This window comes from Nicotiana sylvestris, chromosome 6, assembly GCF_000393655.2.
Source record: "Nicotiana sylvestris chromosome 6, ASM39365v2, whole genome shotgun sequence".
Lineage (NCBI taxonomy): Eukaryota > Viridiplantae > Streptophyta > Magnoliopsida > Solanales > Solanaceae > Nicotiana > Nicotiana sylvestris.
In genome coordinates this window covers 157,785,159-157,857,247 of record NC_091062.1, presented here as the reverse complement: position 1 = coordinate 157,857,247, position 72,089 = coordinate 157,785,159, and the positions used below count along the sequence as shown (strand labels likewise).

At 37.8% G+C, this 72,089-nt stretch overlaps 2 protein-coding genes across 2 annotated transcripts; one reads left to right on the top strand and one right to left on the bottom strand.

Annotated features, from left to right (window-relative positions):
- The first annotated feature begins 49,845 nt into the window (after positions 1–49,845).
- Positions 49,846–55,731, top strand: LOC104247028 (protein disulfide-isomerase-like). The gene is made up of 11 exons (XM_009802959.2): positions 49,846–50,100; positions 50,935–50,965; positions 51,069–51,347; positions 51,545–51,733; positions 51,814–51,939; positions 52,637–52,774; positions 52,856–52,975; positions 53,230–53,347; positions 53,917–54,029; positions 54,679–54,873; positions 55,392–55,731. The coding sequence occupies exons 1-10, from the start codon at positions 49,928–49,930 to the stop codon at positions 54,865–54,867; spliced, it is 1,476 nt and encodes a 491-aa protein (XP_009801261.1). The 5' UTR covers positions 49,846–49,927; the 3' UTR covers positions 54,868–54,873; positions 55,392–55,731.
- Positions 55,732–57,208: 1,477 nt separating this feature from the next.
- LOC104247029 (uncharacterized) lies at positions 57,209–66,811 on the bottom strand. The gene is made up of 5 exons (XM_009802960.2): positions 66,334–66,811; positions 64,187–66,199; positions 61,837–62,051; positions 59,956–60,179; positions 57,209–58,436 (listed from the first exon to the last, which is right to left on the bottom strand). Exons 2-5 carry the CDS (start codon positions 66,189–66,191, stop codon positions 57,641–57,643), a joined length of 3,240 nt encoding a protein of 1,079 aa, XP_009801262.1. The 5' UTR covers positions 66,192–66,199; positions 66,334–66,811; the 3' UTR covers positions 57,209–57,640.
- Positions 66,812–72,089: the final 5,278 nt, after the last annotated feature.

Below are 72,089 nucleotides of genomic sequence, written 5' to 3'. Positions count from 1 at the left end.
TTAAATATTGCAACATTTTCTTCTCATAACCCACACTAACTTGTTACCTTTTTTGTTTTTCTTTATTTTTATTCCCCTCCCCAAAGGTTAGTTCATGCATTCTGGCACCATCATCATACAGTACGAGATCCAAGGGACCTCCACCTCCTCCCCCTCCAAGTCCTATCCGGAACAAGAGCAAAGGTAGAATGGGAGATTCAAGCGCCAGAAAGAAAATTGAAAGAATTGAGATTCCTCAGGGTACCCCTGTTGCTAAGGAAACTGCTGCCCAACTTGAGCAGAGACTATTGAAGTTCCGAGAAGAACTGGATCAAGTTCGGAACTTGGCAAATTTGTCATTCTCTCTCACCGCTCCTGATGTCAACTTTCCAAATGCTCAAAATCCCGCACCTCCACAGAACACCCCACAACTACAGATGCAACCCACTCAACACTGCAACACACGCCACACTCCAAACAACACTCCACTGCTCATTTCTGAACCACTGAACACCACAAACAACCACCTCCACAACACTCCCATCTACGTAGATACCATACCCCACTACACTCAACCAATATCAAGTGCACCTGAGTCTGATGACAAGGACTCTCTTATCAGAAACTTGGCAGCAGAACTCAAGAAGCTGACCAGCCGGGTCCAGGGCATGGAAGGAAACAAAGGCATAGAGGGGCTGAATTATGAGGACCTCTGCATTCAGCCAGATGTTGAACTTCCTGAGGGATACAAACCTCCCAAGTTCGAAATATTCGATGCCACGGGAGATCCCAGAGTCCATTTGAGGACATATTGTGATAAGCTGGTCGGAGTCGAAAGGAATGAGAAAATCCGTATGAAACTCTTTATGAGAAGCCTGAAGGGGGATGCTTTATCCTGGTACATCAGTCAGGACCCCAAGAAATGGACGAGCTGGATAGGTATGGCATTGGATTTCATGGATAGGTTACGATTCAATACAGAGAATGCACCGGATGTATTCTACATCCAGAATCTGAAGAAGAAGCCTACCGAGACATTCCACGAGTATGCTACCCGTTGGAGATCAGAGGCTGCTAAGGTCAGGCCGGCCTTAGAAGAGGAACAGATGAACAGATTCTTCGTCCAGGATCAAGACCCACAATATTATGAGAGGTTAATGCTGATCGAGGGCCGAAAATTCTCCGATATCATCAAACTGGGAGAAAGAATTGAAGAAGGCATTAAGAATGGTATGGTTACTAATCTTGAAACATTAAAGGCCACCAACAAGGCTTTACAGTCTGGTGGCACGTCCAAGAAGAAGGATGTCAATGTCATGATGGTCGCATAGGGAGCCAAATCACCACTAAAATACCACACCTACCCGTCGCCTCCACCTACACCCGCACCCTCTTACCAAAATCCACCACCCGTTTACCAATCATCTCCATCTCCCGCATATCAATCCACTTTACCTAGATACTCTCAACCTGCACCTATTTACCAAACCTATAATGCCCAACCCTCTCACTACCAATCACCTCCCACTCGCCAAAATTTCCCTAAACCCAGACCAAATTTTGACCGCAGACCTCCCAGACAATATACAGTTATCGCTGAGCCAATTGACCAGCTGTATGAGAAACTTAAAGCTGCTAGTTACATCTCCCCTATCCCTACCATAACTACAGAAATCCTTCCCAGTGGATCAACCCTAATAAGACCTGTGCGTACCATTCCGGCATGAAAGGTCACACCATTGACGAATGCCGCTCGTTGAAGGATAAGATTCAAACTTTGATCGACAATAAGGTTATCATAGCAAAGGAGCCTGCTCCTAATGTCCGCAACAACCCTCTGCCTGATCACAGAGGTGGGACATTCACATGATCGAGATCAAAGATGACTGGGACCCCAAGGGATCGATAGGATTGATTGCTGAGGATGATGAGCCAAAGAAACCGATAGTCACACTTAACCCGATTGTTGTACAGAACCAGCCCTCCAGGGGCGATGAAGTGGACATGTCTATACCTCTCGAATTTGAAGCACCTTCTTCTGCGAAGGTGGTCGGGCCAATTGAGGTTGAGTTTGGGGTTCCAAAGGCACCTGTACCCTTTGAAGTTGTTGTGTTACCACCGAGGGTACCCATGCCTGTAGCAATGTCAGACGTAACACTGTTCCACTCAAATTCCATACCATGGGATTATACAACTGAAGCAAGGAGGAAAGGAAAGACCAAGATGGGAGAAGCAATTGTTGCGCAGGGTATGACCAGAACAGGCAGGGTTTACACTCCAGAGCACCTAGCTGAGTCCAGTAAGCAAGCCTCGGGACAGACTACTAAAACTGGTCTTGATGATCTTTGGAGGAAAATACAAGCTAAGGAGTATTCGGTCGTGGAACAGTTGAACAAAACACCAGCACAGATCTCCATCCTAGCTCTCCTACAGAGCTCTAACGCACACAAAAATGCCTTGATGGAGATATTGAGCGAAGCTTATGTGCCCAGCAACATAACTGGGGGCGAAATGGAAAATATGGTAGGACAAATACTGGAAAGCCACAAAATCACCTTCCACGAAGATGAACTGCCGCCGGAAGGACTGAGTCACAACATGGCCCTACACATCACCGTGCAATGCGAGGATTACTTCATCACTAGAGTCTTGATCGATGGAGGCTCCAGCCTCAACATCTGTCCATTGATAACTCTCAGAACATTGGGAAAGAGCCTGCACGAGATCAAAGATGGGGCCATCAACGTCAAAGCCTTCGATGGGTCCCAAAGGTCCAACATCGGAGAGATCAGCCTATGCTTGCAAATGGGGCCAACCTGGTTCGACGTCGACTTTCAAGTGATAGATGTCCCAGCATCCTACAATTTGCTGTTGGGACGACCGTGGATCCATGCCGCTAGAGCTGTAGCATCGACCCTACATCAGGCAGTGAAGTTCGAATGGAATCACCAAGAGGTGATCATTCATGGCGATGGTAGCAACCCCATATATAGTCGCCAGACCATCCCGATGATTGGAGGCAGAAGGAGAATAGGCGGAGAAACATACCACCACATTGAAAGAGTCAATGCTGTAGACAAAGATAAATGGTGGGATAACAAGATTAAAAGTATCCTGAATTGGTGTGGATACGAACCTGGAAAGGGACTCGGCAAAAACCTCCAGGGAATCGCCAAACCCATCAAGCTGAAGAAACATGGCACTACATTTGGTTTGGGGTATGAGTACACTTGGGAGGAGTTCAATCACTGGTCGCCACTATGGCGCGGTCCCTACTACCCACTAGAGCACCCGATACCTCACCTGGAGCAGACTTTCCAGTCGGCAGATACTATATATGGGTTGGAGGAAGATGAAGCATCGGAAGCCGTAAAGAATCTGTTCCTAGAGGATGATGATATGGATTGCAGTGTTATTTTAGAGGAGGAAAGGGAGGAAGGCCCTTATATACAAGTTGTGAACCGAGGAGAGTGCCTCAGCAATTGGTCAATCAGAACCACCAGGGCCCGGAAAGCTTCAAGGTAGCAAGGCTAAACAAAAGCACCATGCATCACATTTAACTTTTTACTAGCTGATTTTATTTCTGCATTGTCTTTAATTCTGAAAAGAGCTCTGATACTCAAAACAATTATGAATCTAATTGAAGCATTTCAGTTTATTATATATCTTGCTCTTATTATTTTCCTATCATTCACTTTATTTTACATAGCATTACTATTACTTGCCTTGATGATGAACCAATGATTGTGACTTGCAACGAGACAACGCAACAAACGGATACGGACTCCGAAGAGGATGATATACCAAAAGAGGTCGTTAGAGGAGTTGAGAATTTTGAAAATAGGCCTAAGTCTAATTTGGATGAAACTGAGGTCGTTAATCTGGGAGATGCAGAGAATGTCAAAGAAACGCGCATCAGTGTTCACTTGTCACCATCAGAAAAGAAAGAGTACACGGAGCTCCTAAAGGAATATGAAGACATATTCGCCTGGTCATATGATGATATGACTGGTCTCAGCACATCCATTGTAGCTCACAAACTGCCAACAGATCCAACATGCCCGCCGGTAAAGCAGAAGCTCAGGAAATTCAAACCCGACATGAGTTTGAAAATCAAAGAAGATGTTACCAAGCAAGTCAAAGCCAAGGTTCTCAGGGTAGTAGAGTATCTGAAATGGTTAGCTAACATCGTGCCAGTGCCAAAAAAGAATGGAAAAGTTAGAGTTTGTGTTGACTACCGGGATCTCAATCGGGCCAGCCCCAAAGATGACTTCCCCTTGCCTAACATACACATTCTTATCGACAACTGCGCCAAGCATGAGTTGCAATCTTTTGTTGATTGTTTCGCTGGGTATCATCAGATATGGATGGATGAGGAAGATGCAGAGAAAACAGCTTCCATCACGCCGTGAGGAATATACTGTTACAAAATGATGCCATTCGGTTTGAAGAATGCTGGTGCCACCTACATGAGAGCCATGACTACCATCTTTCATGACATGATACACAAGGAGATCGAGGTATATGTGGATGACGTCATCATCAAATCCAAGAAAGCCAGGGATCACATGGAAGATCTAAGAAAGTTCTTCAACAGACTGAGGAGGTACAATCTGAAACTGAATCCTGCCAAGTGTGCATTCGGGGTTCCTGCTGGAAAATTATTGGGTTTCATCGTGAGTCATCGAGGAATAGAATTGGATCCATCAAAGGTCAAAGCTATCCAAGAATTTCCACCGCCAAAGAACAAGAAGGACTTGATGAGTTTCCTGGGAAGACTCAACTATATCAGCCGGTTCATAGCTCAATCCACGGTCATTTGTGAACCTATCTTCAAAATGTTGAAGAAGGATGTTGCTACCAAATGGACTGATGACTGTCAGAAAGCTTTTGACAGAATCAAGGAATACCTATCAACGTCGTCGGTCTTGGTTCCACCTGAGCCAGAAAGACCCCTATTGCTTTACCTTGCGGTATCGGATAGAGCATTCGGTTGTGTTTTAGGATAACATGATGAAACAGGGAGAAAGGAGCAAGTCATCTACTATCTCAGTAAGAATTTCACACCGTATGAGGCCCGGTATTCTATTTTAGAACGCACTTGTTGTGCTCTGACTTGGGTCGCGCAGAAGTTAAGGCATTACTTATGTGCTTACACTACTTATCTCATATCCAGAATGGACCCTCTGAAGTATATCTTCCAGAAGCCCATGCCCACTAGCAAGCTCGCCAAGTAGCAGATCCTGCTAAGTGAATTCGACATTGTTTACGTAACCCAGAAAGCAATCAAAGGGCAAGCCTTGGCGGACCATCTCGCCGAGAATCCCATAGACGGAGAATACGAACCCCTAAAAACGTATTTTCCCGATGAAGAGGTATCTTTCATAGGAGAAGATATTGCAGAATCCTATGATAGTTGGAGGTTGTTTTTCGACGGAGCTGCAAATTTCAAAGGAGTTGGCATAGGAGCAGTCCTGGTATTAGAAACCGGTCAGCATTACCCGGTATCTTCCAAGCTCAGGTTCCCATGCACCAACAACATGGCCGAGTATGAAGCCTGCATTCTAGGGATTAAGCTGGCCATTGATATGAACATTCAGGAGTTACTAGTAATTGGAGACTCCAACCTACTCATACATCAGGTTCGAGAAGAATGGGCAACCAAGAATCCCAAGATACTCCCTTATCTACATCACATACAGGAATTGAGAAAGAGGTTCAGAAAGACGGAATTCCAGCATGTTCCCAGGGTACAGAATGAGTTCGCCGATGTACTTGCCACTTTGTCATCTATGATTCAGCATCTAGATACAAATTTCATTGACCCCATCCAGGTCAATATTCATGACCAACCAGCTTATTGTGCTCATGTTGAGGAAGAAGCCGACGGGAAACCATGGTTCCACGACATCAAAGAGTATTTGACCACAGGAGAATATCCAGAGCTTGCCAATGCTACCCAGAAACGCACGCTTCGGAGACTATCCAATAATTTCTTTCACAGCGGAGGAATCCTGTACAGAAGGACTACTGATTTGGGTTTACTAAGGTGTGTCGATGCAAGGGAAGCAACCAAGTTATTGGAGGAAGTACATTCAGGGACCTGCGGACCGCACATGAATGGTTTTGTTTTAGCAAAGAAGATACTCCGAGCAGGATATTTCTGGATGACTATGGAAACAGACTGCATCCAGTATGTCCGAAAGTTCCATCGCTGTCAGATACATGCAGATATGATAAAAGTGCCTCCAAACGAGCTTAATTCAACAAGCTCACCATGGTCGTTCGCCGCTTGGGGAATGGATGTTATCGGTCCAATCGAGCCTGTCGCGTCAAACGGGCACAGGTTCATCTTGGTAGCAATTGATTATTTTACTAAATGGGTTGAAGCAGCATCATACAAAGCAGTTACCAAGAATGTGGTAGCATATTTCGTCCGTGACCGTATTGTTTGTCGGTTCGGAATTCTAGAGTCAATCATCACCGACAACGGTTCCAATCTTAACAGCGACCTGATGAAAACAATGTGTGAGACTTTCAAGATCAGACACAAGAACTCGACGGCTTATAGACCGCAGATGAATGGAGTCGTAGAAGTGGCCAACGCAAACATCAAGAAGATACTAAGGAAGATGATCGAGAGGCACAAACAATGGCATGAGAAGTTGTCATTCGCCTTATTGGGTTATCGTACCACAGTCCGCACATCAACCGGGGCAACTCCCTACATGCTGGTTTATGGTACAGAGGCGTTCATTCCCGTTGAGGTAGAAATTCCATCATTAAGGATCATACAAGAAGCCGAGTTAGATGACGCATAATGGGTAAAAGGTCGCTACGAGCAGTTAGCCCTCATAGATGGAAAGAGGATGAATGCAGTCTGTCACGGTCAATTATACCAGAACAGAATGTCCAGAGCCTTCAACAAGAGAGTTAAACCAAGGAAGTTTACACCAGGACAACTGGTGTTAAAGAAGATATTTCCACATCAAGACGAAGCCAAAGGGAAATTCTCTCCCAATTGGCAGGGTCTATACATGGTTCACCGAGTTCTAACCGGAGGAGCCCTTATTCTTGCAGAAATGGACGGAGAAGTCTGACCGAAGCTGATCAACTCAGACGCAGTAAAGAGATACTACATTTGATCGTATGCTTTTCTTTATGATGTAATTTGAACTACGCCTGACCTGATTCCCGTTTAAGAGGGGATACGTAGGCAGCCCTATGGGTTCGGTCACATTTTAATAAAAATTCCATTTTCCCCGCTATTGGAACTGGGGCAAAATTTTGAGGAGGATCCTCAAAATTCCGAAGTCAGTTTGTCGGCTTTCGCATCAACATCAACCCAGTAAACTAGGGCAGAATTTTGAGGAGGACCCTCAAAATTCTGGAATCGATCCGCTTTCAGTTATTCAGCACAGCCGTCAGCAGAGCCAGCCTAGTGAACTGGGGCAGAATTTTGAGGAGGACCCTCAAAATTCTAGAATCAATCCGCTTTCAGTTATTCAGCACAGCCGTCAGCAGTGCCAGCCCAGTGAACTGGGGCAGAATTTTGAGGAGGACCCTCAAAATTTCGGAGCAAGCAAGGTTGTCGTGTCTTGAACCACGTTGCAGTTGTTGGTTCATCCAAAATAAATCATTTTTTTTTTTAAAATATATATACTTACATTACATTTACTGAATCATGCATAAACATTATTTGCATCACCGTCGTTTAGCAATGCTACCCCAATGATACGTAATGTCAGGAGCCAAGGGATACGAACTAACCTTCCTCCTCTACAGAACTCACGATTTCTCTTTGGATGCAGGAACTCAGATCGCAATGCAAAACGCATTCACTCTTCAAAGTCGAAACCCTCGAAACAATCACTCAACTCACAAAGGTCTACTATCTACACCCAACATTCCCCAGCAGTCATGATATCGCAACCGCCTATCAGCTAAGAAAATTACTACTATTTGCTCCTTTACATTCCTGCACTGCATAAGGCTACTTATCTGCCTTTCGAGACTAAGCTCTGTCTCCATCTGCATTCTTGCATAAGGCTACTTTTCTGCCTTCCGAGGTTAAGCTCTACCTCCATCATCACCTGCATAAGGCTACCTTATCTGCCTTTCGAGACTAAGCATTGTCTCCATCCGCATTTCCCTGCATTGCATAAGGCTACCTTTCTGCCTTTCGAGGTTAAACTCTACCTCCATCTGCATTTTGCATAAGGCTACTTTTCTGCCTTCCGAGGTTAAGCTCTACCTCCATCCTGCATAAGGCTATCTTCTACCTTTCGAGACTAAGCTCTGTCTCCATCTGCATTTTGCATAAGGCTACCTTATCTGCCCTCCGAGGTTAAGCTCTACCTCCATCTGCATATCTTTGCATTGCATAAGGCTACTATTCTGCCTTTCGAGACTAAACTTTGTCTCCTTCTGCATTTTGCATAAGGCTACTTTTCTGCCTTCCGAGGTTAAGCTCTACCTCCATCATCACCTGTATAAGGCTACTTATCTGCCTTCTGAGACTAAGCTTTGTCTCTATTTGCATCTCCTGCATTGCATAAGGCTATCTTCTGCCTTCCGAGGTTAAGCTCTACCTTCATCCTGCATAAGGCTACCTATCTGCCTTCCGAGACTAAGCATTGTCTCCATCACGCTTTGGCTGAAATATCGCCACTTTATTTTTTCGAACGGCTAAAATATCGCCACCTGCATTCAATCTCTCACTTCGGCTGAAATATCGCCACCTGCACTTAAATTCTCGCTTTGGCTGAAAGATCGCCACCCTTTGCATTCATTTGGCTGAAAGATGGCCACCTTTTCATGGGCTGAAAGAGTGCCAACTTATTCAAAGGCATCATAGTTCGGAGGCACCACTTGCATAGCCCGAGAACACCATTTCATGGCCTGCGAATCTTTATTTTTATGCTCTTCATGGCCCAGGACGTCATAGTCTGAGGACGTCATCCTAACCGTCCGAAGACAACATTCATGGTCCAATGGGAACTTGCATCATGTTTTAATTATGCACAATATACGCCGCATTGCTCATTTGCAGGTACACCGGCTGGCCCACGGCCGCCTCAGCAGGAGCGATCCCGCTCCGGTTCTCCGCAATCTATTCGACTCCAAACACCTTTTAAATCTGACCATCACGTCCGTCTTTTCGAATCTCCATCAACACATTCCGTCAATGGTTCCTGAACTACATGTGGCCTGATTTCTGTAAAACCAGGGATATGTAGGCAGCTCAGAAACCAAAGCGCGGTCAAAGTTCTTTTTCAATCACCGTTTCTGGTTAAAATTGGCCATCTTGTCTTTACCCGACAACTCTTTCATCTTCCTCGGGTAAAGAGGGGCAGCTGTTGATACCCAATTTTTTCCTATGTATTTTATACCCAAAATATTTTCAAAATAGCATATATGTGCATATATAAGCACACCCAAGAGTTTTGGTATTTTTGTGATTTTTAAACCAATTTACTACCTATTTTAATACCACAAAAATCCAAAATCATTCTCAAAATTATCATTTTTGATGAATAACTTATTTCATTCCCATATTTACACCAAAATATAATTAAGGTGATTTTTGCATATTTTTACCAATTTATTTGGCATTTTTAAAGCTAAATTGCATATAACTGCAATTATAGCCTATTTTGTAATTAATAGCATTTTATAACAATAAAATTTGCTACAATATTTTTAGATTAATATTTATATAATATTTGCCTACCTAGTATTTTTAATTTGCTTTTAAAATCGTTATTACTATTTTTATAAAATAGAAAGGGGAAAAGTGGCTATTTAAAACCTAGCCCCAGTTGCATTTCAATTACAGCCCAAATTGCACCCCAATTCGACCCAATTTCAATCCCCAAATCAAACGACCCAATTTCAATTTAGCCCTCCCCTGACCCAACTAACCTAATCCGCCCGGCCTCCCCTTTTAATCCAGGCCGTTGATCATTCTGATCAACGGCCACGATCAGTTCTTTCCTTTTTAATTCCCAATTACACCATAACCCTAAATCACTTCTATCAGATACGCTGCCTCTAAACCCTCGTCCTCTCAAACTCTCTCTAAGCCTTCTCCGAAACCCTAATCTTCCCCATCGGTTTCTACCCTGTTTCACCGGAACCCATGGAATCCCAAGCCCTGGGTGACCTGTACTCACCTCCATGTGCTCTTGTACACTTGCTGCTTGAATAATCGAGGTCTAACCTTGAAGGTTTTCGCTCAGATCTCCGCCGATTCAAGTTTCACGGCCATCTCCGGCTTTGCTCCGGCATGTCCTGGTCCTATGAGCCTATCTCTGACTCATCCTACTCAGATCAGACCTTTTCCAGGCCTTTCTTGCCTCTAGGGTTCTTTTGAAACCCTATCCTTTCGAGGTTCTCCTAATTTCTCTAAATCTATGTTTATTTTAAGGTTTTCAAACGATTTCTCGAAGTTTCTTTCAAAACTTTGCTTTCAAAATCGTTCATCTTCTTCAACTTAGGGTTTCTTTAGCTTTACTTGCTCTACTGTGACTCTCATGTGTTTTTACTGTATTTGTTCTACTGTGATTCTTGTATGTTTTTCTTTGACTATACTTTCTTCTACCATTTCCTTATGATTTCTTTTACTGTATCTTGTTCTTTTATTATGTTTTCATGAAATGTGTAAGGTCTTAAGTTCCTTTGGGTTTTCTGAACTTATTTTGTTGTTATTCCTGCCTGATTTACTTGCTTTCGTCTCTACACTCGATTAATGGTAAAAACCCTAGAATTTGGGGGTTTCATTCGAGTTCTTGAGGCCACTTGTTACGTGACTTGTTTGCTTCCCATCTCTGAACTTGTTTGGTTTCAAATCCCTAATTTCTGAGTTCCTGAAGTTGTTTCATCTTTGTCTGACCTTCTACATGCTCTCTGATATTCCCTCTTGCCTATAGTCCACTACTCACTGATTTTTGATTGAAATCCAGCCTCGCATGTTTAAAGCTTATGCACTCTTTATAGGTAGAATTTCCCACTCAGAATAACCTCTGACTTTGGGATTGATTTCAGACTTCCTTGTGTAAGCCTGATTGATTCATTCCTTGTTTAATTTGAAGACCCTCTCTAACCTTTCGATTCCCCTATTTTCTGACTCGGTTCATTAGTAATTTTGAATCTCTGATTCCCTGATTTGCTATGTACTAATTGATTTACTCCTTGCCTTATTTATTTAACTGTGTGTTTCAAATCCTCCCCTATGTATTTACCCCTTATTTGTATGCTATGCACAATGTGTTACTTGATCCCCTTTCCTTAAATAATTTTTGCCTTTTACCATTCAAATTTGGACTCCTTAAATAAAGGAATCTCTGCTATTGATTGATTTTAATTGATACATGATTATTTTCTTGCCTTGCTTACCCTGATTTCAAAGTATAAATACCTGCTCCTCTCTTAACACGAACACACAAAAAAAACACTTCAGAATTCAAACACACTTCGAGCACTTTTTTTCACAATTGAACACTATCCAATTTTAAAAAAAACTCTCTCTACTACTACTCTACCTCTAATACTGAGCACTCTGCTCCTCTTCTCTTTTACTGTCTGAAACATTCTTGAGTTCCTTTTGAACTCTCAAGTACTTGCGGAGGAATTTGGATTTTGATCCTGCTGACTTCTGGCTGCTTTATTTACTTTTGTTGTTCTGTTGTTCTAAAACTTGCAACTGGTATGTCACTCTAGTTAAATAATACCCTCTCTACTATGTGTTTGTTTTACTCCTAGACTGTTGTGCTTTCTTGCACTATGCATCTACATCCTAGTCTGTTATGCTCTCATTCCTTATGTTTCCGCACTCTTAGCCTATTATGCTTTCTTTCTTTCCTTGTGTTTCTGTAAATGCTTTTCTAGGTGAGTCCCTTCCCTCTGACCCCCTTTTGTGTGAGAGTACAATTCTGAGTCATGGCATCACCCTCTTATTGTTGCCCATGACTTTGAACTAGGTCCTTGAACCCTTACTCAAATCAATTCCCACTCCCTTCTTCCCCCTTTATGTGCTGAGCCTTGACTCAAGTTTGGCGGTGTTCTAATCATCATCCAAACTCAAGTCTAACTTCTAAAGTCTGATCTTAATTTGTTTGGACCAAGCAATTGGTCAGGGGTGTGCCAGTCTATACCCATGGCTGGGCATGACCACCCTTTGCTATGGTTCCCCAATCCCTCTTTCACTTTGCACTTATTCCTAGTTCTAAGTTCTGCCCCTCTCTGGTAAGCCATTCTTTGGGACCCTTGAGCTCCCACTGAACTTGGATGCCTGAGGGCTGGCTATTCCGCACTGCACTATTCTAATTCTAAATGGTATCCTGAGTATAAGCAATGCCGGGAATCCTTGAGATTCTTGGGGAACTTTGAAACACTTTGGATAAAGAGAAGGCTTTGGAAATTCGGAATTGGTTAATCACATGTTGTTGGGCATTAAGATGGAATTAGGCTGCTCGGATCTAGCTGTTAGTTTTTAATGTATTTATTTTCTTTCTTTTGGTCTGTAATAATTTGTATAAAGGATTTGGGGAATATAGTAAAAGGGTGTGGGAGGGGTTTTACATTCTTGCATCAGTAGGGGTAGAAACCATGCTTTAGGATTGTAATTTTTTAGAAATCCTGCCTATAGGGCTGTTCAATATTTCTGGTTCCACATCACCTAGAGACCATGCTTATAGGGTTAACGCTTCATTGTGTTACAAATCACATAGAAATCGTGCCTATAGGACTTAACGTTCATGTAATCAATGCATATAGAGATCATGCCTATAAGGAATGCATATGCATTAGGCAAACTGTAGGGTTAATTAACCCAATCATCTTTTACAAGTTCAATAACAGGTTTTAGAAAATCAAAATAGATATCATGCCTATAGGATCAGCATCAAACTCGTCTGATTTGCTTAAAGTAATAATAATCTATTAACTGGTCCTTAACGTCTTAATACAGCAACGATTTCAGAAGTCTTAATTCTTTGACAAAAACTCTCTTGACTCAGTATGCTTTTAAATCCCTCAAATCGACATCTTTTTCTGAAACAGTTTCTTTCTAAACATTCTGTCTAAATGTTTTACTCAGATCCTGAAATTGTCTTTTAAAACAGTTGCAACTTACCCTTTCCTTAGATATTTCTATCTCTGAAACTCTTTCACAACCATTTTTGTGTTTTATTTTTACTGCAGTCCATACTTTCTTTTCAAAACTCCTCTGTATTGGACTACTTTTTCCTGAAACCAGTACCTTTTAAATCACTCGCTTGAAATACCTTAATCTCTGACAATCGGATCTGAGTTGCCTAATGCAGACTTTCTGTCTAAATGTATGTATTGAACTAGTCAGCTCGCCGCTTAATTTTTAACTTAAGACCAAATCAGTATATGCTAAGACATGCTAAACTAAGTGTTTATTTGGTTAAAGGGTTTACTTGAGCCTTACCTATTTGTTTTGTTCATCCTTATATTTGTTACTTGTTTTGTATGTCGCAATTAGAATTTTAACCTTTGAACCCCATATATGCCTATATCCCTTTCCTTCCCCTTTAGGATTAGAAGTCCTGATACCCCGGGACTGATAGATTGGGACGGGTAATAGCATGCAATAAATAACGATACCATTTCGCGCCTTAACACCTTAACGGGGTGGGAAGGGTAGATATGGATATGATGACCGATGCGCTAATATCACGGGCGACCCCTCTTCTGAGGAGTGATCGCTGGATATTGCATTGAAGTGATCCATATTAATTATAAACTTAGGACTCCTCTCCCTTTACTTGCTTTCATCTCTTCTTGTAAAACTGTTCAAATCTCTTTTTCATGAATTTCTGCCTTCTCTACTTATCTTTGAAAATTTTCAACTTGGTCGCAATCTTATGTGCGAATCCTTATTTGAGCCTTGATTGTTTACTTGTAAAGTCACAATTGCAACATGGCCGGGAACCACACTAGTGGATCTTGAGGGGTGCCTAACACCTTCCCCTCGGGATAATTTCTAGCCCTTACCCTAATCTCTGGTCTCTTCATCTCAAACCCTTCTTAAAGTGTCCTAATGCACTATAATCATTAGGTGGCGACTCTTCAACTTCCAAACCCAATTCTCGAAAGGGAATAGAGTTGTCCTCCCAATGTCGTATACCCGATTTCTGACCCCACGGTTAGAGGAAAAGGGGGCGTCGATATATGTTTGTGGAATAAACGAAACTAGTTGGCTAAGGAAAAGCTGAATAGCTTGTGGCATTATTAACACGTGGATGTAATATTCAACCGTACATTATTTTGCCCAATTTAACTCCTTTGCCAACCGAGTTAAAATATACACCCATTATTCTTTTTCGCCCAAATACTGCTTTGCTACTATTTGATACAAGTAACAGTAAGCCAAAGAAATATCAACTAATTAAGGCATCAAACATTCAGAATCATCAATTTTCTCAGAAAACTTAATTTAACGAAATAATAGCAACATTCATATATTTAAAAGGATGAAATTAACCAAGGAGAAAAAAACGGTAAAGAAAGAAAGATTGCACCTGAAGGATCAAAGGCTTTTATTTGTTTAAAGGAAACCTCCATCCATGTACACGATAACTATGATGAATTGGCAGGTGAACTCAAACAACGTTTATGACCACGCCGGAGAAACTCGACCAAAAACTGTTGGAGTCGCAAACGGAAGCTCGTCGGCTCGACTCGAATCTATGGTGGCATTTTGAACGATTTCGAAGCTGCTTTGGGGTGATTTTCAGCTACAACTAACAACATTTTTGGGATGAAGATGATGATGTTTGGACGAATTTGAGGGTAGCCATGGGACTGATTTTTGGAGCTACTGTTACTGATTTTTCATGGTTAAACAGGAGATTTACAACTAGTTTAGGGAAGGTTTTGGGTGAATTTTCAGGTGAAAAAGGGTTGTTGAAGGATGATTTTGGAGCTCATTTTCGCTGGTTACAGGTGCTAGATTTTTGCTGTTGTTTTGGTGTCCTTTTAGCTAGTTTTCATGGGTATTTTGGAGTAGTGTTCATGGATGATGGGGCTGGTTTTCATGGTTGTTTGATAGTGTTTTGGATGGAAAGATGAGGGGTTTTGGTCAGCGATTTTGAGGAAAAGAAATCAAGGAGAGGTCCGCTCGGTTTTTGTTAAGGAGCAGCCATGGTTAGGTTGTTCAATCATAGAAAAAATGGTTGCTTCCTTGTTTGCTGGAGAAGACGATCCAACGTTGGGTTTTGAAGATGAGGGGTGTTTTTTTTACTGATTTTTGATGGGTTTTTTTTTTGGAGAAGATGAAGGGAATGGAAAGGCTCAGCTGCTACTAAGATACCCTCTAAGCTCTCCAAAATGAAGAAGATGAGTGTGTGTGTTTTCTGAAATTTTGCCCAGCCCCTCTCGTTCCCAGATCTGTCGTCCCCTCCCCAGATTTTTCTTTTGGCATTTTTTCCTTCTGTCTGTTACGTGTGTGCATGTGTTATATATAGAAAGAAAAAGAAGATAGAAAGCAGCCCTTGTGGCCCCCCAAAGGAATATGTTCCTTTTTTTGCCAAAAACGTGAGTGGAAAAATGGGGCGCATGTGAGTTGTTACCAAAAAATAAGGTGGGGTCCATTTTAATTTTCTTTCTTGTGTTTGCTTTTGCTTCTTCTGTTTTGCTTCATTACTCTTTTTTCAAATTTTTTCACGTTTTCTTTCTTTTTATTTTTTTTCCTTTTTGTTATGTTTTATTTTCTATTAATGATAAAATAAAACTAGTTACAAAATACTATTTATCTAAAGTAAGCAATATTTAAAAGAGAACTAGAATAATCCTTTTAGAGAAATTCAAATACTACTCGATATTTACTAAATACTTATAACTTAAAATTACACTAAACCAAGTAAAAATATTTTGAAACTTTTCTTTTTATCCTTTGTAAAATAAAATAAAACTAGCTAATCAAAATATCAATAATCTAACATAAAGGAAAAAAATATTTTTTGTTAGTTTTCTTTTCTTTTTTTTTAAGTCTTTGAAATAAAATAAACTGAAGAAGTTTAAAAATAGCCAAAATAGCGATATTAGACCTAAACTAAGTATTTACATGCTAAAATATAAATATTCTTGGGGAGGGTCAAAAATTACATGTCTACAGTTGTCCCTCTTTGACTGGAAACGCGAAGAGTTTTCAGGCAAAGAACGACTAGACAGGTTTTTTGACCCGACCCTTATTTGGAGAGACCAAAAACTAAAAGAAAGAAAAATATGACCGAGCCCTGGTATCTGAGCTGCCTACATATCCTTGGTTATAAAGGAATCAGGCCACGTGTAATTCAAAAGTGAATGAGGTGATGGAGTACCGAGGTTGAGAGCCGAGCGAGGTGCCGTCGAGGTTCCAGTCCGTGGTCCCGTTATTACATCAAAAATCAAAAAATGATTAAAAAACTAGCTAAACTTGTCAACTACGAGTTACAAGATTCCTATCTATGAGTCTTCTGAAGCTTGATATTGAGTCTTGGTTGGTTTTTCATGCGGACTCTGATCTGATTCTTGATGTTTGTTAGTTGCAGATGCTGGTTCTTTCCTTTTTCAACTTCTCGGATCAAGGCGGGACATGCAGAGCTTGTGACTTCAATCACGTCTTAAGCAGTCCACATCTTTTCTCCGCTTCTGCACTTTGAGTTCACTTCTTTTTCTTTTTTCTTCTTTTTTCTTTATACTGGATTGAGACTCATTCCCTGGTCGTCTCGAACTATGTGCCTCGAGATAAAACCTGCTCAGACACCAAAACAAGCAAACGAACGAAATCTTTCTGGCCCAGTTTTCACTAGAAAAATTTCGTGAGTTATTATAACAAAATTCTAAACTACTTCTTTATTGAAAGCAACAAAAGTCAGGATTGTGTATCCTTGGGGAAAAAGAGATTAGGGAGTGGAGCCATATATTTATAATGAAATCAACTAGGGAGTGGATACCATGTGTTGGAAAAGCGACTAGGGAGTGGAGACCCTATGTCTAAAAATAAAATCAACTAGGAAGTGGAGACCCTATGTTGGAAAAGATTACCAGGTTATACTGGCATTAACTAGGGAGTGAGACCCTATGTTGAAAAAGTGAGACTACTGAACTGTGTACCTATGCTAAAATGAATCAACAAGGACTTTTTTTATTATTTTTTTTTGAGAAAATCAATTTCAATTTTTTTTTTTTTTTGAGAAAATCATTCTTTTAAACAAATTGCCCCAACGCTTTTTTTTTCAAAGGCATGAACAAATGACTTCTTTTTCTTTTTTAATTTCCTAGGAAAAAATTCATCAGACTAAGATTTTGATCCTAGAAGAAAGTTCATCAAACTAGGTCTTTTTTCTTCTTCTTTTTTTGTATCTTAAGAGAAAGATTCATCAGACTAAGATTTCTATCCTAGGAGAAAGTTCATCACACTATGGCTTCTATCTTAGAAGAAAAATTTATCAGACTAAGATTTTTATCCTAGGAGAAAGTTCATCAGACTGAGTCTCTTCTCTTCTTCTTCTTTTGTATCTTAAGAGAAAGATTCATCAGACTAAGATTTCTATCCTAGGAGAAAGATTCATCAGACTAGGTTTTCTGTCTTAGGAGAAAGGTTTATCAGACTAAGATTTTGATCCTAAGAGAAAGTTCATCAGACTAGGTCCCTCTTCTTTTTTTGTTATCTTAGGAGAAAGATTCATCAGACTAAGATTTATGTCTTAGGGGAAAGATTCATCAGACTAAGATTTTGATCCTAGGAGAAAGTTTATCAGACTAGGTATTTTTGTTATCTTAGGAGAAAGATTTATCAGACTAAGATGTTTATCCTAGGAGAAAGATTCATCAGACTAGGTTTCGATCCTAGGAGAAAGATCATCAGACTAGGTCTTCTATCTTAGGAGAAAGATTCATCAGACTAAGATTTTGATCCTAGGAGAAAGTTCATCAGACTAAGTCTCTTTTCCTCTCTTTTCTTTTGGTATCTTAGGAGAAAGATTCATCAGACTAAGATTTCAATCCTATGAGAAAGTTCATCAGACTAGGTCTTCTATCTTAGGAGAAAAATTCATCAGACTAAGATGTTTATCCTAGGAGAAAGATTCATCAGACTAGGTTTCGATCCTAGGAGAAAATTCATCAGACTAGGTTTTCTATCTTAGGAGAAAGATTCATCAGACTAAAATTTTTATTGGGAGAAAATCCATCAAACTAGGACTTTTATCCTAGAAGGAAAAATGTGAAAAGCAATGGCAAAATTTTATGCATATGCAGACAAATAAAGACAAAGATTTTGAGAAACTTTCCTTTGACAGCTCTTCTCTTCTTTTATTTTTCTTCTCTTTTTTTGTTTTTTTGTTTTTTATTTTTTTTTAACCACTTTCCTTGCACTTCTTTGTTCCTGTTCAAACAAAGAAAATTCTGTCAATTTTAAAAGTGGTGGTCGGTTTGTGGCCTTGAGTCTTGAGCAGCTTGGCTTTTGCTCGATCAGCTTGAGTCGGTCTCAAGAGACTTTTGTTCTGCACCAACTCTAATTGTTTCACACCCAGTACCATTTGTATTTGCAGCTCAAACAGCCTTATCCCAACTAGAGATCTTTGCTTAGGTGACCTTTTCTGATAACTTGAATGACTTCCTACTTTGAGCAATTTGTTTGTCATATATAATCACAAGTATCTTTGTTTGCGCCAAGTAGGCTGACAAGAGTCTTTTGGGGAAGCCTTTGCATGAATCCTCAAGGCATGTTGACAGTAACAGCTGAGTGTGCTGGCCACATTTACTTTGTGCAACTAAAAAGCTGGTAGCAGATTTTGAAATCTTTTCTTGCTTGTTTTGAGAAGGACTGACTCAGAGTGAAGGACATGATGATGCAAAGAAACAAGTATTAACAAGAAACACCCCTGTCGGGAGGGACAAAAGGAAGAGGCTTTTTTTTTCTGTTTTTTGTTTCCTTTTTTTTCTTTTTCTTTTTTAAATAACTAGCCTTAATGATCATGACATGCATTTTGGACTTAATGGCCTGATCTATCAAACTGGCTGAATCTTCCATTTAGCATTCTTATGACTTTGAAGTCAGGCTTGTGCAAATCTGTGCATCAGCTTCACGACTCACTTTCGACTAGTGGTGCCCCCGGGGGATTTTCACCAACAAGTCTCTCTCATTTGTTTATCTCTACTTACCGTCGTTTTACAGTGCCCGTGAGGGTTTTCACTAATAAGACTCTCTCATTTTTTCTTATTTATTTTTCTTTTTCTTTTGCTTTCTTGTGCGAGCAGCTTGACAGTGTTCTATGTCGCGTGACAACCGTTTCTCATTGGATGTTTCTCTTGTCATTCTTGAAAGCTTATCAAGAGGTCTTTATTTTGAAGGTTTTGTGATAGGGTTGGAAAGAAGGGTTGGCATGAAGGCTCAAATAGACTCAAACTGAGGGGTTGTAGATTTACAACTCTTGGAATCGACTCTTTCAAAAGTGAAATAAAATCTTTGCCCCAATTTCAGATATTGGGGATTTTTTTGGGATTTTTTTTTCTTTTTTTCTTTTTTTGAATTCTTATTTGGTTGGACCGAACCGTGAGGCTGCCTACGTATTGTTTTTTAAGGAATCAGGTCGAACGTAGTTCAAACATCTGACCTAACTATAATTCATCTTTCTTTCTGTTTCTTTTTTTTTATTTTCTTTCTTTGGTTTTTCAAAACAAGTTGCCCCATCTTCTATTTTTTGAGGGCAGACAATTCTTTTCTTTTTCTTTTTTTTTCTCACTTGAACTTTCTAGGAATTTCTCAGTTTGTACTCTTAGAACATGGACTCTTTTCTTTTCTTTTTTTTCATTTTTCATTTTTTTTTAATCTTGACTCTAAACTTGATTCCAAAAAAGGGTGGTCAAAGAAAATAACACAGGCTCAAAAGGGGTAACGAAGGATATAAAGTGTTTGGATAGTAGTAAAAGGGCCTCCTAGCCTCGAGAACGCCAAACATAGTATCTTTTCGCAGTCACAGCATTGACGAACATGTCTGTATTCTTGGTGTGTCGTGGTCACAAGACACTTTCCATCCGTTAGTGTCAAACTTTCCAACAAACTTCAATTGATTAAACATCTTCAAGCCTTATCTTCACAATGATTTGAAGGTGAATTTTACTTCGACCTTAATTCCAAAGTACTTCAACTCTTTACTCATCCTCAAAAGTATTTTTTTCAGTTATCCAATTTCAGATTAAATCAGTTTCTAAGATCTGGTCAAAATTTTCGCATGCATGTCATGTCATTAGAACTAGCGGAAAAAGAATTAAGCATGGAATGGCACAAAAGGACAAACTGTATTTCATTGAGTAAACAACAAGACAAACAACCTAAAATCCGAGTTACAACCCTAAAATAACCTGGTTAATGAAAATAGCAACAGAACAGACAAACAAGACTCACACAAACAGAATGGAGGGACAAAAGGGTTTGACTCAATAAAACAAACAAAATATGGATCACCACCCTGAAATAACCCAGATAATAGAAAAAATATCAAAACAAGCTACCAAGATTCCTTCCTAGTGAGAAGGGAATTACTTTTCAATTGTTAGGCTTGACATTTAGCCATAAATATGCTCATCAGAATCAGTAGAGCCTTCTCTAATTTCAAAATTATTACCTTCAGTTAGAAAGTTCCCGAGAGGATTCTCATACTCCCTGTCACCATGCATCATCCCCACAAAGTGTGCATCATCATGTGCAGGTAAAGGATTATGCGTGATATTCTGGGTGTCATTGTCTTGGATCACAATCAGGTTTTCCTGGATCATCCTTTCTATTTCGCTATTCAAATCCCGACAACTTTCAACATTGTGCCTTTGGGCATTGGAATGATATTCACACCTTTTAGAAGGGTCGAAGCTTCTTGCACGTGGGTCCACATGATTTGGGAAAATGAGTGCAATCATGTCATAATGCTTTAACCTCTCAAATAAGCTTGCATAGGACTCTCCTATTGGCGTAAAATTATCTTTCAACTTTTGTTCCCCTTCATACCTCTGGCCTGGATGTGGGTTATAGGGCACCTAAAAATCTTGTAGAGGCTGGTGGAGATTTTGTGATGCTCATGCTCACCTTATGGGGAGTTTTGGTGGCTGAACAACATACTGAGGTGGAGCGACAGAGTATTGTGGGTTCTGAGGGGATAGTAATGCTCAGGGGAGTTATCGGAAAAAAGACGAGGTTGGTCATACCTTCGAGACATTCTCCTAGGACCTCTTCTCGACCCTGATGTCATCATGATTTCTTCATTCATCTCATTCGTGTCACCAGATTCAATTTGGACAGTCTGAGTTGCAGCTTTGAGAGCTGCTTGACTTATAAATTTGCCTGTCTTAAGGCCATTCTCTACCATTTCTCCCATTTTGATTGCTTCCGAGAAGGATTTACCACTACAGACATCATGTTTTGAAAGTAATCGGGCTCTTGAGCCTGAAGAAAGATAGTAATTAACTCATGTTCATCCATGGGTGGGTTAACTCTAGTCGCTTGCTATCTCCATTTAATGTCATATTCCTTGAAACTTTCACTTGGTTTCTTCTTCAAATTTGAAGGGAATTGTGGTCTGGGGCAATGTCAATGTTGTATTGGAACTGTTTGACAAAGGCCTGTGCCATGTCATCCTAGATGTACCACCGGGATGTGTCTTGATCCAAAAATCATTCGGATGTTACTCCCGTAAGGCTTTCCCCAAAATAAGCTATTAGCAATTCTTCATTTCTTCCTACACCTCTTAGTTGATTGCAATATCTTTTCAGGTCGGCTATGGGGTCTTCATGTCCATCATACTTTTCAAATTTGGGATTCTTGAAACCAGGTGACAAGTGGACATCGAGGAACATACATAGATCCTTGAAGGCAATACTCTTCTGGCCTGCCAACCTTTGCATGTTTTTCAACAGTTGTTCTAAGCTTTTCACACTTTGGGTCATTTCTTCTTGTGCCATCTTTCGGGCAGGCTTCTCAATGTTTGCAGGAAGATCAAACAAGTATGAGTGGTACTCAGGAGAGTGGTACTGCTCTTGTTGGGTAGCAAATTGTGACTCATGACAAGGCTGTCCTTGGCCATTGGCCCAAGCTTGGCACATTTTGGTCATTTGGTGTTTCAGTATTCTATTTTCCTCAACCACAATAGACTCTTGTTGAACCCTCTGACCCTGAGTCTCTTGAGCACTTGTAACAGCTTCGATGTTAGTTGTCATTTTTCCTTGGATTTTGTGTTGTCCGCTTACCCCAAACCGACCACCTCAACTTTCCTCACAATTCAAAATAAGACATGTTAGAATGGACTCAGTTAGTCCTTATTATTAACAACATTTTTTTTCACTTTTGTTTTTCTTCTTTTTTTTCATTTTTTTTTCAATGATTGATCGAACCTGATGTGGGTTGCCTACGTATCATGTGGAAACATGAATCAGATCTTGCATAGTTCGGGAAGATTGGGAATAAAGTAAATAAACTAACTTTTTTTTAGATTTTGAATTTTTTATTTTATTTTTCAAAAGAAAGACTTATAAAAAAGAAAGAGAATATTTTTGGATTTTGATTTTTCTTCAAAATTTTTGCAAAGAAAGACTTCTAAAGAAAAGAGATATTTTTTTTTGAATATCAACCTTTTTTTTGGAATTTCGAAAGAAAAACTTCTAAAGAAGAAAGAAAATATTTTTGAATTTTTGGACTTTTATTTGGAATTTATGAAAGAAATACTTTTAAAGAAAAAAAAATTATTTTTGAATTTTGAATTGTCTTTTCAATTTTCGAAAGAAGAATGAAAATATTTTTGGATTTTGAGAGAGAATAAAAGAAAATATTTTTGTATTTTAAAATATTTGGGTCTAAAAAACAGACTTTCTAAAGAAGCAAGTAATGAAAAATACTTTTGGATTTTTTTTTTAAATTGTGGGCCGGAACCGATGAGATTTGCCTACGTATCTCACATCCGATGAGAATCAGACCTGCTAGTTCGCCATTTTGACGGAACGGAGGAAACATGACTTTTGAAAACATATGCTTATTTCGGCAGAGTTTCGGAATTTTCCAAATAATTACCTCTCACTCTTTTTTTCTTTTTTCCTTTTTTTGATTTTCTTTCCCTATTATAGCAGCCAGTCAACATGCAAGCAGAAATAAACAGATACGCAAGTAGCACGTAAGATGCATCTGTATGGTCTTTTAATTTGGGTACACCTGTCCTAGATGAACTTAACCCCTGTGTTGAGCCCCCAAAATCAAATGCACATGATGCAAACAAAATATTCCTACTAGGGATCCGGCATGAGGCTATGTTATTCTAAGTTTAAAACTTAGGTGTATTGTTCTAGACCTGGCTTACCCGAGCGGACAGCACGAGCCGAGGGGGGGCAGCGTACCGGGAATACAGAAGTTTCACCGGCTTTGCAACTTGTCCGAACCCCGTTCTAAAATTGGGATATGACTCTAATAGAAAAGAAGTCACACGAAGTGCACACTTCCCAGATGATTTAGAAGACTCAGAGAGAAGAGGGTTTCGTAACAATTTATATACAGTTCAAATAATATCAAAGAGGTAAAAGCGGCATTTAGCACAGTAGGCTCAATCATGTAAAACTCAGATAATAGATAAAGCCAAATATAACAGTTATTCTAAGTTCGAATTCTTGAACCATGAACCAAAAGTTCTGGGTTATAGATCCCCAACAGAATCGCCAGAGCTGTCACACCTCCTTTTTACACCCCGAGGGGTATATAGGAATTTTTCCAATTTAAGTGACATTATTCGAAATGGGATTATTTATTTAATTCAGAGTCGCCACTTGGGATAATTTATTTGGTGTCCCAAGCCACCGGATTATTATAAAATCCCAAGTCGAGGAAATTTGACTTTATTTAAAAGTCTGCGAACCAAAAATTCTAGATAAGGAATTCTGTTAACCCGAAAGAAGGTGTTAGGCATTCCCGGGTTCCGTGGTTTTAGCACGGTCGCTTAAACTATTAATATTGGCCTATTATTTGATTTACTACATATTTTAACCTATTGTGCCTTTTAGCTTTTGAAACCGCTTTTAATTATTTAAAGAATTGACTCAAGATTATTTAAAACAAGTCGCAAGCCACGCTACATGAAATGCACTCGTGGTTCACGACACGTTCTATTTAACCTTGTTGGAAATCAATACCGGATCACATGAAATGCACCCCCGAATTTTGGGAATTATGTATGTCACTGGAACCGTACCCATAGTCACGATGATTTGATTAGTTAAAAGCGAACCTAAAACATTACAAAGCATTCATGAATTAGGTCCAAAGGTATGGAATATGTTAGTGGAATAAACGAAACTAGTTAGCTAAGGAAAAGCTGAGTAGCTTGTGGCATTATTAACGCGTGGGTGTAATATTCAACCGTATATTATTTTGCCCAATTTAACTCCTTTGCCAACCGAGTTAAAATATACACCCATTATTCTCTTTCGCCCAAATACTGCTTTGCTACTATTTGATACAAGTAACAGTAAGCCAAAGAAATATCAATTAATAAAGGCATCAAACATTTAGAATCATCAATTTGCTCAGAAAACATAATTCAACGAAATAATAGCAGCATTCATATAGTTAAAAGCATGAAATTAACCAAGGAGAAAAAAAACGGTAAAGAAAGAAAGATTGCACCTGAAGGATCGAAGGCTTTTATTTGTTTAAAGGAAACCTCCATCCATGTACACAATAACTATGATGAATTGGCAGGTGAACTCAAACAGCATCTATGACCACGTCGGAGAAACTCGACCGAAAATTGTTAGAGTCGCAAACGGAAGCTCGTCGGCTTGACTCGAATCTATGGTGGCGTTTTGGACGATTTCGAAGCTGCTTTGGGGTGATTTTCAGCTACAACTAACAACATTTTTGGGATGAATATGATGATGTTTGGACAAATTTGAAGGCAACCATGGGACTGATTTTTGGAGCTACTATTACTGATTTTTCATGGTTAAACAGGAGATTTAGAACTAGTTTAGGGAAAGTTTTGGGTGAATTTTCAGGTGGAAAAGGGCTGTTGAAGGGTGGTTTTGGAGCTCATTTTCGCTGGTTACAGGTGCTAGATTTTTGCTGCTGTTTTGGTGTCCTTTTAGCTAGTTTTCATGGGTATTTTGGAGTAGTGTTTATGGATGATGGGGGGCTGGTTTTCATGGTTGTTTGATAGTGTTTTTGGCTAGAAAGAGGAGGGGTTTTGGTCAGCGATTTTGAGGAAAAAGAAACCAACGAGAGGTCCGCTCGGTTTTTGTTAAGGAGCAGCCATGTTTAGGTTGTTCAATCTTAGAAAAAATGGATGCTTCCTTGTTTGTTGGAGAAGACAATCCAACGTTGGGTTTTGAAGAGGAGGGGTGTTTTTTTTTACTGATTTTTTATGGGTTTTTTTTTTGGAGAAGATGAAGGGAATGGAAAGGCTCAGTTGCTACTAAGATACCCTCTAAGCTCTCCAAAATGAAGAAGATGAGTGTGTGTGTTTTCTGAAATTTTGCCCAGCCCCTCTCGTTCCCAGATCTGTCCCCTCCCCAGATTTTTTTTTGGCGTTTTTTCCTTCTGTCTGTTATGTGTGTGCATGTGTTATATATAGAAAGAAAAAGAAGATAGAAAGCAGCCATTGTGGTCCCCCAAAGGAATATTTTCCGTTATTATTTTTTGCCAAAAACGTGAGTGAAAAAAATGGAGTGCATATGAGTTGTTACCAAGAGATAAGGTGGGGTCCATTTTAATTTTCTTTCTTGTTTTTGCTTTTGCTTCTTCTATTTTGCTTCATTACTCTTTTTTCAAAAAAAAATCATGCTTTCTTTCTTTTTCTTTTTTTTCCTTTTTGTTTTGTTTTATTTTTTATTAATGATAAAATAAAACTAGTTACAAAATACTATTTATCTAAAGTAAGCAATATTAAAAAGAGAACTAGAATAATCTTATTAGAGAAATTCAAATACTAATCGATATTTACTAAATACTTATAACTTAAAATTACATTAAACCAAGTAAAACTATTTTGAACCTTTTCTTTTTATCCTTTGTAAAATAAAATAAAACTAGTTAATCAAAATATCAATAATCTAACATAAAGAAAAAAAAATTTGTTAGTTTTCTTTTTTTTTTTAGTCTTTGAAATAAAATAAACCGAAGAAGTTTAAAAATAGCCAAAATAGCAATATTAGACCTAAACTAAGTATTTACATGCTAAAATATAAAAAATCTTGGGGAGGGTCAAAAATCACATGTCTACAGTTGTAACTAATGAGAAGTCTGAATCATCACTATCAGCTACATTTGAATCCATAATGGTCTTTCCATTGTTATGTTTGGCCTTATTCTTCAACTTCGGACAGTCTTTCTTCCCCCCTTTTCTCGACAAAAGGCACATTCATCTTTGCTGGGTTTAAATCTTGACTTGGATCTTCCTTTCTTTGTCCTCGTTTGATTTTGAGGACAACCCCTCATAACCAGTGCTTCTCCTTCTCCGCCCTTCTGTTTTTTTCCCTTTCTTTGTTCATAGCTGTACAAAGCCGAACAAACTTCTCTGAGAGAAGTGTCGTCATTCCCATGGAGTAGAGTAGTTTCAAAGTGTTCGTACTCATCAGGAAGTGACCCCAACAACATCAAGGCCAAGTTACCATCATCAAAATTTGCGTCCATATTTTGCAAATTTGTGACCAACTTATGGAAACTGGTGATATGTTCATTCATCGTGGTACCAGGAACATAGGTGAAGCGAAACAGTCTCTTCTTCATGTACAATTTATTTTGACTGTTTTTCTTCAAAAATTTATCCTCCAGTGCTTTCCATAATTTACTTGCAGAAGTTTCCTTTGTGTATGGATATTTCTGCTCTCTAGCAAGGTAGGATCGAATGGTACCGCAAGCAACACGGTTGATAATTCTCCAATCTTCTTCTCCAATAACATCTGGTCTTTTTTCTTCAATGGCAAGATATATCCCTTGTTAAAAAAGGACATATAGAACCTCGCCTTGCCACATCCCAAAATGTCCTGACCTGTCAAAAATTTCTACGGCAAATTTCGCATTGGACCTTGTCATAAGCGAAGATGCCAATGATGACGTATTGTTGACACTTGATGTAGATTCTTCTTGTTTATTGTCTCTCATCTTTGACACAAATATTATTTAATAGCTGACAACACAAATCAAGATTATTTTCTTTCTGGTGTGGAAGATCAGACTAAGCTGCAACCACAGAGCATACTCAGACAGAAACTTAACTCAGTTACCAAGATAACTCTTTTCTGATGTGAAAGATCAGACTATGCTGCAACCATAGAGCATACTTAGACAGTACCTTGGCTCTGATACGAATTGTTGCGGAAGCCAAATGTATATAGTGTGAATGATCCACAACTACTATACTAAAAAATTATGGCAGCCACTAAATAATAAATAAGACAATAAAGCAACAATAAAAGGAACACCAGAATTTACGAGACTCGGCCAATTTTGCCTACTTCCTCGGACACAACCAATATTTTATTCCACTCCAAAAATACAAGTGAAATAATACTAAAGAGAGAAGATACAAATGCCTTAAGAAGATAAGAAGGCAAATGAGAGGTGTGTTTAAATCCTAAATATTTGGCCTTCTTTTATAGGGTGAAGTACCAACCAAAATTGGTACTTCACCGATGTGGGAGTTCTGCCACTCAACAGCTTTATTATTCCTTCCATTGCTAGCGAATCTGCTGCTAAATTTTATTCCATGATGTAATGTTTAATCTGTCGGGTACCAAGTAGTAGCATTAAGGACCTCAAGTATGGACCGGGTGAGAGGAGTAGCAGTAATGTAAAATTCATTTGTATCGTACATTATCAATCTTTTATTTGCACAAAAATTGCTCGCTCTTATGCCATCAAAATGACACTAATTAATCGGGGCATGTAGTTATATTACATTCAGTGTGACCTCTTTATAATAACATCCATGTATAATAGCCAATCAGTCATTTACTATAAAAGTCAAATTTTTCTTAGAATTAATTTTTAAGTTATATTTTACCTTTCTATTACAGCTTTTTACCTATAACAACAATATCCATATTTGTAACGGAACGCTCTTTGTAAAACTGCCCCTCTATAACAACCATATAGAACCTTTAAGATTTACTAATAATAGTTCTAGTAATACGCACACAATCTTTTCTATTAAACAAGTTTCTATATTGCATAAGATATAAGATTAAAGATCTGCACATGATATCTTTTCCATTGGACAAATTCCAAAAATATTTAGATAGAAAATTTAACTACTCCCTCCGTTTCAATTTAGATGAGGCAGTTTGACTCGGCATGGAGTTTAAGAGGAAAAAAAGACTTTTGAAACTTGTGCTCTTAAAAGCTTAAGGGGTAAAAACTTTGTGGGACCATGACATTTGTGTGGTTATAAAAGCTTCTCATTAAGCGTAAAATAGGTAAATTGAAGAGTTTAAAGTTGAATTATTTACAGCTAAAGAAATGTGTCATTCTTTTTGGAACGAACTAATAAGAAAAGTATGTCATCTAAATTGAAACAAAGGGAGTATTAAGCTCTTAGATTGTCTTCAAGGAAAAGCTATTTGATATCTTTTTGCTGAAAATTTGGACATGAACCTTCGTTGATTCAATTGTTATATAGCTAGCAAGAGAATGAAATCTACGAAACAAGCTACAATTACAAAGTTCTTCCATCAACCTTGAAAGAATTTATTTTTCTAGGTAGCTTTAAAATGTATGGCTTAGAGTTTAAATCTTTATACATTTAGTTATGAATATATTAATAATGTATTAGTTTTCTTCAATATTTAACTAGTGATCTATACATATCTTTTGAGATTTTAAATTTGAATAATTTTCTTATCTTTTATATGTAACCTTAAAATAGATAAAATAATTAATTTTTGAATAATCTTTATTTATAACAGCAAAAAAAATATTTAAACGTCAAATGTTGTTATAGGTGTATAACAGACATTCACTATAAAAGTCAAAAAATATCATTTAGTTATAGGTGTAGAATAAACAAGGTTGTTATAGAGAGGGTTTACTGGACTTATTTTCTACGTAATTTTACTACTAATAATTTTTTCTTTTCAAAGCTAACAATAGATCATTAAGAACTCATCTAATTTATACATTCTAAAAATGCAAAAGAAAAGAAAACTTAAATTTAGTCCTCAAACTCACACTTAGTACTAAAACATAATTTACAAACCTACATATGATTTCAAAGCCTGAAGTGCCTATTACATATCAGAATTCACAGTACTTCACCACACGAGGGGCAAAACCTTAAATCGGCATCCACTTCGTGGCTACAGGACTGACACCAGTCAGGGACATCGTCCTCAGTATCTGACTCTGATTGAGGGAAGAAAAGTTTGCAGTTGCTGCAGTACATCACCGGCTCTTTCCCTGGCCATCGCCATACTGGAACAAACAAGAGCTTCAGAACCTTGTCATACTCGACGAGGTCGGCGTATGTATGATCCGCACGCTATGCATATCCCCTCTGCACTCACTAATACATGTCTCACCTGCTGCTCTAGTCCTATGAAGGACATCGTTTTTTTGTTTCTGTTATGTATGTGGTTTGATTTTGACTTGGGATTTATTGAATGCGTTTTTCGTATAAATTAGAGTTCTTGAAAAGAAAAGGGAGAGAGAGAGAGAGAGCTGTAATGAGCTAAAAAAAGCTACAGTTTCTGGAGGATGTATATCGGATTTTTTGACCTGAGAATCAAGTTATTCGGGACCCGTTTTGGGTCGGTCCAGCTCATTAGAATTCCGGGCCATTTAGCCCATTAGATTATTATGGAATTTTTAGAGCAAAATACATTTGTAGCCACTCGCTGCAAACTTATATCATCTGATAACCACAAAATTTCAAATACATCTAGTAGCCAAAAAGATATTAGAATGGTCAGCCCAAATTTCACCAACCACACCCCATATATTTTTTCTTTTCCACCATCTATCAGACATCCACACAAAAAAGTTCCACCATTGCCCTGCCACTATTGCACCAATGTCGCTACCGCCATGGCACCGCTATTACCTCCATGCACTGTTGCCACCACACCATCTACCCAAAAATGATAGATCATCAAAAAGAAGACTCACGCACCCCTAGACCAGCCTCATTCACCCCAATTCTACTATCAAACCTAAAGAATTAAGAACTAAAAGAGAGGGGGGAAAAGATTGAAAAGAACAGTATAAACAGACAAATTGAATAAAAAGAAATAAGATCTAAAGAGAAAAAAAAGATTGAGAGTATTTATGAGAGAAAAATTATACATTTTATATAAGGAAAATATATTAATTATTTACTTTATATACAATTGTAAATTCTATGTGCACTGCATATATACATTATACACTATTATATACTTTATATACAAAATTATATGAATATTGAATTTGTATAAAAAGTGTATATGTATTATATAAGTGTAGATACACCTTTCATATAATGTGCATATATAATATACACATTATATACAATATTCATAACACTCAATGTACCAATATTCATGCAATGTATCCACTGTAATCTTACACGCCCAATTTTGTATAATACGTGTATAATGAATGTATATATACTATTATATATTTTATATAGAAAATATATACAAAATTATATTAACATTGAATTTGTATAAAAAATGTATATGTATTATATCAGTATAGATACACCTTTTATATAAATGTGCATACATAATATATACACATTATATACAATATTCTCAACACTCAATTTAGCCACGGTAATCTTTCACGTCCAGTTTTGTATAATACGTGTATAATAAATGTATCACTAGTGTAAAATATATACACATTGATTATACACCATATTATACCATTATTATACGTTGATTACACAATGTATAAATAAAGGAGCACTGATGGTAATGGAGGACAGTGAACTTGGCCGGAAAAAATCTTTTCTCCGGCCGTGGCTATTTTATTTTCTCCATTTTTCATCTTCTTGCAAAATCATCCAAAAAAATCATGTAATATTATATCTGAAAGTGGACAGAAAGCGAAGAAAGCGGCAACCACGGGAGAAGATGAGAAGAGAAAGAGAGGGGGGGCAGGAGTAGGCGACTGAAAAGTGCATTGGGAAGGGGAGAAGTGCATTGGAAATAGTGGCTATAATTTGTCAATAAATTAGGCCTAAAGGCTATTTCGGGTCCATGGGAGAAAATATGGGCTAATTAAATTTTCAAGGGCTATAGAGGGTCATTTTCTCGAATTTTTACCTCCTATATCAAAGGTTAACACCTTATTTATTTTAAATAAATACCATTTAAAAAATTATATTCTATAGATACCTTTTAATGTTTATAGCAAAATATCTAATTTTGGTTACCTCCTACCCCTAAGCCATTAAATACGTTATTCAGTTACACTCTTTTCTTTCTCTCTCTATTTTGATACATGTCATTCTTTTCCACCATTCCCTGAAAACACAACTGAGGGCTTCGTCAGAAGCAACTTGATTTTCAGTAACTTGATTTTCTATTACGAAGGACTCCCTTATTGGATTTCGTGAAAATTTCTCTTACGAAGGGCACTGAGGGAGGGCACTTAATTTATGAAATTTTTTGGCAGGGCTGTTACGAAGAGCTTGTTATTAAGGGATATTGGCTAGAAAAATGGTGATGTACCAAATAACAAATTGCAGCATGAGTAATCCATAAAACCAGACACAGGCATCACTATCCTTTTTTGAGAGAGTATAGCCAATTTATCAAAAAGCCTGTTATTCTGCTTTTTCTTATTGATTTTCTGTTATGAAGGGATCCCAATTAGGTTTCCTAAAATACGAAGGGTGCTTGATTGAATACGAAGGGTCTTTTTCGTGAGATTCAGAGTTTTTGGTCAAGGGTGGATTCGCCGGAAATTAGGGTTTGTTCTTGAGCAAAGACGACGAAGTTTGGGGCTGAGCAACTTGATTTTCTGTTGATATATTTCAATGTATTTTCATGTATTTCATTGTATTCATTGTCTTTTTTTATTGTAATTCAATATATCTCGTTGTATTCCATGTATTTCATTATATTCACTGGCTTTTTCCATTGTATTTCAATGTATCCCATTGTATTATATGTATTTCATTGTATTCACTGTCTCGCTATATGCCATGAATGTATTCATATGTTTTTTTAATTAATATAATTTATGTATTCAGATGTATTATATAATTTCTCTGAAGATTGCTATGTTTTTTGTGTATTTTTCAGTTGAGAATCTTTTTTATAACTGAAAATACAAAATTTGTGTGTTATAATTGAGTTTGTTGAGCTATATTAGAAGTCTATTATGTTAATTGATTCACTTTCCATTTTAAAACAGTGTAATACCCCATTTCACTCCGTGAATACAGTCGAATACAGTCAATAATCTATCCAGTTGTAATCACATGTTTCACTCCATGAATACAGTCGAATACTCTCGAATACAACAACTGATTAGCTAGACTTCACTGATTCACGCCTATTTTTGCTACTATATTCATGAATACAATAGCTTAAATAAATCAAATACATCTTATAACCACATAAAAAGTATCTATAATCCGTAATATAGCAAATGGTATCTATAAATAGCTAATTAGTACTAAAAGATAGTATTTTATGGAAATTTCTCTTAGATTATTGGGCAAATATTACTTTTAGTCCGCGGTCGCAATTATTTATATTCGGTAGATGTAACAATATAAAATATTTATATATTTTTGTATATAACATACATAAATATGTGTGTGTGTGTGTGTGTGTGTGTATATATATATATATATATATATATATTCAGCTATTATTTTGAGAGCGGTTTATATAATGTCATTTTCCCTAGATTATCAGAAAATTACCTCCAATGACTTTAAAAACGGATGCTTTTAATCTTTTAACTCCCGTTTGCCCCATAGACAAATTTTTTATGTCACAAATCAAAGTGTTGCTAATAGAGTAAGCAAGGAGACACTAGTTAAACTCGAATTCTGTATATGGGGCTAGTGGTTAAAAAAAATTAATAATAGCATCAACTTGTTCTGTAATGTCTATTTGTAAGGGGCTTATGCCCTATCTCGGCGGATTATTTGCACCAGTCTTTCCTGAGGCTACTCTTTAATTTATATCATCATTAACTTAATGAGCTAAATTTTGTCCTTAAAATCATTGATATTGTTCTCCTCGTAGATATATTTAGCTTCCTAAACTAATGAAAAACAGAATCTGCATAGTAACCTCAAAAAACTTTATTTGTGCAAATGCCCGTATGGCCGATCTCTCCTCATCCCGTGATAAGTACAATGTGATACCCAGCATTTACTGTTATTTTAAGTACTTTATAGTAATGTTTAGTGCCAATGTTTAAAAAGGTAAAATTTAGGGTGCGAGAATATTCAAACGTGGCTATAAGCATCTAACGCGTTAGTTAATTCATCTAATATGGCTTCAGAGATGCCCCATGCACATCTCAAGCATTGAATTGTCTGCCGTGTATGAAACATATTATTCTCTTTTTCCAAAATATTCTTCTAAACAGACGATATTCTATATAGGGTAATGTATAATATGTACCTTAAAATGAGTAACCATTAAATTTGTATGCGATTTAGAGGATACGTGATTTAATTTAATACGAATAATCTAAAAACAACAAGTAATTAAATTAAAGAAAGAATGAACAATCAAACCAATAATGACGTGACGATCAAGCTTGATCTTAAGTTGAACCCTGAAATTCGGCCTCAACCAGATCCTCGATATAAGTTCGGTTACGATTAAAGAAGAGAATAATGAAGAACACTTTGAATAATAGCTAGAAGACAAAAATCAATTTTTATTGCTTTGATATGCGTGTCAATAGTCTCCTCAAAATGAAAAAATTCTTCCCTTTATATAGTATGGGAAATTTCATTCCTAATACAAGTCTAAATAAGGTAAAAACTTTTTTTTTCGGTAAATGTTGATCCGCAGTTGGTATCGAGCAGGATTTGCGCTGTAATATCCAGTTGAGGGCAAATATTACGGCTCCCTACTTGTCATACCCAACAGTTCCTCCTTTTCCCGTGGTCTCGAAACTTTACTTGTTCTGGATCCATTGTTTCTTCGTGCCCGATCTCAGATACATCGTTCACTTCTTCCGAATTCTAATACGAGGAATCCTTCGATCTTGCTTGTAGTTGGGTCGGACCGTGATCCCTTCTCGTTTTTTTATTGGGGGATCAAAGAAACATTACCCCTGATTTTACTCATACACAGATAGTCTCCTTCGCTTTCCATAGAGCAAGTTTATCGAAGAGACAAGAAGCAATTAATTTACCTCGGTTCATTCTTCCATATGTTATAACTAAGTTAACGGGTCAGTGAAACGTCTCATCAGTCGTGTCATTCTCACTTCGGACACGTGTTAGTTGCCGGTTGACCGTCCTCGGATGCGAAATGTCACGTATTAATTACCCCCTCTCTATAAAAGCTTTGGTCCCTTTTTCACTTTTTTATTTTTCGATTCCAGAATTCCTTAATTTACCCCCGAACTTTTCACTTGTTCTCAACCCCTTCAAATTTCCATACATTGTTCTATATATCTTCATTTTCCCATTTTCAAATCTTCGTACTTCCCTTTAAATCTTCAAGTTTGACCTTCAAACCTTTATCCTCATCTTCAAATCATCATATTTTCCAGAATTCAATGGAGAAGACTTTGAAATATGTGCCCTAGCAGACCGTCTCTTCAACTTTTAACCCAGCCACGGATGTTGAGGTGGTTGTACCTGAAGTGGCCCTAGAACCTCCCCTGAAGAACTTCATCCCCGGAGGCTACTCTATTGAAAATGACTTCAAGGTCGAAAAAACCTCTAGTCAACAGGATCGAGGCGAAGAGGTATGGAGGTACATATACTCCATCACCGAGGACACGCTCCACTGTAAATAGGAGGGCAAAGAAGTGGTTGTCCCCGATCCTGATTAGGACATCACCACACATGTGGAGGGATATCTAAGTATTTACACATACCCCTTCACACTTGCCCCGTGGACCCCATAGCCCTCAATTTTTGCAAAAAATACGAGGTATGCATCGGCAGATCCACCCGTCCTTTTGGAGGATCGTGATCCTCATCCACCACTTAGTTAATAACACCGGAGCACCCTGATTTACCCTCGACCAGCTGCTTCATCTCTATAGTCCTCGAATCTTCCGAGGGGGATTAATCAAGCTCATTCGTCCGACGAGGAAAGCTCTCTTATCGAGCATCGACGAAGATAGGGATCGAGGTTGGCAGGGAAGATTCATTCGGGTGAAAACCGAGGATCTCATTCCCTCTGAGTTCCTACTATTCCCTGAAAAGAGGAACATGGCCGTAAGTTCTTCTCACTTTCGAGTAATTAGAATTCCTTTTGGATTTTTTGTTCTTCTTCTTCATTTCTTGGTTCTATCATCGTGTAGCAGTTGCCCGAGTCCCCAACGCAGTCCCCCACTTTAAAAAGTGAGTTGAAGGGATCTGTACGCAAATTTCATATTTTGAGTGCAAATAGCGCAAGCTCTCGAAGGGAGAGTGGGAGGCCCTTTCCAATGGTGAGTGCTCTTCCCGACCAAACTTGCTCACATATTAAACTGTTTTTCTCTAAATCCCTTTCTTTCTTTCATAGGTTTGTCCAAGACCACTGAGCTTCGGTTATTGGACAAAGACGAGGCTTCGTCCTCACCTGATAAACCCTCCGCTTCGGGACAGTCTGAGGTTGTTGCAAAGAAAGATGAGAAGAGAAGAAAGAGAAAGTCTTCGGATTCCTCGGATGCCGAAGCCAAGAAGAAGGGGGTAGCGGTCCAGGCCCAAAAAAGCAATAAGAAGAGTTCCCGGACCAAGGTACTAGACCCCGACTCCCTCTACCAGCTCAGGGATTATCCTGAAGATAATGAGCTAGAGTTCGTCGCCCATGGGCCGGCCATTGACGAAGAAGAGCAGGTGGCTCCTGGGGGAAGTGACCTAGAGGTCGATGCCTCTTTAGCTCGAGAGCCAGAAGGAAAACCAGTGGCTATGATCTCCCGAGAAGCTACCCCTACTCTAAGGGGAACCACCGGGGTCATTGACATCGCGGAATCGTCGTTCTATACAGAGTCCTTATTCGATGAGGCTTAGGCCGTCAAGGAGAAACCAAACGAGATGGTGCGGGCCGCAGACAAGGCCCTAAACCTTTTCTTTGATGGAGTGTACATCAGCACATTGGAGGATTACTCCGGGTTCGATCACCTAGAGATCCTTAAAAAAGACATGTCGTCGAAAGCAGGTGGGTCGAGCTTGAGCCCGAAGCTGGTGAAGTAGTTCCTTGCTCCGAGCATGGATCCCGACCACAAAAGAAGGGTCGTGTTTACTATCACGACCCAAATTGACGGGCCACGATGGGCACTCGGTGCCTTACCCAACCGAGTACCAACGTAACATATCTTTCTTATTATACCATCATGGGTAAATGGGAGAAAAGGACCGTCATGAGATAACCAGAATAAAAAAAAGGGAATACTAGACATAGGATGACCCAATATGATATAGAAACTTATACATGTGACAAACAGGCCTATAAGGCCGACATAATCATTTGTATACTAAAAACATAGGCTGACAAGACCATACAAGTATCCATATACATGATATCTATCTACAAGCCTCTAAGAGTACATAAATATCATAAATGTCGGGATAGGGCCCTGCCATACTAATCAATACAAGTCTAAATCATACTGACCAAATAGGCAACTCTTGAGCAAGTGGAGTGTACCAACACCTTTTGCTGAGCTGATAGCCTACTAGGAGGACTCTCAACCTGTCTATCGGGACCTGCGGGCATGAAACGCAGCCTTCCCAGGCAAAAGGGACGTCAGTACAAATAAAGTAATGAGTATGTAAGGCATGAAAAGCAGTATATAATAGACATGAAAGAAACATGGAGTAAAAGACTCAACTTGTAAGTCTGAATAGATCTGTGAATCATGAAACATTTATAATGTCATGTATATGTGTATAAATGTCATACCATGCATAGGTATATGCGTACATAACATCATCAAGCCTCTGAGGGCATTCCATCATATCATCTCGGCGACTGTGGGCGAAATCATCAACGTATACCAGTTGATTAGGTGGTGGTGCGTATATAATGCCATAACCTTTTTCCCATACCCCATATATATATATATATATATATATATATATATACACGCGTATATAACATCATCTGGTCTGGTCAATGTACATGTATAAATGAATGCAATGCATGAGAAGTAAGTCAATATGATCTCTCGAAATGTCATAAGATAATTATGCCTTCGATTAATATCATAAAATAAACGTTATCAACTTACATATTTTCTGAGACCCATGAACAGACGATAGATTAATAGGATACATGGGGAATCAAGAACATAAGCAACCCTAATACTTCTAAGAATATATTCATTTATGAAAGTTGTGTGCTTGCTCGTTTCGTTGTATCATATGGATCGTGGCAAAAGGAAAGAAGGGAGCCTTAACACACCTCAAGTCTTCAATGAAACTCAACAACAAGCTTATGACAACTAGCGCGCCAACCCTATAATAAAGAAATACATGTACAACTTAGATGGCGCTTGTATATCACGTATCTCAAATGATAAATCGATTCTAAAATAAAACGGGCAGCATTTCCCCTGATTTTACTGCTCCCTTAAGCCAACTATAGGCGAGATACAACTATAATACAATCAGCATCTCAAAATCAACCTAATTACAATTTGGGACCTTTAATACAATAAAAACCACAAATATACCATAACACACCTAATCAACAAGTTATCAATTAGCCTGAAACTACAACGACGAGCGACCAACCTACTACCCTACCACATGTGGCATTTCTCCATGTCCTTTTATCCTTCCAAACTCCATAAATCAGCAGCACAATAGGCCAACACGAGTGGACTACAAAACAGTCCACTAAAAGTGGAATAAATCGAACTCACGGCTTCCGATTACCTTCCCGTAGTTCTAACTATTAGGAAACTAATTTATCAACCTTCCTCGATATTTAAACACTTAAATAAAGAAATTAGATGTTTTCTTAACTATGAAGTACCTTCCAAATCTCAAACTACAAAGAAAAAGAGTAAGGATCGTTCTAATGTTATCACTTCTTGATTTCATACCCGGGATGTTAATCTTCTTTGAAACCCTAGAAGAGAGCTTGAGGGGGAATTTATGGGGGTTATCTGGTCATTTGCTATGAAAAATGAAGATAAACACGAGTTAAAACCTATATATATCAACTTTTGAAAAGTCAAAGAGGTGCTAGCTTGGCACCCTAGCATTGACCCATCTTTCGACGCTTATATCTTTTTATCCGGATGTTGTATGAACGAACGATTAAGAGCGTTGGAAACAAAATTCCAAAACCTCCAATTTGGTATATAATTTGTCCCAAAAGACCTCATATAACATACGAAATGTATTGCTCAAAAAGCTTTAGTGACACACCTACTTGTCACCTATGCAGTCTACGGCCTTGGCAAACTATAATCTGAGTTACTTACTTTTGGAGAAGATGACTGGTAACACCGACCCTCCAAGACGCCTAAAAAATAAAAATAATGTAAAGGCAGGCTTTGTTTGAACTTACACAACCTAAGTTATTTTATGCTAAGGCATTCCGACCTTTGTGAATACAAGTAATAAAGCAAAGGAAAAATCTGAAAGCCAAAAGGAAAAGGAAAGCCTTGTATATATTTACCCAATAATCTTTTTACAGTGGTCAGGGCTTAATTCAAAAATTTACAATGGCCGAAACAGCCTAAAAAAGATGCAAAAGAAAGCAAAAAATATAAAGGCCTAAGTGGCATGGTCTTCATCGGAGGCAACATCTCCGCCCTCTGGATCTTCCCTGCCTTTAGACTCTCTTAAACTCTCGAAATCTTCATCGGGAAAGGCAAGCTATCAGGCCCTAGCTTCTTCTGCTTTGGCGTTCTCGATTTTAGCTAGTATATCGAAGTCCTGAGCATAGACTCCCTCGAGGGCTTTCCTTCGAGCTTGCCACCTTGCATGATCCACCATGCTCTTGGCCTGCGCCTGGATGGCCTCGACGTCGACCTTGAATTGGGCCATTTTAGCATCGGCTTTGGTATTAGCCACTGCCACGTCAGATTTGGCCACCTCGAGTTCATTGGCCAAGTTTGCCTTATCAAAAATATCCAAGTCCAATTGGGATTGATGCTCCTCGATTTTCTTGACCTGCACCGAGGCCTTCTCTTTTACAGCTCGGAGCTAGGCCTCGGCCGACTCCAGTTGTGCTTGGGCAACTTCCTTTTCAAGGCTAAGATGTCCATATTTTTCTTGAACTCCTCGGCCTCAGCTTGAATTGTATCTACCTATGCCTGAAGCTCCCCAACCTGTTCAAGCATTTGCCAAACCTCCAGGATCGGATCATTAGTCACTATCTTCAATTCAACTTCATTATCATAAAGCACTCGAAATACCTGCTTGGCCATCTCATCATGCTCATTCCGAGCTATTTCTAACTCGGCCTGAAGCTTCTCACTGAGAAGCTTGTAGGTGTCCTTATTCTCAGCGAGATCCTAAACCTCGATCTCGTGGTGAGTTAATTCCTCCTGGTATCAGAGGAAAGTCTCATGATGTAGTACCAAAGCCTGAAAGCATAAGGGAAGGTGTTATAGTTATTAACAACTTTAAATTTAGAATATATGAGAAGAAAGATACACAAAGTTACCCGATTTAATGCTTGTTAGGCTTCATTGAATAGGCAGGGGGTTTCCACCTTGTTCATTACTGCCTGATCTTCTTTGGTCACCAAGCACCGAAGGTAGCTAGCGACCCCCACGGGGGCAGAGAAAATGCGGGCATCCTCAAGGATAGAGAAAGCTATTGATCGTCTTCGGTCAGGATCGACACTCGGGGCCGGGAACCGGTTTACCAATTTTGGGCTCGAGGAAGACCTATTGGCTTCCGATGATGGTACCTTCTTTGGCACTAGCAAGTCTCCGAGCCTAGTGACATCCTCGAAGGCAGTAGATTCACTATCCAAGAAGGTGTGGATATCTCTCGCCCCCTAAGTCCCTTCGTAAGAATGATCTTCTAACATACCGGCCTTACTGATCATAGCATTCAAAAACTGAGGAAACTCGGTAATGTCAATCGCCCCGAGCATGTCTTTCAGGGCACTTTCCTCTGCTCGAGGAGTGTCAACTTCAGACTCCCTCTGGACCACCCTAACTTGGGGAGAAATGGCCTCACCCCCTTCTGGTTCGGGAGCTTCAGCCAGAGCTCTCTCACTGACCTCCTCATGTCGAGATGATTCAACTTTAGCACCCATCGGTTTGAGAGCCTCTTTTATCATGACACTAGCCCGCACGCGGGCAAGTTTGGATTTATCTTCCTATTCTTCTTCTTCTTTTTCGGACCCATTCCTTAGTCGATGGACTGAGTCTGAGGATAGAGCGTCGGAGCTCCCCTTGGGCTTGCGAGACCTCCTCTTAGGTTTTTTCTTTTCTGAGTTCAGGAACTGGAGACCCTTTTTCTCTTCTTATCATCACCTTGCTTCGGAGCAGGGGGCTCGAGAGGCATATCCTAATCACCGGATAGAGGCCTCATAGCAACGTCTTTGGGGAGACCAACAAAAGAAAATAGAGCAGATAAGAATTCAACAGTACAAGGAGAAAATCAAATAGTTTGGCGCCCACATGCATCATTCAAAACTGTTTGTTATCCATTTTTTAGGGTAACAACTTCAACATTTAAACTCCAAAAATGCCTGTGGGCGCCAAACTGTTTGATTTTCTCTTTGTACTGTTGAATTCTTATCTGCTCTGTTTTCTTTTGTAGGTCTCCCCAAAGATGTTTCTATAAGGCCTCCATCCAGTGATGAGTATATGCCTCTCGAGCCCACTGCTCCAAAGCATGGTGACGATAAAAAGAGAAAAAGGGTCTCGAATTCCCCGAACTCTAAAAAGAAAAAACCGAAGAGGAGGTCTCGCAAGCCTAAGGGGAGATCCGACGCTCTATCCTCGGACTCAGTCCATCAACTAAGGAATGAGTCCTAAGAAGAAGAATAGGAAGATAAATCCAAACTGGTGGCTCACATGTGGGCTGGTGTCACGATGCTAGAGGCTCTCGAACCGGCGGGTGCTGAAGTAGAATCATCTCGACATGAGGAGGTCGGTGAGAGACCTCTGGCTGAAGCTCCCGAACCAGAAGGGGGTGAGGCCATTTCTCCCAAAATTAGGGCGGTCAAGAGGGAGATCGAAGCTGACACTCCTTGAGCGGAGGAAAGTGCCCTGAAAGACACACTGGGGGTGATTAACATTACCGAGTCTCCTCAGTTTTCGGATGCTATGATCTGTGAGGCCGGTATGTTAGAAGATCATTCTTACGAGGGGCCTTAGGAGGCAAGAGATATCCACACCTTCTTGGATAGGTTTGAATCTACTGCCTTCGAGGATGTCACTAGGCTCGGAGACTTGTCAGTGCCAAAGAAGGTACCATCACCGGAAGCTAGTGGGTCTTCCTCGAGCCTAAAATTGGTGAACTGGTTCTCGGTCCCGAGTGTCGATCCTGACCGAAGACGATCAATAGCTTTCTCTATCCCTGAGGATGCCCGAGTTTTCTCTGCCCCCGTGGGGTTTGCTAGCTACCTTCGGTGCTTTGTGACCAAAGAAGATCAAGCAGTGATGGACAAGGTGGAAATCCCCTGCCTATTCAATGAAGCCTAACAAGCATTAAATCGGGTAACTTTGTGTATCTTTCTTCTCATATATTCTAAATTTAAATTTGTAAATAACTATAACACCTTCCATTATGCTTGCAGGCTTTGGTGCTGCATCATGAGACTTTCCTCCGATACAGGAAAGAATTAACTCACCATGAGGTCGAGGTTTGGGATCTCACTGAGAATAGGGACACCTACAAGTGAGAAGCTTCAGGCTGAGTTAGAAACAGCTCGGAATAAGCATGCTGAGATGGCCAAGTAGGTAGAGTGATTCACGATAGTGAAAACGAATTGAAGAAAGTGATTGATGATCCGATCCTGTAGGTCTAGAAAATGCTTGAACAGGTCGCGGAGCTTCAGGCACAGGTAGATACGATTCAAGCTGAGGCTGAGGAGTTTAAGAAAAATATGGACATCTTAGCCTCGAAAGGGAAGCTACCCAAGCACAACTGGACTCGGTCGAGACCCAGCTCTAAGCTGCAAAAGAGAAGGCCTCGGTATAGGTCAAGAAAATCAAGGACCATCAATCCTAATTGGACTTGGTTATTTTCGATAAGTCAAACTTGGCCAATGAACTCGAGGCGGCCAAATCTGAGGTCGCAGTGGCCAATACCAAAGTCGATGCTAAAATGGCCCAATTCAAGGTCGACGTCGAGGCCATCCAGGCATAGGCCAAGAGCATGGTGGATCATGCAAGGTGGCAAGCTCGAAGGAAATCCCTCGAGGGAGAAAATAGGCCATTCCGGACCTTTTACTCATGGAACGAGAAGACCGATGCCACTATCGCCTCTTGGCTTTGCTTTCATATAATCTATTCGACTGGAAGGAAGGTTATACGACTTTTTGACTTTGCAAGAGTAGTTTCATCGGTGGAAGGGAGGGAGAAGGTTCCATGCTCATGACTTCGATATACTGGCTTAAATCAAAAATGCCAAAACAGAAGAAGCCAGGGTCCGGCAGCTGGCCTTTCCAGAGGAAGATTCCGAGAGTTTAAGCGAGACTGAAGGCGGGGAAGATCCTGAGGGTGGAGATGATGCCTCCGATGAAGACCAGGTCACTTAGATCTTTATATTTTTGCTTTTTGTTTTACATCTTTTGAGGTCATTTCGGCCATTGTAAATTTTTTATTTAAGCCACTGGCCTCTGTTAAAAAATTATTGGGTAAATATATACAAGGTTTTCTTTTTCCTTTTGGCTTTCAAATTTTTCCTTTGTTGTATTACTTGTGTTCACAAAGGTCGGAATGCCTTAGCATAAAATAACTTAAGTTGTGTAAGTTCAAACAAACTCTGCCTTTACATTATTTTTATTTTTGAGGCATCTTGGAGGTTCGGTGTTACCGGGAACCTTTTCCCAAAGTAAGTAACTCAGATTATAAGTTTACCGAGGGTAGCTTTTAAAACCGGTTATGAAAATTTCGAAGGCCTATTTTTTGTTACGGTTCTCGGACGTCTCCCAACAAAATGTTAATATGGCCGTAGCCTTTTAATTCGGGTGTAACCCAGTGAGCTTGCTTTCCTGAGTTATCCAGGCTTGCCTAAGATAACAGTCCCCGAGTGGGTATGGTTGTGGCCTTTAAAATTCGGGGATTGCCTAAGAGGTCTTATGCCCCCGATGTTTAATAGTTCGATCTGTTCGAGTTTGTTTTTCGGACGGCAGTCCCCGAGTGAGGGAGTGATCATCCAAACTCTAGTTATAATCGACCCTTGAGCTCGTTTCCTTAAGAGATCGAAAGTACGAAATTGTAAAGAGGAATTTTTTCTAAGATATAAGATAATTGCAAGAAAAGTACTTCTCTTTATTCTTGTGAAAAACAGTTATACATGCGTACATATTTTATGCCAGGGCTCGAGCAACCTATGTGGGCACGGTTCGTTTGACCGTTTGGCCCTTACAACAAATCTTACATAGCGAGACCCTTCTATTACGAAGTAATTTGCTCGCAAAGGTAATGCCTCCCAGTATTCGAGATTGATTGTAGAGGAACCTCGGATACTGTTAGTACTATCTTCGACACCGATTCGTAATCGGCCTTTGATTCTAAGTTAGCACGATCCATTGTTGCCTCTTTAAAAACCTTACCAAAAAACCCAATTGGGACAAAAATGGTTCAAGGAAAAAAGAGTGCAACGCGTGCTTTCAGACCTAAAGACTTCGTACTGCTCTTTATCGACCACCTACAAGTGTTAGTCCAAAAATAAAAAGAAAGGAAATGGGGTTGTACCTTAGTAGTAATATCGCTTTAGGTGAGTTACATTCCAATTGTTTGGTAGTTGTTCTCTGTTTGTCATTCCGAGCTTATAGGATCATTTCCCTGTGACATCAAGAATCTGGTATGGTCCTTCCCAGTTCGGACTCAATTTCCCTTCATTCGGATTTCAGGTGCTTAGTGTGACCTTCCTTAGTACTAAGTCCCTGACATTGAAGTATCGAAGGTTGGCCCTTCGATTGTAATACCTCTCGATCCGTTGCTTTTGGGCGGCCAATCGAACAAGGGCGGCTTCACGCCTTTCATCCAATAGCTTCAGCTTGTATTCATGGCCTCGTCATTTGATTCCTTTGTTGCATATCAGAATCTGATACTGGGCTCCCCGACTTCGAACGTTCCATTAACTTGGTTTACTACAAGGAGGGAGTCACACTTAGCTTCGATCACCTCCGCCCCTATGTCTTTGGCTAGTTCGAGACCTGCAATCATTGCCTCATATTCGGCCTCGTTGTTAGTCAATTTTACAGTTCTAATAGACTGTCTAACTATATTGCATGTGGGTGGCTTCAGTACGATGCCAAGTTTGGACCCCTTTTACAATTAAAGTTAAACTGTGATAACGTATAAAGTCACGGATTATAATCAAATACAATTTAAACTTTTAAAAACAATTTTTCAATACAATTTCATTTTTTTTTTCAAATTTCAACCAAATCTATTTTTAAATGCTAGCTTAGAATACTTTGGATATGCATATTATTGTCCTCACATATAGTTAAATCAGAATTTTCATATAATTTTAGCTTTTGAGTTTTGCATAAGCATGTTAATCGGGCCGGGCTGACCCGTTTTCAGCCCGGTTCAGCCCGATACTGTTCACTATTGGACGGGTTGGGATGGGTTGATTAGGGGGGCGGGTTGTGGACGTTCACGTTTAGCTTAACGGTGCACCTAACCCGCGTAACCCGATATTTCTTAACGGGTTGAACACGGGCTGCAGCCCGGTTACCATTGAAAATTTTGTTTTTTAAGTTAATTGGATCATTCCCGACGGTCAAATTGAGAAATGCCCGTTGGGGAACGGCTAGATTTTGCAAAAATGGCCAATTTCGGTTAGCAGCTCGGTTACCGTTGGAATTTTTTATTTATTTAATTGGACCGTTCTCAACAGTCAAATTGAGAAATGACCGTTGGGGAACGACCAGATTTTGCAAAAATGGCCAATTTCGCCCCTCCCCCCCCCCCTTTAAAAATATAGCCCTCTCACCCCTAATAATTGCAAAATTACTTTTTTAACCTTTTAAAATCTATAAATAACCCCCCTTCTTCTTCATTTTTTCTCACAATTCACTCTCTTACTACTCTAATTCTCTCTCAAGTCTCAATTGTCTCTTGATATTATAGTTCTTAAATTCTCAAATCTCAAATTCTCAATTATTTATTATTTCAAGTTTCATCAATTATTTATTTTAGCCATTACAAAATTATTATTATCAAATATCAATTATTCAAGTGAAGTGTGGTATCAAGTATTCAAGTATTATCAACTATCAAGTTTCGGTCTATCAATTGAAGTTTGAATTTTAATATCAAAAATTCAAAATTAGTGTGGCCTAAGGAATCCCGGTACACTCGTTCCATCTCTTTCTCTTATTTGGTGTACACTTATTTTATTATTTAGAATTATTAATTTAGTTTCTTAATTTAATTTCTTACTTTAATTTCTTACTTTAATAGTTTAATTTATATAATGGATTTACTTAGAGCGGCCAAAAAGCGTGCACTAGTAGAGGTGGTAGTAAGAAAACTTCAAAAAGAACAAGAGGTGGTGTTGGTTCTTCTAGTGGCTTTACACATATTTCTGAAAATTTAAATGTAGATTATGAGCGAATGCAAGAAAATTATGGTGTAGATGATGATTTAGATGCTTTGTTAGATGATATTCAATCACCCGATAATCTTGAAACACCACCACATACACCTGGTAATGCTAGTCAAACTCAAAATGTTAGGGGTGCAACAAGTAGGCCTCTTCTCCCTATTAAGAAGAATCTACGATTAAGAAGTGTTGGATGTTTTTTGAAAGACTAGAAGATCAAAAAAATTATGTAAAATGTAAAATTTGTAGTGAACATTATAAACATGAGCCTGGTAAATGAGGGGGAACGGGTCAACTTCGTAGGCATATGGAAGAGAAACACCCTCTTGATTGGGGAGTAGATGAGTCATCTGGGCAACAAAGACTTAACCCGAGTACTGGGGGGTTATTTGGGAAATACGATATTAAGAAAGATCGGGAAGAATTAGCTAAAATGATTGCTTTAGGTTGTTTACCTTTTAGTTTTGCTTCTTCACCGTATCTTGTTACTTATATTAAAAGAATTTATAACCCTATGTTTAAAGGTATTCCTAGAAGTACTCGTAGAACTAATATCTTTAGGATTTTTGGACAATATTAGACATATATACATTATTTGTTCGCAAGTCTTCCTTGTAAAGTTTCTCTTACTTCTGATATTGGTCGTGTTGTGAATGGAAATGATTATTTGACTGTTACATGCCATTGGATAGATGATAATTTTTGTATGCAAAAACGTATTATTGCTTTTAAATATGATAAAGATCAAAGTCATACTGGTGCATCTATAAGTAATACTATACATGAAGTTGCTATATTTTATAATCTTACAGAAAAAGTTTTGTGTATGTCATTTGATAATGCTTCTAACAACAATGCTGCTATTACAATATTAAAATTGCATCTACACCCACCACTTCCTGAAATATTTCATGTTAGATGTGCATGTCATATTTATAACTTGATTGTGAAGAGTGACCTTGAATTATTTAGAAATGAAATTACTTTAGTTAGGAGAGTTGTTGGTGTAATTCAAGGAAATAATAGAAGTGCTAGATTAAATGCATTTAAGGAAAAATGTGTACATTATGGACTAAAACCAAGACTCATGCCTGAAGAAATAGTTACTAGGTGGAATTATACTTATTTGTTCTTAAGATGTTGTTATAAATTTAGAATGTCTATAACTGAAGTTGCTAATTCTCATTGTACCGATCCTAACCGTTTGTTAACATATAGAACTTGGGAAGTCATTCATGATGTTGTACAATTTTTACAAAAATTTTATGTGGGTACACTTGAGTTTTCTGGAGCTTATTATCCTACCATTTGAAATGGTTTAGTTCATATTGCTGAAATTTCTCTTTTACTACATAATTTGAAGCAGAAAGAAGGATATGCTACTGTTGTTGAATCTATGCTAGATAAGTTTAAAAAGTATTTCTACCCAATTCCCTATATTTACCTAATTGGTGCTATTTTAAACCCTACTGTCAAAATGATAAAGTGTCGCCAATTAATTAGAGCTTTATATACTTATATGGATATTGGCCCAACTGAAACTCCTGATATTGACACTTGTATTTCTGAGCTACACACACATTTACAAACTTTATATAATTATTATGCTAACATTGTTGATGCTTCTTCGGTTGTAGATGCAAATATTCCTTCAACTAATCCTTCAACATCTGGAACAACTATGGATAATGATGATTGAGTTCAAGATTATCAGATTTGTTATACACTAGGAGAACATCAACAAACCAGTATCAAGAATATTGATGAATTACAATTCTACTTGCAAAAGTCACCAGAGCTCCTCACAAAGGATTTTCTACCGCTGGTTGGTGGAGGAGAAACTCAAATCAATTTCCTGTTCTTTCGGCCATGGCTCGAGACGTGCTAAATGTGTCGATTTCAACAGTCGCATTAGAGAGCGCATTTAGCCAAGCAAGGCAGCAGCTAGGAGATACACATCATTCATTGGGCAACAATGCTTTGAAAATTCTAGTGTGCTTCAGAGATTGGATAAGATCAGAACGGCGAAACCAAGGGCGTGACGAGGTAGACGAAGAGGAGGACCAAGAAATTGGAGATATAATGGTTTATGGTTCCGATTCAACTAATCCCGGAAACCAAGAACCTCATGTTGACATGGAAGAACTTACAAAAATGATGCAAAACATGTGATGCACTATTTCTTAGTTTTTATAATTATTGTAAACTTTTAATTTGCAAGTTCAAAAATAAAAAAATAAAAAAAAGAACTTGCAAATTAATGAAGTATTAAAAATATAAATGAAAGCCTTCGGAGTTTGTTCCTTATATTGCCTATTGGTTTTATACTCTTATTAAATAATTTTTTGTAGCCACTTACATTCTAATTTCAATTTTATAATTTTAAAATACAAATTTCAAAACTTTAAACTTCAAAGTTTAATTCTAACCCTTAAAAGTTTGCAAATACTTAACTATCAATAACATTGAATAAGAAAATTAAAATTTAATTTTAAAAAAAATAAAATAACTGGAACCCGGCCCGCCTGAACCCGCTAAGCCCGAACCCGTACGTGCCCTAAAAAACCTGAATTTTCCCAACCCGCTAAGAACCCGTTATCCCAGCCCGTTAACCAGCCAGCCCGTTAACCGAACGGGCTGGGATTTTCCCCGTTCAACCCGTCCCAATCCGCCCGATAAACATCCATAATTTTGCACAATTTTAAAAATATTTTCTAAAATTGCATATTTAAACAGTTCTATTTAACAAAGAAAAAGATAATTTCTGGGGCTTCGCCGCTTGTCTCAAGGCTAACGCCACTTATCGATCGAAGCACATGCACCACCTGCGGCTCGCACAACGAGACGACGTTAAGTGTGCACGTGACGCGGAAGCAGGTGACGTATTTCATTTGCCACGTCGGATCAAAAGACAAATTGTTTTATTCCACGTGTTGCATATGACACAGCATAGAGTGAAGTATATTTTGTTAACGTTACTCTCGAGAGTGTTGTATTTTCAGTCACGCGTCAGTACCATGTTTGTCCCGTTCTCTAACTGCACCTTCTTTTTATTTTTTTATATTTTTAATTTTGGGTCCCTGGATCACGAAAAGGAGTCCAGAAATTCTACTTCCTCTAAATGACCTTAATACCCTCCTCACTTGTTACCTAAATTAGCAAAAAAATATAGTTTTTGACATAAAATACTTAGGGCAAATATGTTCTACCTACTCCAATATTTCAATTCGTAACATGGTGTCCTTCACCTTTTTTATTTTCTTGTTAAAATAGTACTATGAGTAACAAAATGTTACTGTGGAAAAAACCCATACTCATTAACAGAGGCAGATATAATATTTAAACTTTATGGATTCAATATTTAAGATTTTTAATATTGAGTCAATTATATTTTTAAAGTTATGGGTTCATATCTATTATTTTTTGTAAATTTAATAAATTTTTACCTATAAAATTATACTCCGCGTCAAAAATTATGGATTTAATTGAACTCGTCACTTTAACACTACACCCATCACTGCTCATTAAGGTGCTTTAAAGAAAAAAAGAAAACAAGATAAGAAAAGAACTTATAAATACAAACTATAACGACCAACTTGATGCAATTGGTATCAATGTTTTATATTACAAAATACATATCATTTAGAATTGGAATAATTGAAGGAAAATATTTCTACTTCTTATTTTACGTAGATATAATCTACACGCACAAAAGGATAAACGTTTAGAGCATATTTTACCTTTTTTACTTAGCTAAAATAATATAGGAAAGGGAAATATAAAGTGCAAGTTCTTTAACATGAGAATGATAATTTTTATACAAATAGTAAAATGATCTATGATAAAATGTTTCAATCAAAAGAGTATTATAACTAGCATTTAGAGAATTTACAGAATTCCTGGTAAAATAACAGGGGCATTTTTGACATTTCATGTATGGTAGATGGCAGATCTCCGCACGGTTAGAGTTTCCATAAGCAATATACTCCTAGTACTATATAAAATCCTCGTGAGATCCACAATGAGAAACGAAACTGAAGATATTTTTTCAGTGAGCTGAGAGAAGAGATAAGAGTGAAAAAATGGCGATTAGGGTATGGATTTCCTTATTTCTCTGCGTTTACGCATTGCTAGGATCGCTTTCTTATGCTTCTGAGAGCGAAGAGAAGGAGTACGTTGTGACACTGGATCACTCCAATTTCTCTGATTTCGTCGGTAAACACAAATTCATCGTCGTCGAGTTCTATGCCCCTTGGTAAATTTCACTAATTACACTTTCAATTTGCAACTTTGCTTTTTTTTTTTTTTTCATTACTGTCCGTAGTTTTTGAATCTGTAGCTTCTCTATTCAGACGTATCTTTCAGATTCAGATATTTTCTGTTTTTCTTTTCTCTTAAAAGATTGATTTCTTTGGGATATTTTTGTTTATTGATAGTCGATTGGTCTTTTGTTTGAAAAATAAGAGCTTAAACAGATGTTACGGAGATTATCAGATCCAGGGTGCCCTTTTTTAATTAAGGGAAATGGTTTTCACGAAAATATTCCTCTGTGGGAAGTATTCTACTTTGGGAAATCTTTTCTTGCGTTTAAATTCTGATGTAGAAGTTAGAGACATATGGTATTCATACAAGGCGTAGAATAATTTGTGAGGATAGTGTTTTCGGGATAATTTTTGAGTACCAAAGGTGGATAAAAATGTATTTAAGTATTGACTGAAGTAAGTGATATGGAGTAAGAGTTTGAACTTCTGCTCATAAGTGAGTAAAGTCATTGTACCATTTTGTTGAAAAAGTCTTAGCATTGGATTTCCAAAACTCAAGGTAAGCAAATACATGGAGACAATTTCACCAAGGAATGATGAAATCATGAATGATGTTTGTTTTTACATTATTATGCAGCTTGACCAAACAGTCAAAGCTAGAAGCTTTAGTGCATTTTCTTTATTGAATCAACAAAATAAGCTGCACTTTTTTCTTCTTCTTCTTATCTGCTATGGCTGTCTCTATTTAAGTCACAAGGAAATTGTATGCCTCAAATTAGAAGCAATTATTTCTTTCCATGTTTATTAATTACTTTGATATTTTATAGGTGTGGTCATTGCAAGAAACTTGCTCCTGAGGTAAGAACCACTAACACATTCTTTAGAATCTTATAAAAGGTAATAGGGTTTTGGAGCATAAGTATGTGCAATGCATTTCAACACTTCACTTGGTAATTTGCAGTATGAGAAAGCAGCACAAATTTTAAGTCAGAATGATCCACCTGTTATTCTGGCCAAAGTTGATGCTAATGAGGAGCAAAACAAGATTCTTGCCAGTGAGTTTGATATAAAAGGTTTCCCTACAATTAAGATCTTGAGGTATGGAGGAAGCGTTGTTCAAGATTACAAAGGACCACGTGAGGCGGATGGTATCGTTTCTTACTTAAAGAAACAAAGTGGTCCTGCTTCTACTGAAATTAAATCTGCTGATGATGTTACTGATGTCAATAAGATCATTATCGTAAGTGCCCTCCCCTCTGTATCTCTCTCATTATATATGTGTACACACACCCAAACACATATGCTCACACCAGAGTAACCTGATACACAAACACCCAGAATTGCTCCCACTGGTTTGCATATGTTTTTCTTTTATTGTTTTAACCCCTAAGAGATCTGCTGAATGGGAGTTGACATTATGGTTTGAAATTCTTATAGGTTGGGGTCTTCCCAGAGTTCTCTGGCGAGAAATATGAGAATTTCACAGCTCTGGCTGAGAGATTGCGTTCTGAATATGAGTTTGCTCATACTTTTGATGCTAAACTCCTTCCTCGAGGGGATTCATCAGTTTCAGGCCCTGTTGTTAGGTTATTCAAGCCTTTTGATGAACTTTTTGTAGATTTCCAGGTATTGGATCTGTGTAAAAGTTTTGTACATTTTCTGATGTACTAGACAATGTTTCAACTTATGATCACATGTACTTGCAGGAGTTCGATGTGGATACCTTAGCAAAGTTAGTTGAAGCAGCAAGCATTCCAACTGTAACTCTATTTAACAAGGACCCCAATAACCATCCTTTTGTTATTAAATTCTTCAACAGTCCAAATGCCAAGGTGCACCATTTACTTAGTTTACCAGTTTTATATTGCATGTGCAGACTCTGTTAGTCTTGTTGCTGTCTAAACCCGTATCTACTCTCCAATATGCTACCAAATCTCTTATTCGAAGGCGGTGTCTCTTGTTTTACGTTTTGGAGCAACGATGTTTGCTAATAGGAGAGTAAATGTGGATCACGATTTTTCTTTCAAATTATTTTCTTCACCTTTTAGAGTATTATGTTTTGTTACCCTGATACTAAGTTGCTCTTTCATTTATGTTATCAGTATGAACTCTTCCTGTATAATAACAACTACCATGAGCAAAGATAGATGAGTAAAGAATGGATAGAAGAACTTCATCTGTGTTTTTTCCGAAAATTTTGCTTGTCTCCGGAAGTATGTGTATCAAGTAAAGTTGTTTCTCATAGCGGCTGCTTATTTAATTTCCTGCTAGCTTGCACTTTCTAGAGCTGTAGTCGAAAATGGGTCTACTTTTGACATAGCATATCTTCTGGTGGTTCTGCTATCGTAATTCCACTATTGCTGTACTGGATATGCACTTTATGCACCCAACTCTGGTTTCCTTATCGAAGTTTAGTTCCAATTATCTCTTTGTGTTGGACTATTTAGAGCTGGAGGCCTTGTCCCCGTTTTCTCCCCATTACCCTATTAATTTCGAGCAGTTTCTAATAAATGAGTATGACATTGGCAGGCCATGCTGTTTGTAAACTTCAACAGTGACCTAATTGATACGTTTAAATCCAAGTATCATGAAGTTGCTGAGCAGTACAAAGGCAATGATATTAGTTTCTTAATTGGTGATGTTGAGGCCAGTCAAGGTGCCTTCCAGGTTAGGTTTCGTATTTGTTGTGTTTGAATCATTTCTTGTTATTGACGTTAACATGATGATATATTTGGCTTCGTTGAGCAGTACTTTGGACTCAAAGAAGATCAAGTACCTCTAATCATCATACAGACAAATGATGGGGAGAAATATCTCAAACCAAATGTTGAGCCTGATCATGTTGCTTCATGGGTTAAGGATTTTAAGGTAATGAAGCACTCTGCTTTTTCTTTTACCTGTTTCTCTTGTATTAATTGTTTCTCCAGTCCTTTTAAATTCATTTTACATATCCTTGGTTTTACCTCTTGAAATGATGAACTGAATTTCTCTTAAAAATATTCTAAGTGTTGCTTGAGATGTAAACAAATCAAATGTAAAGAGAAGTTCTCAAGAAGCATTGTTTCTGTGGGCAACTTTTTTCATCTAATGTTTCTAAAATATTTACTCACATCATATTTCAGGACGGCAAGGTGAAACCTTTCAAAAAATCAGAACCTATCCCAGAGGTTAACAGCGAACCTGTTAAAGTTGTGGTTGCTGACACTCTCCAGGATATGGTTTTCAACTCTGCGAAGAATGGTATTCCCTACGACGTTCAAATACTGTTGACATTTTGTTCAGTTCCATCTTAGTGCTTTATATAGAACTTATTGTAACACTGTCATGCACTCTTATGCAATAAAGCAACTGAACTTCAAATTGTATATTTTGCTATTTCGCATGGCTATTCAGCATGTTATAAATTGAGTTGATTTGATGAAAAAATGATATAAATTGAGTTTAAAAGCATACTAGACGGACTTACAATGGTCGTGATTTTGAGATTAGTTGTTCCAACTTGCTCTGATTAAGCTGTTCAGAAAATGTTGAGTGACAGAATTAAGCATATGGTACAAGATCATCATCTGCGGAATATGACGTAGTATTAATCGAACAAGTCGTATCACAATGTATTTAAGTGCAGTATGACATTTTATAACTGCCACGTGGACAGTTACGAGTCAATTATGTGGTGTAGTTCAATTTCTTCCTTGCTCCATCCTACTCCTTGTGTTCGTCTTGTTCATATCCCTGAACTCAAACATGTTCTTTAGTTAGAATATTTACTGGATGTGCATTTTGATGATTACTGTGGTTGTTTCTTATAGTACTCCTCGAGTTTTATGCCCCTTGGTGCGGACACTGCAAGCAGTTGGCCCCGATCCTTGATGAAGTGGCTGTCTCATTTGAAAGCGATGCTGATGTTATGATTGCTAAAATTGTGAGATTCCTACTCAAAGCTCTTCATTCTGTCATGGTTCTGAAATATATAGTGTATTTTGAGTATGTTTATTGCTTGTACAGTAAAATTGGAGGAACATGTTGGGCACATGGTATTTGTTTTCGGGGAAAGAAAAGTTCAGGAGTTAAAAAATTGTTTTACATAACTTTTTGTCATATATAATGTGTGATAGCGGGTTCTTTATGTAAAACTGTATAAGATTTGGTCCCAATTAACAAAAATGTTCACCCAATCTGGACAAAGTACTATCTGATGTAAACACTGATGAGATAATACCTAGGGTTGAGTGCTTACCAGCATAGCCTGCATAGGAATGAAGGTAAAAAGATCAAGCATGAGGCAACAAGTATCTGCTTGCTAGTATAAGCTTGGAGATTACGTGCCTCATTTTGCAGCTTCATGCATTATTACCTAACAAAATTTTTGCGCTCAACTTGTTAAACAATGTGCTTAAATTTTGTTGCACTTAAGTTTTCTTAAAAGCAGAGTATTTCATGCCTTTTACCTCTTTAATTTTGCTGTTTTTCCGCCCTAGCCCTTTTCGGTGGTAGCTACTTCAATCTTGTGTAAATATTTGAAATTTGACTATTGGAAATTGCTAACAAAGTCATCTTTTGCTGTTATGTAGGATGCTACTGCTAATGATATTCCCCAGGGAACTTTTGATGTCCAAGGTTATCCGACTCTTTATTTCAAGACAGCAAGTGGAAAGATCTCGCAGTATGAAGGTGACAGGACCAAGGAAGACATTATTGACTTCATCCACAAGAATCGGGATAAAGCTGCGGACCAAGGTTCGAGAAAAGAGGAGCTATAAGTAAAGGTAACTGAACTTCTAGGTCAAAACATTATTACTACTTGTGGAGTAAAACATAGCATTTGAAGTTGTCATATGCTGCATTTGGAGTTGTGTCATCTGCTTTGAAGTTTACCTGTAATTCAACCAATACATAATGTTTTGTTCAGTATTAGTAAAAATGGTGATATTGAGGTAAATTTTGATAGTTGTTGGAACGAATGGACAAGAAATTAAATGAACTTGAGCTGAAGACATGCATTTTCTCCTCTGTGGTTTTTACCTGTTGTGTTTGGTTTGAGTGGAAACAAGAAGTATCAATGGGCCTAAGAATAGAACCATATTTCTATTTTTTCTATTTGTTTTTTTTTTTGTGCTAACCAATCAGGAGAAGGATTAAGCTCTTGAACTTTACCTACCTTCCTTTACTTCTCAATGTAGGAAAGATTCTTACTTGCTTTCAGACATGGCTTAGATATTTGGAATAAGTTTTGACTAGTTTTTGTTTGCTTTATGGTGTCTAATTTCCTCTTTGCCTCTGCCAGGAAGAATAGCAACAAGAGGAGATTTTAAAGGTTCCCAAGGCATTTGGCATTGTGTTGGCTGCCTTACCATTTACCAGGTCCAATGAAGTGAGGAAACATAGTTCGCGCTACATTTCCAACCCCAATCCCATCCCACCCCCCGAACCCCTGCCATCACAACCCCAAAAATAGCCCCTTTTTACCATGGTCTGTAACAAATATTTCTGATAAGGTTTTGTTGAGGATTAGGTATCGTAGCTATTCTCAATAGTTTGAGTAGTGCATCTCAGCGTGATGAAGGTTTTTCTGGAGAAACTATCATCTAAGTTATTTACTAAGCAAAGTGAAAACCCTTTATTAAGCTTGTCTTGAATGTCTTGCTTTTAGACTTACTTTTACTTAAGTTAGCTTTCCGGTTACACTTGGTAACTAAATGTTTCTGTTTAACGATAAATACTGGCCTCTCCAGTTTCCACTGTTATATGGAGGTGGAGTGGCGTCTGCTTGTGTTGGTGCCCTTTCTTTCTTCACTGTGTTATTTGATGATTATCTCTTCTAATATTTTTAAACTAATATAATCTCTCAAAATGTAGTAGATTTGCACGCATTAATAGCATGATTATGCTTGTACTTAGTAAGAATGAACTATTTCTCCCAATTATGTTCTTACTCAGCAAGATGTACGCTTTTTGTTTCCATTTTCTGAGACTCATTTGGAGCAGACAATTGAAGATGCTCCAAACCACAACCCATCAGCATAACTGATGAGTGTATGTACTTCTATCACCTGAGGAAACATAATTGGAGAGGAACGCTCAAGCTGACACATTGCATTGACACTCGTAACGAGCCCCGAGAGTTGTATAAGGGGGTAATCATTCCGCTCAACGGAGGATGTAGATCCCAAGAAGGGCATATAATGTAAGCAAGGAACCAAATGAATTCTGATGCACATGAGCGAATTTCCAACATGCACACACCCATAACAGATCGCATATTAGAAGATGTACTCGTACGTGTTACGTTCATTTGAAGTTCTCTTAGAAGGAAAGTGAAACCCAAGTCCCAGTACATCATTAGGCCAACTCCACTCAGGTAGAGAAAGGTGCATGAGCGCACATAAACTTTGAAAGAAGGTCAATCAAATGAGTACTAGCTACTTCTCTGACCTTGTTGTATCGAATAACAAGAATCGATCCCAACCAAGGAATGACATTTGGTGAGAACGTACGAGACTAGAGGACATTCATCAAATGCTGCATGTATTCTCATCCCAACTGGTGACCCAGTTTGCTCATTGCTTCAGGATAAGCTTTACCGCGCTTGCATGGTTGTGGAGGACTACCCAAAATAGCTCCCTGGACATCTAAGCAAGTTACCCCGAGAGCATGACGAGAGGGAGGAGAAGAAGAACCACAGCAGTAGGTACCGCACGAGACAGAAGAAGACCTCATTGACCATCTTTTTAACATACAACATAATTCTTGCACAATAAGGATTATATAGAAGAAAGCACCATGCAAGGAAACAAAGCGCATCATACACAGAGAGGAAACAAAGACATCCAAACAGACTCATCGACCTACTGAGAACGGTCAGTTTTTCCATTTACCCATAATTGTTTCATTTCCTCCCAAACTTTCTTTCATTGCTCCCCCAACTACGGGAGGAGAGATAACGTTATCGACACTTGAAATTTTACATGTGATAATATTCGAGCCGAGAGTCTTTCAGAAACAGCCCCTCCCCAGACCCCACTACTGGAATTTGGGGGGGAAGGATTGGTCATGATTAAAATGCATTCCACACCATAATAGAGCAGGGACCTTAACTCGATAGGACGGAAACTAGAACGAGTTTATTTTCTGCAACATTGCCAAAATTTTCATTCATCAACCCTACCCTGACAGACTTAGGGCTAACTTCCACAGTGCATCCCTTCCCCAACCCAGATAAACCATACATCCAGCATAAATTACCTATGGATAAAACTATCCACCAATAAACCCAATCAACAAATAAATGAATTACTATACAAGTACCTACCTATTAACATCAACAGACAAAACTGACTTAATGATTAACAGTTAATATGCTAAAACTTATCGTCTCAAAAGCTGAACTTCTGATAGCCACTGCGTAACCAAGAGCATCCTCTGCGTGAATTGCTGTTACTGTCGAATATATCATTCTCTCTAACTAGTCGCCATGAATGTTATCCAAATTGGAATAAAGTTAGGATCCAATTGTGAAAATGATGCCAACGCTGCCTATGAACTGTCTCTAACACTCTGTAACCTGACTTGTTCATGCGCTCTCAGAGCTTCCGATGTGAAGTTCTCCAAAGCCTTGAAAATTGGAAGTAAACCCCCCTGTAAACTACTAGAAGCTGCATCATGCACTAACTTAATGGCATCCTTGTGCTTTGTTCTCTCCTCCACTAATTTCTTTTTAAACATATCCAAGTCCACCTTTAGATCGTCCAAAGGTGAAATGCCTTTTTCGGATGGAACAATTATGTGACTTCCGTCGGACATTGCATCTTGCTCATGCTTCACGCTCCCTCTCTTACTCTGAAGCATGGTTAGCCGTTTCTTGTAGTCCTTTGAGAGATATTCTGCTTTGATCCTCTGCCTCTGCTCCTCATCTTGTCTTTCCCAAAGCTGCCTCAAACTTGTAGCGAAACTATTCATAGCAATTGCTACACGAGTTTCAGAAATTGCTTCCATTGCCTGACTCCAATCATTGCAAATTACAAAAACTGGAGGAGCTCCAAGACGGCCAGGAGAGAAAGGGACAGGTCCATCGGGGGTTTCTTCCAGATCATACTTAAGGCATCGTAGAAGCCACCCGTTTAAGGATTCTACATAGGATTTCTGGCTGCAAATCCAATCATTAAAGTGGCTACACCATGACGAAAGCTGCATCTCAAGTTCAAGAGTAGCTCTCACGCTTGAATCTCTTTGAAATCCAGTATTTGCTTTGAGAGCCCTTGTTTTACTCTCCATCACTGCTTGAAACTGCTTCTGATGACAACTGAGCATTGACCTCCACATTCTCACCAGCCTGCTTATTTACATACAGTATATCATCAGATCAGGCCTAAAGGTGCACCCACCAGCACGTAGATTGAGTGGAACAGGAAAACTTATGCAACTGCTATAAGTTAATGATGCATTAAGAATGCATGAGGGGTAACATTTACTTAAATTCTTGAGGCGAGAAATACAAAATAAAGCATAGATTACAATGCCAAGTTCATGTAGCATTACAATGCATGAGAAGTAAAAGTTCAGAATACTTCTTGAATGGAGGAACAAAAGTAAATAGTGCATTAGCATGCTTAGTTCATATACATTACAATGCATGACAAAATAAACATTCGCATTATATCTTAAAAGGAGAAAACAAGATTCATGCATTACAATGCTAAGTTCATGATGACAATCCATGACCAAGTAAAATGGTTCATGTTACTTCTTGAAGAGAGGAATACAAATAAATAACAGAATAGCAGCTCAAGATGTGGAAAGGAGAAATAAAAATAATACAAAGGAAATAAGAAGTGAAGCAACAAATACTGATCATAGATTATCCACTACAAATAATGAATCAAAATCCTACCGAACGAACTTAAATATTACGCAAATAAAAGCCTGCGAAACAAGCAAACATTCAATACTTTGTTTTCTAACTACTTTTTTCAACTGTAAGATACAAATTAAATTTCCTTGGTAAGAACGTTCCAATCCCCAAATAGAACTCTCCAAGATCTCGACAGTAACAATTGCTAAATACATAAGTTTACAAGACTTGCATTACATATATAACCATTTAAAAATAAGTAGTTTTGTAACAGCTGAATTAAAATACACCTACCAGATGCGGGCAGAAAAGAATTAAATACATCTATCCACTTGAGCTAACTACAGCTAAAATATAATTTCACACACTAAGGTGACGCAGTCAAGTCTTTTGGAAAAACTCAATATCTCAATCAACCTTCTTAACTTGCTGAACAGAGAAGTCCAAATTCATATCTACATTTTCAAAAGCTAACCATAATCAATCCACAAAGATTTCCAATATCATATAAAACCGCAAATGTTGACTAGTTAATATATGACCACTAAATTTGTTAACTACTTGTGAGCATTCAAACTAATCCATCCGGGACTGCAGCGTCATTTTAGGCATAGTAAGATATTAACATTAGGTCATTTGTCTCTTCTCTGGCCATGTCTGTTTCCCAACTTTCTGTCTCGCCAAACTAAAAGTGAAACATAATAAAAGGATGCAGAACCTTCTTCCAAAATCCTAATTTGATAGAAACAACTGCACCATATAATGTGGCAGGAAAAATGAACAGAAAATGTTCATGAATGAAGAAAGGATGAATGCGTTATATAAAAAGGTTGGAAAGAACTCAGCAAACAAATGCGATCATCTCGTTGGCAAGTCCATAGTAAGGAAAAAAGTGCAAACATACACCTGTTGCACTATCAGTAATCTTAAAGGGGAACAAAGTGATATAGAGGAAAGAATGAAACACAAGAATTAACGAAATAATTGAGTAGACCCATACCCGTGAATTAATTCTGCAACTTGGGGTTGCAATTCTTCATCCCTTAATTTGTGAATTCTGCGTGCAATTGCGTCAATTGCTTTTATACAGACGTTAAGTTTTGTTAGCAATCTTCTGATCGATGCCTGAGTAGCATCTATCTTGCTTGACTCAGCTCCTTGCTCGTCCAAGGTTCTCAGCCTTCTACAGTGCTTTTCATATACAAGCCGCAGTTTTTCTTCATCCTACATCAAACTAACCACTTCAATGAACACAAAGTCCAAAACAGCAATATCACTATGATAAAAATTCAACATGGGAAAGTAGATACAGGAATCTGCAATAGATGAGTCATTTGAATGTGTCACAGGCCATCAGATTAATAATGAAAACAAGAATGCCCTTAAAATATATGATGGTTTCATGAAGATTAAAGAGTATGAAGTCAGCAAAATATTTAACGGTAAGATTTTTCATAGAATTCTTATTTAATGGAAATAAATGGTCTTGTCTTTAAGCTATTAGAATTTGAAATCAATTAAAGAAGTTTAAGAATACTGAACACTGGAAATTCTGTGTAAACAACTAAGAAAAGAATATTGTTGAATAGTTGACAAATTCCAGACACTACTGGATGATGGGAACACCAAGTCCTACCAAGATATCATTTGATGGCTTTTCTTTCTACTTACCTTCACATGTAAGGATCTAATCCAACTATGATTATCTGCATTTGAGTGACTATACCTTTTAATGGAAGGCAATATTCTACTTCCTCTGTCCCATTTTATGTGACACAAATTCTTTTCTAGTCTGTCACAAAAGAATGATACTTTCTATAGTTAGAAATAATTTAACTTTAAAATACTCATTTTACCCTTAATGAGATGATTTATAGCCACGCAAATGTCTATGGCTTGTTTTAGATCACAAGTTTCAAATAGCTTTCTTTCTTTCTTAAACCCAGTTAAACACCATCACATAAAATGGGACGGAGAGGGTAATTTCTTGTCTTTGACTTGAATAAAGAAGTTTCAGTGTCAAAACATATATCATGGGCGTAAGCTGCTACAAATTCCAATTTCCTTACTTCAGTGAGCAAAGCATAAAGAACTCAAGACTTCTTTATTCATCTTCGACTTGAGCACTTTGAGATCTTGACATCATTATGCGATGATAAAGTTTTATATTGCCATTTCAGTTTATGCGCTCAATCTGATCACACATTGTATCTTCTATATTTCTAAACAAGGACACCAGCATTCATAAAACATGAGGTTTTTTTTATATTTTTTATGAGTAACATGAAATTTTTTCAATCCTTGCTTCCAGTTTGGAAGCAGATGTCTTACCCCACCACTCTTTTGCCCAAGGAACTAGATATTGTAATTAACCATCCAAACATCCCGATTCCTACTAAAATTTGATGACCGTATCTGGTTCATCAAATGTTCTTCTGACTCAAAGTTAAGAGAACACGTTACACTTATCAGTATAAAAACACAAGTTTAACCTAGGAACTAACTCATTGATCGCTTTCAGTCGGGCCAAGGATACAATTACCTGACCCAAAAGTGCAGTAATGATGATAAAATTTTTCAAAAGACCGGTCCCCTAAAGAATTGAAATCTAATATCCAATTGATGAGTCAATAGCTCCAAAAGCTAACTTTCAATGAATAAAAAACACTGCTTAAGCTTCAACCAACTATAGCAAAAGCTGAACAAGATATCAGTCAAACGGCTTTATTCATTAAGGAGAATACCAATTCACATGGCACATGAGAAATTCCATGTTTTCCACTTCTAGAGAATTCTACACATGAAAATATATAGACAAACGAATCTTTCAATAGCTCATCATATAGACATAAAAAAGATCTTAGTAGTTGTCTACCATTACCTTAACTTCCTTATATAGTTTCTTCTCCCATTCATATAGCTCGTCAAGGGTAGCTGACAGGTTACAGGGCTGCACAACATTGTCTTGGCCAACATCTCCAAAATAGGATTTCACCAATTTTCTTGTTTTGGTAGCCAGTCTAACTGACTTCAGTGTCACCGTATGCGATACCGACATGGACGGGACAATCAGGTATAAAATCCTGGATACAAGCTCTGAGCACAAAAATCAGGGGAGTAAGAAGGATGTCATCATGTTTGTTTATCAAGAAAGTCGAGATAACATGCAAATCACAAATAAAGGCAAACAAGCGACTATTGATCAGAGAAAATTCTCCGATTGGATGCATTTACGGCGTTCGCTATGCTTACTGGAACAATTCTATTTCTAACTTATTGCCATCTCTGTTTTTCACAATTTAATTAAAAAACTACTAATAGCTAGGGAAACATTCATAAAAATTCACATTGAGATGGCGAACAAGTGCAACAATGACAAACTAGTTGCAACTTACATTGAGATGCGGTATATTTAATATGTTCCCATCTCATAAATAATGATTAACACAGTCGCGTTCTAAAAACTAGCAGCAAATTGTTAAGCAGTAACAATCTAAATTCTAAAATGACACTAATGCCATGAGTGGGCTGTCGGTTACTCCGGGGAGAAAGTTTTCAAGTTAGTGAAGATTTATGGAAAAGGGTCATATTTGTCCCTTTACTCTCGAAAATAAGTTATATGTACCCTCCGTTTCAGTTTCAGAGTAAAACTACCCCTACCATTACACTTTTGGATCATATTTTCCCCTTACCCGTTAAGTGGCTTGATGCCTTGATCCCATCTTAAAAAAGGCATGTGGCTGGTCCTGATTGGATAAAAAAGACTCTCCCGCTAAACTTAATTTTCTTCTTAATCTTTTCTCTTTTATTTTTTCCTTTTCTCATTAATTTCTGTTATTTCCTTCTCTCCATCCTGGTCTTCTTCCCTACAAGTCCAGAAGAGAAGGCCCAACTTCATGAAAATCAATAACAAAAATCTACATACTACCACCACCTTAAAATTATCACAATTTTCTAGCTTTCTTTAAACCCTATATTTTTCCCTTTCCGTTTATATCTATTTTGAGCTCGTTTTTTCTGATAAGAGTTTCATAGAATGGAGGAAATTAGATTAGCCGTAAGGAGGTGGTCGGTCATTAAAATGGTGAAAGTTGCTAACTTCATCACCAATGTAGCAGTTGTCTTTAATTTTTGATGCTAAGCTATGGAACTTTGACAGAGAAAAGTGGAATAAAGGGAATGAGGAAGAAAAAGAAAACAAGTAACTGAAAGTTTGTAGTAATTCTTGAGAGAGAATAGGAATGAGGTAAATGGAGTTTGCTCTGAAGTTAAATGCTGGAAAATGTGTGGTGGTTAATGGGGGAGTAAGGGTATTACCGGGTGTTACGGAAGAGGGAGGAAGGTGACGAAGGTGACGAAGGTGGAGTGAAGAGGATTGGATTTTGGTTCACCAATTGGAAGACCAATAAAGCAGATCCTGGAACAGACTTTGAAGGTGCAAACAATGGGGATGCTGGTAATGCCAAATAAGGAGGAATGTCGAAAACCATTAGCTGGGCATCAATCAAGAGGCCTACTGGTTACTGCATAATTAGAAGCATGAAATGCATACACAAAAAGAGTGGAGAAACAGGGAAGAGAATGCAAAAAATGAAGATGAGGAAGAGAACAAGAGAAAGTTGAACTGGAATTATGCAAGAAAAGTATACTCATGGGAGAGAAATCCGGCAGCCTTCATTACGATCAGAATAGCGTTCTGTTACCAGAACTTCTTCCAAAGTGGGGGAATGAGTTTAAATTTAGTTTAAATTTTTTTTTTTGGATGGGTGGGTTATTATTACGAGTCGAGTGGGATTTAATTAGAAATGGGGCAGATCCTTTTTATCCAATCAGGGTTGGCCACGTGTCTTCTTTTAAGATGGGACCAAATCATGTAACGGGTGGAGGGCAAATATGATCCAAAAGTATAACGGTAGGTGTAGTTATACTAAGAAACTGAAATGGAGGTAGATATAACTTATTTTCGATAGTAAAGGAGTAAATATGGCCCTTTTCCAGAAGATTTAAGTAGATTAAGAAACGGGCAGAAAAAGAAGTCTAAATGAGCTGAACTAAGCTTTTCTTTTCTTCTTTTTCCCATCGACAAAGAGCTGAACTAAGCTTACACTCGTTAAACTATAATTAGTATAACTTATGAACATAACAAAGTAAAAAAGAACCAGATAGACAAAGTAGAAACTTAGAAGAACCCCAGAATCACTGAATCAAGAGAAACATTGGCAGTACCATACCTTTAACAAGGCTAGGCTGGTAAGGAAGCTTCCCAACCTCAAGCATCAGAGCAACTTCCCTTCCATTACTGGAAGCAATCTCAAATTCATCTCTAATTTCAGCCACAACCTCATGAAGATCCCTGGTGCCATGAGCATGTGATGTGGTCAAGCTACTTGACTTGGGTGATTCGATCTCGTTCTTTGACATTTCATCAACCTCAAAAGTCACTCCTTTCTTCTTCAAATGCACATCTTCTGGGCTTCTTGACACGAGCGTTTCAAAATAGCTCTTTTCCTCTGTGATATCAATTGACCCTGTGCCACCACTACTGTGTGATGGTTCTGCACTCGAAAGGTGAGAACCTGAATCGTACATTGTTGATATCGTCTTTGTCCTGCCACTACTACCCTCAAATTTTACTCCCCTCGAACTTGATGAGCCCTCCACATTATGTAATGACGAGTCTGGTTTTGAACTGCCCACACTACCGTGCCCTGCTACACCCCTTAAATCAACTCCATGAGGCATTGGTGGCATTGATTTCCTACCACTGTCACTACTTCTTGACGAATTCGCCTCCCCAGAACGCCTTGTCCTTGACTCATTACTCAAATTCTTTCCTTTATGGTACTCCTTATACATCTCTGTCTCAGTTTCTTCTTCTAAATCAGGAATGCCCTCTCTCTCCCTCACTTCAGTCGAATTAGGACTACTACCTACTGATGCAGAACCGTGTTTTTCATGTGAGAAGTAACCCAAATAGCCATTATCATAAGGATCAAACGGATTGATAGAGTCCCAAAGAGAAGCCTTTGGAGAAGGAGGTGGCGGTGGCTCCTTTGGAGGACTTGGCTTCTTCCCTTGATTACTCTGACTTCCCCTTTCACCCATTGGAGGAGCCATTGTGTATCCAAAAAACCCACCATTTTCATTAGGGTAGCTCCAATACGAATTGGAATACCCAGTAGACGATGCTGGATCTGCTTCGTGAACCACTGTGTTCATCACAGGGGAAGATCTCTTCATGTAGTAAGCATACATGTTTGGATTTCCACCACCAAATTGCTGTCCTTGTCCTTGACCTCCTTCCCAAGAAGGAGCCTGAAATTGTTGGTTCATTCCATAAAATGGATCCCAAAATCCTTGTGGTGGTGGAGGAACCTCATGATTCATCATCACACCATATGGCTCATGATTCATCATCTCATATGGCATGCCCCCATATGGCTGTTGCGGGTATGAGGACGTTGATGGCTCCCCTTCTTCCACCATATGATGATGATGATAACGACCATGACCCACATCACCATGCTCATGTACATTCCTATGACCCCTTCGACCCTCATCATCATGCTCATGTACATTCCTATGACCCTTTCGAGGCTCATCATCTTCATGTACACTCCTATGACCCTTATTACTATGACCCTTATTACTATGACCCTTATGTTGCAGATGCAAATGCTCAACGTCGTCGTCGTCAGATGAATCTGATGACAAATGCAAGTGAGAATGGTCATGCTCATGCTCATCTTCGTCGTGAAAATCCGAAACAGAACTATCCGTAGAAACCGAAATTGAAGATCCAGAAGATTTATTATGCTTATGATGAATGTTTCCACTAGCATTACTTCTATTGCTGCTAATTTTGCTTTCACCAGGCAAAATTAAGGAAGGGGAAGAAGGAGTTGAAAGAGACGAAGAAGAAGAGCCAACAATGAGCTCTTCATCAACAAACTTCCGAAGCGCTTCACCAACATCCTTAAGGGAGTGAAAATAAGAAATATGTGCAGCGGCGAGGGCATAACGGTAACTAGCAGCAGCTTTGATCAGTTCCTTCCTCTCTCTACAACGAATCACTAGTTCTGTATCTACTGATTTAGACTCATTGCACCCCATCTCCTCAAAATAAAAAACGAAAACAGTAGCCAAACAGTCCTTAAGCCATACAGTAGCTCCTATAATTATTACCGATATTTTCACTGTAATTGTTGTGTGTATGTCTCCACCGCCTCCGGTCATCTCTTTACCTGTTTGCAGAATTGCATTGTGAAAAGGAAAGAAAAACAAAAACGCAGAAATCCCAAATCCCAAGTGAAAAAGGAATTCAATGAGTTTATATTTGGCAAGTAGTAGTAAATGTAAAAGAAGGGAAAAATCTGACCTTTGAAATAGAGGGGAATGAATCTGGACCGCCCATACGAGTGGGGGCAACAAGTATCAATGTATCTCTGGAGAGATCTATCGAAGTTTGTGGGAAAATTGTTTGTTTTTATTTATGTGCGCCTAAAATAAAATTTATTTAATTGCGGGAGTTAATAAATGGAAGAAGAACATGTATTGAGATTTGTGATTGTTCGTTGAGATATGTGTTTTTTGACAGTAAACAAAGATAGAGAAGAAGAAGAAGAACAGAAAAAGAGAAGACGAGTATTGAATTCAAATATTGAATTCTTTGTCCTAACTCTCTTCCTACCTTGTTATTAGTGTAATTTGTTTTCTCGGTGCTACTTTGGATTTGTCTGAAAAAAAATAAGGGGAAAAAGGACAGAAGGGTTTATGGATGGGGCCCGAGGAGAGTAGGGGGGGCGGGGGAGTTGAAGAAGGGGGAAGGTTTGATGGTGGGAAAAATAGTGTCAGAATTTGCAGAAGAAAGATCGTGGGTAGTGACACTACCTAATTATTAATACTTGTTGGGTACCATTGTGTTGTGTTAAAAAAGGTTTATGCTTTTTCCTTTCTTGTTTCCTTTTTTTTTTCGGGACATGACCAAGAAATTTTGGCCATGAATTTTTTTTTTTTTTTTTGAAATTTTTTATTTTTTTTCGAAATTAATGTTTGGCTATAAAAATTTTAATTTTGTACTTAAAGATGAATTTTGAAATTTTTCGTAAATTTAAAAAACTTTTGATAACTATTTTTTAAAATTTTCACTCACAAATTCAAAAACAACACAAATTTATATTTATGTCCAAACACAACTCTAATTTTCAAATACCATTTTCAATCGAATTTTTTTTCGCTTTTTTCGTTACAGTTCTTATGTCCAAACACCCACTAAATCATTAAATATTTACTAGTTCTTATGTCCAAACACCCACTAAATCATTAAATATTTACTCATATGGTATTTACACCAAATCAAATCTTTACATTAATTAAGTAATTTAATAAAAAAATATGAAAATATTAACTTGCCATAGTTGAGTAATTTAACAAGATGGAAATATGGATTTGTTATGATTTCATGAAAAAGATATATATTCAATACATATATCAGCATTTATTAATTCGTGTAAACATTCAATATGAATAAATTTTTACCGAATAAATAAGTTTCATAAGTTTGGTAAGCTTTAGCGATATAACTATAGTAACGGTGTCAAATTCTATTATATCAAATTAAAGCTTCGAATCTCTTCTGAGATTATTCTCAAGTTATCATCTCTTAATTTTTGTTTATTTTTAAATAGTAAAAGATGATTCCCAGTCATCTGAATTTATTATAACACCTTTAGATATTAAAAAAATTGACATTATTTGCTAGTATTATTATTTTATGTGACTTTAAACTTATGAAGAATTTTAAAATGGGTTATACTTATTCGAATTTTAGACTTTGACATATTCCGACAAGCTAATATTTAATAAGTAAGTTGATATTTTGCCATGGCTAGTTATGTGATACACATATTTAGGCTGAGTCAAACTATACCTAACCAAGTGAAACAGATTAAGGCAAAATATTTATTTGCATATGGTGTTGCAATCAAACCAAGTAATTTAACCTTAAGTTTTAAAAATTAATTTAAACACCAAATATGGGCGAAATATCAAACTTTCCCCCATGTTTGGTGTTTGAAGGTAGTTTGATCTTTCGCTCATGTTTGGTGTTTAAATTAATTTACAGATAATACATAAATTAATCTTAACTTTCAGTTCTTACATAATTAAAACCTCTACAAGTTAAATTTGTGTATTATCTGTAAATGAGAAAAGTAGTTGCATTGATTAATTAGCAAAAAAATAGTAAAAGAAAATATTAAATGGCACGGTCTCTCAATCGCTAAAAAATAAACAAATAAACAAAAGCATCATGATGTTTCTATTTGCTCCTTTATTGATGGCTTTTTACTTTGAGCTTCAGTCTATGGCATTTAGCTGAAACAGCCACATATACTTGAATACTCTGACTTTGGTAATTATAGAAAAATAATATAATAAATCAATAAAGTAATAGAAGAGAAGAGGAGGTATTTCTTTACATTTTAGAAGAGGACATAGCCAAAAGGAGTTCAAATGTTATCTGCATGTCCGATAAACATAAGAAGGAAAATAATACTCCTACAATTTGTTTAATACAATGTTGTTGACGTTAAGTAGAGGTTTGAAAGATACTTTAGGGCATTTGATGATCAAATTCTACTTTTTGATAAAGTCAAAACAAATAAATACATGAACAAAACCAAAAGATGTGCAGTAAAGCAAAAATGGATAAAACGGCAGAGAGTTGGGCCATATTTCACCAATAACTGGGGCTATCGAAGCCTAGTATGTGGGCCAACAAAGTTATGACGTGGGGCCCACTAAACTTCAAGCCCAAATTTAGCTTCCCTCTAAGCCCCAATTTGTCCATTTCCCGCTGTCTTTCCTTGCATGAAATTGGTACATTAACTACAAAGAGTACTTATTTTAGTGGAGAAATGACTTTATACACGACGTAACAGGTGAAGTGCACAAACAACCATTTTTAAGGCTGTTAATTAGAGTTTGGCTAGTACCTATTTTTATTCTAAAAATTTGAACTGAAAATTTAAATTTCAAGATAATTTAGGATATTTGTGTCCCGAAAAATTAAACTTGAAAAGCTGAAATTCAAAACATATTGACTAATCTCCAAATAGCGGCCCTTTAGAATGGCTATCTGGTGTCATTTATACCAACACGTAACTACCCCTCTTTTTATTTCTTTTCCTTTAATTGTGAAGATTTGGAAGGAAAGAAGAGGGAGGGGATTTTGTAAGTAAAAGAATGAGAGTGACAAAAATTGTCCATTATGTTGAGAAAACAAGAGAATTGGAGAAATATCTTCTTGTCTAGTTTGGCTTGAATTTGGAAAGGGAAATAGAATTGAGAAAATAAGAGAGTATCTTATTCTTAAGGTTCACAAATTTATTAAATTTTCTATATTATTATGTAGAGTCGTCAAAATGGGGTTGGCCTCAAAATAAGAGAGTATCTTATTCTTAAGGTTCACAAATTTATTAAATTTTCTATATTATTACGTAGAGTCGTCAAAATGGGCTTGGCCCGTGAGGCCAACCCAACCTAGCCCGTTACTTGGGTAGGATTGGGCTAGAATTTATTGAACCCATTTAAAATTGAGGCTTATAAGCCCGGCCCAAGTCAACCCACTGGCCTTGAGGCTTGACCGAGGATGGGCCTGTGCCGGCCCGTGGGCCAACAATTAATTAAATTTAAATTAATTACTATTAAATATTTAATATTTAAAAAAGTAAAAAGTAAAAAAAAAACTAACTATAATCTCCATTCCCCAACCCTAAATTGCTCATTTACCTTTCCATATCAACTAAAATTTAGATTTTTGATATGCATGTAAGATGACAAATTTAGTTTTTCTTTTGCTTAATTAATAACGAACTCGAAAAGTCTTAGGTAGCCAATAAAATCTTTTCTTAAAAGAAAATATTACTATAAGTGGCCAATGATCAGTTTGGATTACTTTAATATATTATTACTATTTAAACTACTCTTCAGTATAGATTAAGATCAGTTTTAAATACACACAAAAAAATTGACCACTAACAAATTTCAAGAATTTTAAAATTTTATGGACTATAATGATGAAATCAACAAATGATATTAATTCTACATTAAAAAATCTCAGCATATAAATTTATTAAAATAATCCATAAATTTGAGGAAAATAAAAGAAAGGTATTAAGAAAATATTCATGTAACTTTAAAAAAGAAGAGCAAGAGATATAAAGAATTTGCATTTCAATTACGAGATTCCTCGTCAAATATCAATATTTTTGTACGCTCTAAGCAAATAGAAGTTGTTTACATGATTAATCGACTATATCACAAAAAAATATTTAAGGATTTAAAGATTTTTTTTTTTTTAAATAAAGGCCCGGCCCGCCCTAGCCCGCGACCCTCTTAGTGCTGGGTTGGGCTGGCCATTTTAAGGCCCATTCATATGGCAGGCCAACCCGTCCTAGCCCGTCAAATTTAAAAGCCCACGAGGCTTGGGCTGGGCTGGCTGGCCGTTTTTGACAGCTCTAATATTATGTGTTGTTTCATATGAGATTTTTTCTTTCCTATACCATATATGAAACCTTATTACAAAAAATGTGCATAGTTTCTAATTTACCCACTTTGTCCACATTTTTTCTACAGTTATTATACCAATCATTAAATACTAATTAATAGTAGTTGAATATTCCTAATTTGCCGAGCTAAAATTGAGGAACAGAATATTCTAAAAAAATTTGACGTAAATCAGATCAAATCATATTCTTCCAGATATTCCTATTTAGGTGCGCTACAATTATGGAAGTAAATATTCTTCCAGATATTTTCCACCATTGATAGCCATTAAAAAGCTTGAAAGCTTTGAATTCAAATTTGGGTTTTCAAAAATCATTATTTGTTTGGATTGGGTGTTGTTGAAAATAATCGGGAATATGGTTTGGAGTTTATATCTCAATTTTGAGGGGTTTTGGTGAAGATTAGACTTGGTTTTGACTGAATTTCAGATTGAAACTCGAAGAAGAAGAAGACATATTGCAGAAATTGTAGATAAATTGTAGATTATTTGTATTCTGATTGTAGATGCATTATTTTCTATTTTCACAAATCCAAAACGACTAAAGCTCCTACAAAATCAACTGCAAAAAAATGCAATTATGTCGAAAATACCAATTAAGCCACAATTGAATGGGAATTGGGATATTAAAATTCAACGTACCCAATTTGTAGATATTTTGTAGATAAATTGTAGATTATTTATATTCTGATTATAGATGCTTTGTTTTCTATTTTCACAAATCAAAAACGACTAAAACTTCTACAAATCTTCTGTAGAAAACAGTCTACAATTTATCTACAATTGCTGCAATTCTTCTTCTTCTTCTTCTTCTTCTTCTTCTTCTTCTTCTTCTTCTTCTTCGAGTTTCAATCTAAAATTCAGCCAAAACCAAGTCTAAATCTTCACCAAAACCCCTCAAAATTGAGATATAAACTCCAAAACATATTTACAATTATTTACAACAACACCCAATCAAAACAAATAATGATTTTTGAAAACCCAAATTTGAATTCAAAGCTTTTTAATGGATGTCAATGGTGTAATTGCCGCTCTCTTGTCTCTTTGAAGGTTTGTTTTTCTTCATTGAGAAAATTTGAAGCTGAAGGTAAATGTGTGTATGAACTTTGAAGATTTGACTTCAATTTTGATGAACTTTGTTGTTCTTCATTGATGAACTTCAACTGGAGTAAAATGAGGAACCAACTTTGTTGAAAGGTTTCTTCAATTTTCTTTGAATTTAGAGGGAGAATTTGGTTTCAGAAGATGGAAAATAGTAAAAAGAATGTGGGTATGGGTAAAACGTGGGTGAGACTGAGGGGTTAGGAGAGAGAAACGTGCAGATTCCTTTAATTAAGGAGTAAAAAATGTACAATTAATTATACCCTTAATTAATTATGGTATAGAATTGATAATTTGGTATAATAAATGTAATTAAGTCAAACCTTAAACATTGAGGGCAATAAGGTTTCCTATGTGGCATAGGTGTCACACCTCCTTTTTCCGCACCCGCAAGGGTACAAGGGAGTTTTCCAATTAAAGGACAATCGAAACGGGATTTGTTTATTTAATTCAGAATCGCCACTTGG

Bases quoted from the DNA above. Each gene is read 5' to 3' on its own strand.
- LOC104247029 (XM_009802960.2), bottom strand. From the start codon at position 66,191: ATGACCGGAGGCGGTGGAGACATACACACAACAATTACAGTGAAAATA. The intron at 62,052-64,186 runs GTATGGTACTGC...TTTTGTGCTCAG, and splicing joins CCAGCCTAGCCTTGTTAAAG to AGCTTGTATCCAGGATTTTA. The intron at 60,180-61,836 runs GTAATGGTAGAC...AGTTTGATGTAG, and splicing joins AACTATATAAGGAAGTTAAG to GATGAAGAAAAACTGCGGCT.
- LOC104247028 (XM_009802959.2), top strand. From the start codon at position 49,928: ATGGCGATTAGGGTATGGATTTCCTTATTTCTCTGCGTTTACGCATTG. The intron at 50,101-50,934 runs GTAAATTTCACT...GATATTTTATAG, and splicing joins GTCGAGTTCTATGCCCCTTG to GTGTGGTCATTGCAAGAAAC. The intron at 53,348-53,916 runs GTATTCCCTACG...TGTTTCTTATAG, and splicing joins TTTCAACTCTGCGAAGAATG to TACTCCTCGAGTTTTATGCC.